This window comes from Centroberyx gerrardi, chromosome 3 (assembly GCF_048128805.1).
Source record: "Centroberyx gerrardi isolate f3 chromosome 3, fCenGer3.hap1.cur.20231027, whole genome shotgun sequence".
In the NCBI taxonomy this organism is placed as follows: Eukaryota; Metazoa; Chordata; class Actinopteri; order Beryciformes; family Berycidae; genus Centroberyx; species Centroberyx gerrardi.
The window spans coordinates 9690449-9760508 of record NC_135999.1 but is presented as its reverse complement, the minus strand read 5'-3'; the positions used below and the strand labels follow the sequence as shown (position 1 = coordinate 9760508).

The 70060-nt window shown below is 43.7% G+C and overlaps 6 protein-coding genes across 7 annotated transcripts in view; 3 read left to right on the top strand and 3 right to left on the bottom strand.

The window, feature by feature from the left end:
- Positions 1–3516, bottom strand: part of cabp4 (calcium binding protein 4) — a 20022-nt gene extending 16506 nt beyond the window's left edge. The window contains exons 1-2 of the mRNA XM_071911412.2: positions 3405–3516; positions 489–549 (exon numbers count right to left, since the gene is read on the bottom strand). Coding sequence (XP_071767513.1) covers positions 489–544 — 56 coding nt within the window. The 5' untranslated portion in view covers positions 545–549; positions 3405–3516. The remainder of the gene's footprint in view (positions 1–488; positions 550–3404) is intronic.
- A 10248-nt stretch (positions 3517–13764) lies between these two features.
- doc2g (double C2-like domains, gamma) lies at positions 13765–35086 on the top strand. The gene is made up of 10 exons (XM_071911401.2): positions 13765–14164; positions 14789–14868; positions 15489–15563; positions 19509–19618; positions 24952–25078; positions 25388–25444; positions 26740–26864; positions 31980–32061; positions 32388–32484; positions 34947–35086. Exons 1-10 carry the CDS (start codon positions 13765–13767, stop codon positions 35084–35086), a joined length of 1293 nt encoding a protein of 430 aa, XP_071767502.1.
- Positions 35087–38219: 3133 nt separating this feature from the next.
- serping1 (serpin peptidase inhibitor, clade G (C1 inhibitor), member 1) lies at positions 38220–43108 on the bottom strand. Its single transcript, XM_071911400.2, has 11 exons — positions 43013–43108; positions 42575–42622; positions 41766–41877; positions 41450–41620; positions 40933–41238; positions 40435–40644; positions 39963–40106; positions 39562–39765; positions 39294–39433; positions 38981–39203; positions 38220–38802 (listed from the first exon to the last, which is right to left on the bottom strand). Exons 2-11 carry the CDS (start codon positions 42620–42622, stop codon positions 38555–38557), a joined length of 1806 nt encoding a protein of 601 aa, XP_071767501.2. The 5' UTR covers positions 43013–43108; the 3' UTR covers positions 38220–38554.
- A 793-nt stretch (positions 43109–43901) lies between these two features.
- tmem134 (transmembrane protein 134) lies at positions 43902–48283 on the top strand. Its single transcript, XM_071911415.2, has 8 exons — positions 43902–44098; positions 44744–45000; positions 45085–45152; positions 45276–45362; positions 45459–45535; positions 46547–46591; positions 47691–47744; positions 47887–48283. The coding sequence occupies exons 2-8, from the start codon at positions 44788–44790 to the stop codon at positions 47967–47969; spliced, it is 627 nt and encodes a 208-aa protein (XP_071767516.1). The 5' UTR covers positions 43902–44098; positions 44744–44787; the 3' UTR covers positions 47970–48283.
- A 3862-nt stretch (positions 48284–52145) lies between these two features.
- aip (aryl hydrocarbon receptor interacting protein) lies at positions 52146–56655 on the top strand. The gene is made up of 7 exons (XM_071911405.2): positions 52146–52283; positions 52871–53053; positions 53183–53371; positions 53670–53846; positions 54063–54204; positions 55023–55249; positions 55397–56655. Exons 1-7 carry the CDS (start codon positions 52185–52187, stop codon positions 55400–55402), a joined length of 1023 nt encoding a protein of 340 aa, XP_071767506.1. The 5' UTR covers positions 52146–52184; the 3' UTR covers positions 55403–56655.
- A 433-nt stretch (positions 56656–57088) lies between these two features.
- On the bottom strand, positions 57089–60795 carry cdk2ap2 (cyclin dependent kinase 2 associated protein 2). 2 transcript variants are annotated; one of them, XM_078281846.1, is made up of 5 exons: positions 60706–60795; positions 58984–59139; positions 58675–58766; positions 58178–58301; positions 57089–57926 (listed from the first exon to the last, which is right to left on the bottom strand). In XM_078281846.1, the coding sequence occupies exons 2-5, from the start codon at positions 59036–59038 to the stop codon at positions 57859–57861; spliced, it is 339 nt and encodes a 112-aa protein (XP_078137972.1). In that variant the 5' UTR covers positions 59039–59139; positions 60706–60795; the 3' UTR covers positions 57089–57858. The 2 variants fall into 2 exon arrangements, with proteins under 2 accessions (XP_078137972.1, XP_071767514.1); XM_071911413.2 differs by having other exon boundaries at positions 58178–58298.
- Between the last annotated feature and the right edge of the window lie 9265 nt (positions 60796–70060).

Here is a 70060-nt window from a genome sequence, read left to right as displayed (position 1 = left end):
TTTTAACATCCTGTGTAGGAAGTTAAAGCTGGAATTGGCAACTTTGTACTTTGGCAGCCCCAAGTGGCAGCGAGAGATAATTGTTTGAATTTTTGAAAGTTTGAAGGACTTCATTACCCAGAAATCATGTATGGTGACTTCAGAAAACTCTTCTTTGTCTTGGTGGCTGTTAGGGGCGGAGATGTTGAAAAAAATCTTTTCACAGCAGGTTCAACCATTGTTGGTGAGTCCGACTTTCTCTCAGTGGAGCATTCACTCCTTTTTTGGAGAAAGTTTTGTATTTCGTGCTTCAATTAGTTGGGATGGGATATTCCATTTGTGATTTAGACTGATGCGACAGGTGTATTTTTCCCTAAACATCTTGCCAAGTGCAGCTTTAAACCTCACACCTCCAACTATTTACTGAACTTTCAATTCTAAGTTCAACTTTATTGGTGTATTTATTCACTGCTATTTTTCTCCATTACTTATAGTCGGGTCTCACTGACCTGGCAGCAGAGGCTGGTCTACTGTCTGGTCCTCCCTTCAAACTTTTCACAGACATGCTGGCTGGGAGAAAAAGATTAAAGTGGAAACGGGGCTGAAGGCAGGGAAAGATAAGAATTCTCCAAATAGAATGGGAAAGATAGACAAAGAGGAAGAAATGAAGAGTCCCATTCCAAAGCGCTATCCATTTTGGGAGGAAAAAAATCATTTGCTGATGTCCATCATTCAATATCTCTAAAATACAGAGGATCTTAGCAGTGAAAGTGTTGTCATTTTGTCAACCAAGGACTTTACCTATTGTCTTCTATCCATAATTTTGTCTTTTGTTTTGATTTGTTTTGATTTTGCGCTATCAATTTTTAAAGCATGTGTCACTGCTTTCAAATGGTGGATAGATCATACTGGAATGAAACTCACAGATATTTAGGGAACAAGAGAGGTGGAATGAGATCATACCGTATAAAACATGACTAAGTAAACATTTTGTGGGGGTGCGAGGAGGAATTACGCCGATCCATATAAGAGACAGATTTATGTACACAACAGGACACAGACCCAAACAATAAAACACAAACAATAAGAGTGGGTGGAAAGCTCGAGACAGCCAAGACGAATCGAAAGAGGGCGAGCAACGGAAGAAGGGTGGGAGACAGAGAGAGAGGGACAGAGGAAAGAGAGGGAAGAAAGAGAAAGATGAGGACGAGAAAGAGAGAATGAATGACAATCACATGCGTGGGACTTGCGGAGGAGGAGCGAGGAGACTTATGGTTGTCTGAGGGACAGATTAATGTTCTGTCACGGGCCTATGCTGTTACGGCTATCAGCGGCGAGATGATGAACGGCCGTACTTGACGCCGACGCGCTATAAACACGACGCCTCATTCCGCCATCTCACATGCCATAAAGATAGCGCTAATGCCCCGGCCCGCTCCGAGCCACGACAACTACCCAGGGATCTGCACCAGCGGTCCCTACCCAAGCCATGTAGAGACCATGAGGGCCCCTAATGAGAAGAGACACCAAGACTAGCCGGCGCTCTAAATTACAATCAACAAGCTAATGCGCCGTCGCCGCACGGAGCGCCTTCCCCGCTCCCGGCGGGTTGAACACAACATGCCACGACCGGGTAGTGATTGCCTGTCCGTCACGCTTTCACACCAGCGCCATGCGTGTGACATGATGTTGATTGCAACACGCGTAGAGCATGTTAAGTTATATGGGTGCAAGAGGGAGGTTTTTTTTTTCATCATCTCCACACACTGTTACTCTAATGGGATTCTCTGGAGGATGGGCAAGTAACTATATATGTGAATCGATGTGGCGGGTTCTTTCAAAGGAAAACTGTGGCAGACTTTGTCAATATCTACATGCAGAAGATGAATCATTATTGCTTTGCATGAAAGAGTAGCTCATGATGTATACGAAATCTTACCCACACGCATACTGTACACTCACACACACATTCTCTATCTCTCTCTCCCTGTCGTTCTCTCCTCCCCTCCCTCCTCCATTTACATTGCACGGGTGGATAGAGCAAGATGTCTCGACTCTATATAGTGGTGGTCTCAGATTGTTTGCCTCAAGAATTGCTCTCATCTTCAGTGAGCACAACTCCCATCAGGGTAAACAAACACACGCGCGCACACACGTGCGCACATACACACACACATACGTTATACACTACACAAGCCATTGAACAGCAATGTGCGTCTGCAGCACTCCTCCCTAAGTGGCCAATTGCTGTCAATCACCAAGCCGACACAAGCAATTTTAGATCCTAATCACACTAATTGAAATAATGAAATGGAGGGCCAGGGGGACTTCGCTAAAACAAACACAGCTAAGGGGTCTGCGTTTGGGAACTGCAGCGTTGTGGCAAAGCATGAATGGGTCTGGCTGGGGCGGTGGGGGTTAAACATCGTATGGAAAATCCCAAAATATTTCATAAGAGCCAGTCGAGTGAAGGGCGTGGTGGACATCCATTATCTATCATACAGACACATACACACAAACACACACACACACACACACAACATGCAAACACACAGACATGAAGCTGCTCAATACACACACAGAGTGGCCGTGAGTTCAGGTGAGGCTTCACCCGTCTTTGTGCTCTGCCCTCTATTTTCTCTCTGTTTTTGTAATCTTTCTATTTCTCCTGCTGTCCAGTCAGAAGACAATCAATCCCAGAGGGCCAAACCGGCCCTGTGTCTGATCCATAAACAACCGATAGTAATGCAATAGGGCCAGGCCCTCCATCTCATCCTCACCTATCTCAACACCTCCCCACCACTACCTCCACCTCGGCTCCCCTCCGCCCCCCAACACTGATTTTGTGTCACGGCTCTGAAATGAGACTGTCGCCTTCAGTATCGGAGGAGATAGGAAGGGATGGACGGTGAGAATGAGATATTTTTTCTCATTCGCAGACATCTTCTCCTCTCCGTTCGTCTGGAACAATCCCCTTGCTACTGCTTTGTGTAATTCTTGTCTAATTAGCACCTCTTCTTCCCTGTATTTCTGGAGGCCAGCCTGCTAATCACTGAGTGGAGTTGGTTTGATTAAGTCTGCTGATGTGATTGCATTGTAGGCAAATACAGCACAAGCACCAGGACACAAATATTGAGCCAAAACAAATCCAAACAGTGGGCTGGCCATCTGCTGGCTTGTACAGCATATCTACTCTAGATCCAGATAATCAAATATTAGAAAGCAGAGAGGAGAAGCCTGTCAAAGACTCATTACAGAATGAGTGGGCTGCGTCAAATCTGGCCTGTAAAAGCCTTGCTCAGTACCAGTGTACTGTAGCTGGTAGATGCCAGTTGTTTTGAATTATTAAGCACCACAAAGTAAAACAAGTTGACACTGCACTATAAATCAGTACTATAGCAAAACATGAAATTAATCCATTTTACCTTCTCCAGGCACCAGAAGAAGGGAGAGAAAGAGGAAAGAGAGCGAGAGAGCAATGCCCCCGTTTATGGCTAATCTGGTTGTTCCCCCTCTTTGTCTTGGATGATAGATGGAAGAGGTGTATCTCTATGCGGCCTCCTCTAACCCGAGGATTATATTATGAGAGGTGATTATCCAGCTAAATATGTCTGGATTAGAGATGTAACTGGCTGCCTTTGTCCTGAGGAACAAGAAGGGCAATGATGTTGTCTTGCGGTACAAAAGGCTGCGGGGGCAGCCGGGACATCGCTGTATGTATTTTGATGACGTCATTTATACTTCTTTTCAATCTGCGGAGGTTCACATAATGTTCAATTCTGGACACGAATCAAGCACAGTTAATTGAGTAAAAGCAGATAAAATGTAGAATAGGCCGTGGGGTAAAAGTCACTCAGTTATGTCCATTTTAGCTTGAGGTGAAGAGCATTACAGAGCATGTATTGAAGCATGTGATGTTAAATGTCGCCAATGAAATGTAAGTGAATTCAATATGTGAGGTTAAGTGGGTTGTTAACCTACCTTGGACGTGGGGAGTGTGTGTGTGTGTGTGTGTGTGGAGGAGATTAGATGTATTTTTAATGTATTTAATGTCCCCATTAAAATGTCAGTAGTTCATCATTTTTATGAACGGGTCACATTTTTATCCTAAACCCTTGTGTCATTCAAGTGACCGGCAACTGCAAACTTTTTACTATATATACAGTATATATATATAGATATATTACTATGGACTATAAACTAGCATATTTCGCTTTGAAAGAGGTAGCGGGGTCAAAGTATGAAGGTCCTCAAAATGGAAACACCCTAATGCAAGTATCTCAAACTGTACTTATACATTGCTTGAGTAAAAATCCCTTCCCCTCTATTCTGCCCCCCCCCCTCCCAGACAGCTCCCTAACTGACAGCTACTCAGGAGTTCACTGATGGATCTGTGACGACTGCTGTTTGCTAGTTAAGTCAGGCAAAGGATTTAGAGGGATTTCAGGTCCCAGGAGCCCTTTCTCATTGAACGCTACAGGCTTTATTGACTGAAGACTTGTCCAAAACATGCTCACTGTTGTCGCTGAAAGAAGATCTTAAGTTAAACCCATGAACTCGGTCAGAATTGTCTTTACCTTTGTCGCAGGCTTTTACAACAACAACACAATGTCCACATAAGCCATGGTGTGGTTATTAGATATTTTTGCAGTTTCCCTCAGACTTAAATGTCACTGCTCCAGTCCCTTTGACCCTCACCAGGTCCTACAACTCAGAGAGACATGTCACTGTCCATACAAAGTCTCTGTTGTTCCTCTCCTTGGCATTTTTGTATTGTTCTGCGGAGGTCGCTCAGATGCCAGTACCTGAACTTTGTCTCACTTCATTGGACAACTTGCTGCATCATGTAAATGTCACTCCGGCTGTTTTTCAGCGCTGTATTATTAAAAAGGCTTAAAAATGCATCATCCCCATGTTAAATCCCCTAATTTTCTTCTGTTTTGTCATTTCAGGCTATGCAGACAGGAGTTATAATGAGCTATAATTGTATAGGTGCATGACGCGTGGGCCTGTACCAAAATAACTCCATTTATCAGGAAGATTAGTTCAATAATAAGAGCAAATGGTTTGAAGATAACATCAGAGTCGTGCTCATGAGAAAACAAAAACTGCAGGTAGAGCATAATCTAATTTTTATGCTTTCTCTCCGCTGTTTCTCTGTTTCTCTCACTTTCCTCTCTCTCTCTCTCTCTCCCTCTTTCTCTTTCCCTGTCGCTTGCCCAGCGAGGCAGTGGTGCAGTGTGGGAAACTCTGGAGGAACCTATTCCCCTGTGCGATCAGGCCCTCGCCACGCTCAAATATGCTTAGTGCGTCCCACCAAAGCCCTTATTTAGCGCTTTGCTTTTTGAAGCGGTGGAAAACTTATTTCCCCCTTTCCTTCATAGAAAAAGACAGGGGAGTGCAATAATGTTGTCGCATTTCATGCACCAGTCAGCTCCCAATGGGCTATAGACCTGTGAATAGTTGACTTAAGTGGAAATCAGCTTTTTTGTTGGCCTGGCTTGGCTGGAGGCAGTGGTGCAGTTCTGAGCAGAACGAGGCCAAGTAATCAAAGGCTGTTTATGAGGCCATACGTAGTAGTAATAATTATAATAATACTACTACTAATAATAATAATAATCTTTATTTATATAGCACATTCAAAACAAACTTACAAAGTGCTTCACAATAGAAATACAAGATTGAACAAATGACATAGATCAGTAAAACAGAAGGATAATGAAGTGGAGCAGTGATAAAAAAAAATATTGAAAAATAAAACAAATAAAATTAAATAAATAAATACTTACAGTCACAAGGACACAACAAACTGAATAAATAACAGACAAGGCAAACAGAATAAAAATAACAGACAAGGCAACAAGAATAATAATTTAATAATATATATATATATATTTTTTAAGTAAACAAGCAAGCAAGTTGTGAGAAGTCATAAGTCATAGTGGAGACGTGCTATTGCATTTTTTCCCGGTGAATAATTTGGCCAATTGTTGCCATCAAGAATATTTATGCATGTTCGTATTGATCAGGAGAGTGATGTGAAAGGGAAGATTGTAAGAGAGAGAGAGAGAGAGAGAGAGAGCGAGAGAGAGGGAGGAAGAAGCAGCAGAGAGAGAGAGATGGGAGGGGTCTGTAAGTTAATGATGCGTTCACTTATTGGTGACAAATAATATCATATCAGGAACTAATTGCCCGCACCGTTGCCTCATTAAACACAGCGAGGCGTCCCACCATGGGGCAGCGGCTGGACACCTTCGGCCACCATCGCCGGTGCCTCCACACATCCTCTATTTACTTCCCCCCTTCCTTCAACTTCTCCGCCCTTTCATTTCCTTCACCCTCTTTCTAACGTCTCTGTTTGCGCCATCTGTCTTTCCTCAAATTCTGAGAGGATGTTGGGATTTGCAGGTTCGTTCATGGATTTCATTTCTCCCTCTGACAATTGTTCTGACGTCCAGTCACAATCCAGCTCTTTATTCTTCAATCATGTCAATTTCTCCCTGTTTCTCTGGCATTTTCAATTTATGCCTCATCCTGCTCTTTATCTCTGTCCCCCCCCCCCACCCCCCCGCCCCCGCCCTTCTGTTCTAATCTATCCATCTCTGTTTCAGTCGGGCTTTCTTTTTATCGTATTCTCTCCTCCGTTCCTCATCTCCTCATTATCTGCTCTTCTTTAATATGTTTGCGTCTCTCTTTCCTTCCGTCTCTCTTTCTCTCTCTCGTTCACCGCAGTCACCTTCACAGCCCTGATCTGGAGCAGTTGGCTCGTCTCTCTCCTTCCCTCCATCCATTCATCCCTCCATCCCACACATGCCCGTTGCCCTGCCTCTGGGCCACACTTCCCCTCCCCTCCCCTCCACACCACGCCACTCCACCTCACCTCTCCCCCCCTTTTATTTATGGGAATATGCTGATGGGGCGAACCTAGGTAAAGATAGAATATTTCTGAGAAGAAACAGAGGGGGAGAGAGAGAGAGGGAGAAATAGAAATAGAAATAGAAATGGAAAGAGAGAGAGAGAGAGAGGAGAGATGGCTGGAGAGTGAAAGAGCACACACAATTAATCATTGACCTGTCATTTGTCCTAAAAAGCAAAGCGACCATTCATCAAAGGGAGCAGAGAAAAATAACGAAAAGGGTGAACAAGGGAGAGCGAGAGCGAGAGAGAGAAAGGAATATGTATCACAAGAGGAAGCAGGATCTAATTGGGTCAGCAGCAAATAATGTAGCTGTGTTAGTGCTGAGCTTGGCTCAGGGGTCGGAACAGCAGACTATAGCTTGAGATCAACCACAGCATGAGACTAATTCAATCTCATGAGAGGCAAAACGAGGAATGAGGCGACGCTGATCCTCCTGAGGACGCTCACTTCAAATCCAAGCTCATGTAACTGACTCCAACGCTCACATGCTAACCTGCTGCATGGAACAGAAACGATGTCGCCGAGCAGCGCCACAGGGACCTGTTATGCATTTTTATCTTAAAAAACGCACTCCAAGAAGACACACAGGCCAGAAAAGAGCAGGAACTACAAACTAAAAACAGAGAATGAAAATAACACATTTAACCCCGGGGAATATCAATCTGTCAATCTGTCATTTTATTTGACAGCGGTTTTTCTTTCTTTTTCAACACACTGGCTCGGCCTGTCACAAAACATTAGAAGAACGAGAACTTGTTCAATGACATTGAATGGGAGATAAGACGAAAAAGAAATACACGTCTTTTCTTTTGTGTGCCCCCCCCCTTGCTTGTCAACGTTAAGGACAAATCACGTGTAGGGGTTAATGGGATCTGTCTGTGTCAGAGCAGGCCTCAGAGAGAGAGAGAGAGAGAGAGAGAGAGAGAGAGAGGGTGGGGTGGAAGTGGGCGGTGGAGGTGGAGGTGGAGGTGGGGTGCACCCTGTTGGGAGAGAGAAAGAGAGAGAGAATGATAGAGGGAGCTGCCTCTTGTGAGAGACCGGGAGCCGAGGGGCTAAAGTTGGGGACGCGGGGCACGGTGAGAAGAATAATGCACCTTGACAGAGCAGCGCTCTCTGCCAACACGGCCAGCGATTCCCCCTGAAGCAGAGCGATGTGGAGCGCAGGCAGTACCTGTGACAACCGCTGCCACCCTGGGGCAACATCAACAGCCCCGCCACCTGTTTTAAAATGCACTCCCCCCGACATAAGCGCTTCCCCCGGAAACGCCGCTTCCGAAATCCCTCGTCGCTGTCATCGTGCATGACTGCCACTTCACAGTTCCCGGGTTGAATGAATTCCGATGCAGATTCCAGCAAAATTGTCAGAAAACTCAAAGACGGATCAAAATGAGCATCATTCGCGTCTCGACTTGACGCCGGGAGACGTCCTGCGGCTGCCGCACCGCACCGTAGCGTGTCGACTTCGCTTAGCATGCAGGTGCTGGCAGTCGACGCTCAGCGTGACACGCTGTCGCCACAAAGCAGAGTTGGAACTCTGGAAGTCAAGATATGTCTGCGTACGCTTCCCAAGGGCGAGCGTAGGATGGGGCAAGCAGGTTCCCCTCGATCTGCATCGGGAGATTTATGCGATTTCCTTCCCTCCGTGTGCCAAACATAGAAATATTCAGCGGTGTTATGTAAATAGAGGTGGGCTTTATCTCTTAGAGCTACGGCAATGGCTGGCTGAGAGGTTGGGGAAGTTGCGCTTGTATACTTAATAGAAAACCTGCGCCGCTTTGTGCTGTAGTAATGGGAGGAGATTATCTTGCCATGCAGAAGGACTGGATGAATTCTCCCTCCAAATTGCTCTCACTCTCCTCTCTCCCTCCTTCCCACCACACTCTCTCTCTTCCTCTCTCTCTATTATTCATATTATACTCATGAGCAACATGGATGCTCCCATCATGCCAACATGGAGCCTCAGGATGCACCGTGCATGGTCCAGGATGATGGCTTTGTCCTTGACTTTTGGGTTTTGGTTTGGTCATGAGTTATTTGATTTTGTTTTTTATGTGCTTGTGACCTATGCAATATTTCTGAATGACTTTGTATTTGTATGTTTAATGAAGAGTATTTTGAATTCAGCTATCTCTGTATATAGCTCTTCTTCTTCTTCTTCTTCTTCTTCTTCTTCTTCTTCTTCTTCTTCGCCTCCTCCATAGCATTTTACTCATGCTGGACTGGATCTCACATCCTTTTCTCTCTCTGGTTGCTGCTGAATATTATTTATTTTTGGACAATGGCAATGGCACTGTCTTAAATATCCATCTGATAGGCTACCTAATGTTTACCCCTGAGAGGGATCAATAACCCAGCACCATTGCCCAGACTTCATTCTTCAAGCACAATTGATTACAGTTCATCCACCGGACTGGCCAGGACATGGTAAGCGAGACAAATCCATGTGCTTTGGTGTCACTGTGAATGGAAAATGATGTCAATTCAGCCTGTGCCTGTCGAATTTACCCATTACCTCCCTCGCCGCATTGTCAGCCCACGGTTATAGTATTGTCACCCTTAGCAATCAAGCAATATTGAGTCCATCGTGAGGCCTTTATGGGACATCATCACCGTTTGATCGTCTTTTTTTTCCAAGTTAATTTGAGAAAATTGGAAGAGCTTTCGGCAGTGCGGTATTGTAGAGATGAGTTGGAGATCACGATACTTATTAGCTTTCAAGAGAATTTGGACACAGCAGCACAGAATCCTGCTTTAAATGAAAATGGCTCGACATTATGAAAACAGTGGGCTGTCCATTGTCTCTATACAATGATTTTGCAGTGATTGTTCTACATATTTCTGCACATTCACTCCCCAAGTTAACGTCTGTGGACATAATCTCCTTCCCTCACTTCCCCTCTTAGTTATTTTTGCCCTAAATGGCTTCTTCCCATTTTGCTCCATCTCAGATCTCAAGAGACGCTCAGGGCCGTCACGACTCCGCCAGCAATTAAAACTACATGAGAAATCCGCGACTCTGTGTCATTCACCCATGACCTGGACATGTTGAGACTGCCATCAGACATGAGAGGCCCTCCTGGTACAGTGTGTCTCCGGGGGGAGCCCGGCCACATGGAGAGGGGTCTGAGAGTCTCGGTGGTCGACGGGTCAACTGTGATCTCGCTCTCCAGCTGTCTAACTGCTGTTGTGGGCGGAGTGAGCGCTGACCCAGGAGGCTCTTATGGAGAGGCGTGCTGGTTTGTTTCCACTGGCGAAACCATGGCACTCTCACTGAGGACAACAGCTTCTGTCGTCTTTACGGCTGCGGGACTCGAACAGCCAATGATGAGGTATAGCTCAGTGGCGCTGATGCATCCATTTCATGCCACTTAAAATGTCCTCGCATGTGGCCCATGACCACAGTACCTATTTATAGATGACAGGTTGGCATCAGTAGACTGACTATTCATTTATCTCATTTCAACTCATTTAGCCCTCATGTTCTTTTTGCAAATTAATGAATATACAGTGTAATGGTCTGTTAACATAATATTGATGAGCTAATGCCGATCGTAATGAGATGACTAAAGTCAAATCAAGCTGTTTACAGAATGGACAAGCACACGCACACACACACACACACACACATGTATTTGTCCCATTCTCCCTCCAACTGACCATTAATTTAATTGACCGGGCTTGTTGTTCATCTGTTACTTTTCAACCGTGGAGAATGAGATAGTTATCAGGAGATGTTTGCGCTCCGACGTTACGCCAACCAGCGATACTTCATTAAATTGTTATATTCTTACATTTTTCATATGCTCCGCCATGTGCCATAATCAAAGAGACTCTCCCACTACCTATCAAAGGGAATAGGTTTGGACTCGTTTTCCCAATGAGACTGACTTTTATTTTTTACATCCATGTCAAATCCTTTGAAGTTTGCTCTCTATAGGGATATATACTATAGTTTCCATACGGAACTCATTCTCGTTCATCCTCATTTGCTACTTCATTCATTCATTCATTCATTTTCTCCACCAGCGGGCCTATCCCAGCATACATTTGGGCAGAAGGCAGGGAAACACCCTGAACAGTTCGCTAGTCTATCTATTATTGATGTATTGTTGTGCTTGATTCATTTTATTAATGTGGCAGATGGCAAGCTTACTATGAGGGCTGCCACAGTTGGACACATATAGACAAAACACAAGCGCACACGCACACACAGACATACACACACACACACACACATACACACATACACGCCCGTGCTTGGTTGGGATTAACACAGTCTAGTCAATACAATGGCAGTATGATTGTTGGCAGTGTATTCCACAAGTCAGTCAGCGAGATGAATTTAATTTCCTCTCTCCATCCTTCAGCGTCTCAATTTTTCATCACCGAAAGCAATATTTCCTATTGCCTTCACTGTTTTCACACTATTTTCTGCCCCTTTTTCCTCTCTATCTATTGATCTCTCTGTATATTTGCCTTTGTTTGTGTCTGTGTTTGTCTGTTTGTATGTCTGCACAGTATGTGCTATGTAGGTCTGTCTCTCCATCTGTCTCTCTGTCTCGCGCCCTGTGTCTGTCTGTCCCCCCTCCCCACACACACACACACACACACGCACACACACACACACACACACACACACACACACACACACACCCTCTTCTCCCTGGGTTTCCTCAAATCCCCCCACTGCTGAGAAAGTGAGTGACAATACTATGTGCACAGTCTGCAAAGGACTGACAGGGAATTTAACCAGACACGTCACAACTAAGGGGAAGGGAGGGAGGGAGGTAGGGAGGGACAGAGGAGGAGAGGAGGAGTGGAGAAGAGGAGGAGAGCGAACGATGAACAGAGACGGAGGAGAGAGAGAGGGAGAGAGAGAGAGAGAGAGAGAGAGAGAGAGAGAGAGAAGGATATATTGACTCAAAGCTGGTCTGCATGCTCCTCAGTGTGTGAGAGACAGAGGACGTGAGAGCAGGCAAGATGGAGCGCTGGCACAGATGAAGACTGTCCCTGGGTACGTGTGCTGGTGGATGTGCATGTCTGTGTCTGTGTACGTGTGTGTGTGTGTGTGTGTGTGTGCGGGTACGTGCGCATGTGTGCATGTGTGTGCGTGCCTCTTGTCTGTGTGGAAGAGAGTGAGAGCGGATGAGTGAAAGTGTGCACAAGCAACATGCTGTAAGGGATCATTTCTATTTGTGTACCCATGTGTGAATTTGTGCGGCGCTACATGAGAGCAATACGAATGAATGAGTGTGTGTACTGAAGACGGGGACGAGCGTTTCTGAGTCTTTATCTGTGTGTTGGGTCTCAAAGCATATGTGTGTGTGAGAGGGAGTCTGTTTAAGTAACTTGGCTGCAGGAGCAAGGAGAGATTACCTCTTTGGGAAAATGCATGTTTACGGCTGAGTTAAGCCTTGGAAATGTTCTGTTTGGATACGGTTTGTTATATTGGCAGAACTGTAGGTTGATGAAAGATGGCAACAGCCTTGATGTGCTTGTACATTGTATATAAACTTGTAGTGTGTGTGTGTGTGTATGTGTGTGAGAGAGAGATAGCAAAAGAGTGAATATGTGTTATGATGCGCTAGAGGTGCACCATACTACCATACCAATATTGTTGCAAACAAAGTCAAAAAAAGGATTTCTTCATTTTCAGTACTCACCCACAACCACAATACTTTTGTTACCAATTCCAATGTTGTCTATGTCTCTTCATTCTGTTGAAACTGTATCTATTTTAAAATGCTCATAATCTATTTTGGCAATATATCTTCTAGGTAAGGACCACATAGCATTTCATGTCGGTAACATGGTCCATGGGCTAGTTCTTATTAGTGGTGACCATCATTAATAAATACCCCTATATCGGGGCACCACCAATAAGCAGGGTGTTCATCGTTACATAACAATTTGAATGATGTCTTTGTGATTATTGAAATCCAAACCAGTCATAACCATAAAGACTCAATGTTACTGTGGGAGTGCATGAGAGAAATCTTTTTTTTTTCACTCTCTCTTAATCACCATGAGCGAAAAAAGAAATGATAATGTTTGGCTTAACGTGGTTGGAGTTTGGCAACAGTTATTACGCTTCATTTACTGACAAATATGCTAAGGACTGAGAAAGACTTCAAATAGTATTATGTAAATATTGCTCAGGGGAGTTGCAGATGAGAGAGAGAGAGGAGTGAAAGAGAGCGATAAGGGAGGGATTAGAGTGAAGTGCAGATACACAAATGACATCACTTGATAGAGAGAGTTAATACTTCACAACAATGCACTTGAATATTCATTCAGAGCACAGACTTGGTGTACTGACACAATATGTGAGTCACAGCTGAAGTGCCATAGGTTCTGGCCAATTCCATTCCGGGCCTTTGGGAAGTCGGAATTGCATCAAAACAGAAATGGCTTTCCTCTAGGACATTTCAAGTGTGCCGTGAATTGAATTTCAATACCTGCCGCCTATGTTGACTTGGCTTGGAGAGAACTGACCCCTGCCACTCCTGCGGTACCAAAACTTTAAACTCGCAGAAAGTGGAAAGTTAGAGAGTTAGAGAGGCGGAGGAGGAGGAGGAGGAGGAGGAGGAAGAGGAGGAGGTGGAAGATATGACTGTGTTGTTATATTTTCTTCTCTCTCACCCTTCTCCTAGTTCTGTGCCTCTGGCTCATCCTCGTTGCTACAATTACATCCAAAATATGTTATTTTCTTGTCTTCTTCACCCAAATTTCCCTTTCACTCCGCTCACTCTCTCGCTCACTCTCCCACTCATGATCTCTCTCTCTCTATCTCTCTCTCTCTCTCTCTCTCTCTCTCTCTCTCTCCCATATTCATGTCCAACCTGCAGTCTCACTTGACGGTCCACATGAGCGTCTCCAAACCCCCGCCGCCCCCCTCCACCTCCCACCTGGCCATCCCCCCTTCTTCCACCCCCGCCCCGCCACCCTCCTCCTCCTCCTCCTCCCCCTCTCCCTCGGTGACCCCCCACTCCTCGGCCCTGCCGCCCCCCTCCCCGGTCAAGATCTCTATGCAGGAGCACTTTGCCATCAACGTGTGCCCGGGCCCCATCCTCCCCATCCCGCAGATCTCGGACTTCTTCCCCCGTTTCCACGACTACCCGTGCACGCCGCCCCCGCCGCGGGAGAAGAAGATCCTGAAGGAGGAGACTTTTAACGGGGACATGGGCGGAGGCGATAAGGACAGGGAGAGGAGGGGGGACACCGATGGAGAGACGGGGGATGTGGTGGACTCTGATGATGACGACAGTGAGTTCTGTGCGGGGTGAAAAGGAAAAGTTATGTGGAGTTTGTTTTATGGGAGTTCAGTATTGAGTGGGGTGGATCTGTGTGTAGGTGAGAGCATCTGTGTGTGTGTGTGTGTGTGTGTGTGTGTGTATGTGCAGTCTGGGGGCTGTGTTTATCAATGTGAAAATGAGTGGGCAACACAGCGCAAAATTAACATTGCCGATCTCTATATACTTGGAAGTGGAGAGTCATCGCTTTTTGTTTGTGCAAAATGAGTTTCTGCATTGCATACGCACCTCAGAAGCACAACATGTGCTTACAGAGTAATTGTGGAGTCAAGCATTTTTTCCAATGTCTTTGTCACTCCCACTTTCTGTGACACAGCGGCTCCGATGATTTATTGCACGGCGCCCGAATAGTGGGATTCAGTCTGCAAGTTTCTGCTCATTTCCAAACAGTAATCAAACAAGACAGATCAATTCATATTAAGCAGCGTCATGTTTTTAAGGGACCATCTGCTACAAATGTGACTCAGAGCTTGTGTGGGTGGGTGTGTGTGTGTGTGTGTGTGTGTGTGTCTGTGCGTATTCTGTCCATATCCTGGCAGTAATTGATTGGTCTGTGCATGAATTGTGTTATTTTCAGCCTACCTGGGCACGTTGGAGTTCAACTTGCACTTTGATCAGGAGAACAACTGTCTTCACTGTACCATTCACAAGGCCAAGGTACACACTATTACACCTTGCACATGAAAACACACTCTTTTGTGTGTGTGTCTGTAGTTTCATAATCCTCCTTGTAAGAGCAATAAATAAAATCCTCCTGTAGTATTATTGTACTCGCAGACCAACGTCAGATACTGAGAGTTTTCCTTCTATCTTTATAAAGTAACATGGCAACCGCTCAAGCATGAAAAGAAAGCTTGTCGATTCTCTACAAAAAACATCCCATGGCAATACAAACTGTTAGATATTAACACTCCACTGCTCTGGTAAATACATCCAGTATGGCCATAGTACAAGGACACAGTCGCTGTACCATATATTGTGTACTGTCCGATGTTGTTAATTATGTGTATCCCACTGAACTGTCTGCCTGAGGACAACACACAGGAGTTGAGGGGAGTAGTAAATAGTGCCACAGAAAGGAACACCCAGAAGCACTATTTAGATGTAACTACTGTAGTAGAGGCATGTCACATTCCCTGTCTTTTCCTGACCCTGTCAGCTGCGTGAAGCGTTTGAGGGTGTGATGACTTCACCTTTGACACCGTGTGTGTGTGTGTTTGTGTGTATGTGTATGTGTGTGTGTGCGTGCGTGCGTGCGTGTTTGTCTATGTCCACAGGGATTGAAAGCCATGGACTCCAATGGGCTGGCTGATCCATATGTCAAGCTCCATCTCCTGCCCGGGGCTAGCAAGGTCACTACTCCAACCTCACCTCAATTGCTATTAATGTTATACGCTCGCACACTGGGCGACATTCTCTGTCCCGCACACTGCCGCTCTCTCTGCAACACACAGGGAAAGATTTATTGCAAAGACTTGTGCAAAACTGTAAATATCAGCCTTTACAAAAACGATTCCATTCATTATGTGAGTAAAAAACAAGAAAATACAATTATTTACTGTTTTGTAAATAATAGAATAATGCCGTGAGTAATTCATTCTTGTTTATCGGACACCATGAAAGGTCAGAAAGCACTTGCAAAGACTTGGCAGCAGGCTAATCTAGTGTGTCGTTTCAAGCCATTGGGCAGGGAGTGTTTTGGTTGGTTACTGCTTAATGTGGTTTGGCCAATGCTCTGCTTTATCGTGCACAAACATGTTCTGGTCTGTTTCACTGCTCTTGTCTTGTTTTCGACTCAAGCAGCAGGGAAGATAAGGCTCGCAACAACAGCAACAACAGCTCCGGCAGATGGCAACCTGTTGTCGGCCATTTTGGCTCAAGGTTGACACAAAATGAGGTTATGATAAGCAGGGAAGACACTGAGCCAAGAAAGGTTGCACGAGGCAACTGTCTGAGGTCTAAGGTGCTAACAATAACACGTCTGGGGCATTTTTGTCCTCCAGCCTCCCTCTGTCTGCGCTCTCTCCCATTGTTATCGCTCTCCTTTTTCCACTTTCCACTCCTATCTCTGTCACTATCTCACTATCTCGCTGTGACCCTCTTTGACCTTGAAATACCAACAGTGTGTGGAGGGAAGGGAGAGAACTGAGAAGGAGGAAAGGGGGAGAGAGAGAGAGAGAGAGGGAGAGAGAGAGGGAGGGAGAGAGGGAGAGGGAGGGGGGAAAGGGAGGGAGGGAGAGAGGGAGAGACAGATGAGGGGAGGACAGCAGCAGGTGGTTGTCATGGAAACAGTGAGGATTGTTACACGGCTCACGTCAACAGGCGAGTGTTGATGGGTGAGGAGGGGGAGGAGGGGGGAGGGAGTGGGAGGGAGGGAGTGGGGGGGGAGTGGGGGGGGGGTTTGCTGGGGGAGAAAGCGTCAATGAGTAGGTAAGTACCCACGAAGCTCCGCTTGTTAAATATCCACCAGACAGGGCCACGTCACTTGAAAGTGGGAGCGAGTGGCAAGTGTAAAAGTGAGGATGACGGGCACACACACACGCATATACACACACATGCACACGCACCCACACACACATACACACACATATTCAGACTTGTGTTATAATCAGTAACACAGACGGTTTCAGTTTCTACAAAGAATAGAGTTGTCAAAATACCGAGTGGAGAGAGGCACACATCGAGAGGGAGAAGTGTCCCACACATTTTCTCTCTATCTCTCCTCTCTCTCTCTCTCCTCTCTCTCTCTCTCTCACATCCTGTCACAAATGCTCTTTGCTCACACACTTATGCAGACGAGCGCGCTGTCTTGTGTTGCACACAGTCACACGTTCAGCACATGACCTTGCTCATATTATGTAGGCACATGCTGGGAATCATATAAGGCTTTAGTCACAGTCGCACAGAGACGTGTGTGGTGTTGCTTGTCCCAGTGATGCTGCCTCCCTCTCGCTCTCTCACTCCTCTCTCTCCCTCTCACACGCACACACACACACACATACAATTGTTGGTGGCTTGGTGCTGGTCGATGGAATTTTCATCTGTTCCCAGTCCATGCCTGTCCATTCCTAATCGAGGCGCATGGAGAATGAGATTTCTGATTCACCCACAGCCAGCTTCAATTCATTCACAGCTCTGGGAAGTGGGGGATAGAGGGAGAGGGAGTGTGAAAGGAGCAAGAGGGTTCGTGTAGACAGATGGAGAGAAAGGAGAAAGGCTATGATGGACAGATGGAGGGCAAGAGATAAAACATTTAGAGACAGATGTAAAGGCTCTGATGAGGGGGGGAAAACGGAGGCAGAGGGTGACGGAGGGCAGGAGGAGGAACCGGTGCTGTTTTAAATGTTTGCAGATATTGTCTGCGGTAATGAGACGGGCTCAGAGGAACGGCCAACCCCATTCAGTCTATAAGGAGTGATGATTATTTGCCTCGGTGAAAGAGTTGTTTCGCTTATGCAGGCGCACATACAGCTGTGCAAACATCACGAAAGCCTAGCAGAGCCACTGTGAGTCGTGACTCGTGCTCATGAATGGTGCCCTGCCGCTCCCGCACACTAATGAATCAAACAAATGACGTGAATCGAAAACACTCGTTCCTTTCACGGAGAGAACTCTACAAGGCTGACTCTTACAGATAAGCCCAACTTTACAGCCAGAAAATGGAGGATAAAAGGAGGACAGGGACGGGGCAGTGAGGGGAGGAAGAGAGGAGGTGGTGGAGGCTGAACAATGGGATCTAGGGACAAAAACGACTACAGGAAGCGCTCAAAAGGGTTCAAAATCTGGTCCTGGGGCAGTAGGCTAGTAAAGGGCTGACTCTGGCAGAAGGAAAGAGGCGAGAGAGAAAGAGAGAGAGAGAGAGAGAGAGAGAGAGAAAGATGGGAAGGGTTATTTATCTTCAAATTACTTGGATACTGACAAACATCAAGCTTCAGATGTATGCAGGAGTACCTTTAGAGAGGCTACACATTTCCTATCTCTCCGTCGGTTCAATCGATGGAGGTCTGGAGAAATTTAAACATAGTTGGTTAGAAAAGAGCGGAGTCACTGTGGGCTGTCGTCATCATTCAAACCAGTCACATTTCTCTGGGAGGGAGCCTAGCTCTGGTGCTCGCTTGTTTACTGTCATAGGAACAACAAGGACGTTAGCTACAGTTCACTAGCTAGTGAAACTAGCTAGTGAACTTTTGGCAACAACAACAACATTAGAGACTCGGCCTGGTGTAATGCACATATGGCAAAACAGAATTGCCTTGATTTCAATTTTTCAACCATTTTTATCTCGCTTGTTTGATTTACCCAAAGAGTTTGTATTTTAACTCCAATGTAAGTAGCTAGAAGAAGTAGCATTGTAGCTAAGCTAACAATGGAAACTTGTTCTACAAAAACGAGCCTGAAGTGCCGTTTCCGGGGGCTTATTTCAAACTGAGAGCCAATCAGTGCTGCCTTTGGCTCAACAAGGTCTCATTATCCCACATTTTATGATGAGAATTTCTCCAGACGTCCGTTGTTTGAGCCGGAGGTGTGACTACGTGAGATTACTATGTTTATGGAGGATCTATGTATGGTGCAATCATAGTATGTGAATATGGATATTATGAATTTTGTTGGGACGTGAGCCCAGTTTGCTGTACCGAAGGAAACAGCATTGTAAACACTAAAATAAATATGGAAGAAAATATGAATAAAAAATATGCAAAACAAGACGAACATATCCTGAAGGCAGCTGTGGGAAATGAGCCAGCAAGTGCCTGCGAACTCTATCTATGGATGGTACTGCTGGCGGGGGCCCCTGGGCATTTATTCTCCTGGAAATCGTTAATTTTTCATGCTAATTGCGTTAGTGCAGTCTAATTGGCTGGTGTGTTGTGTTAGAGAAGCAGTGCTTGTTTTGTGGGTCTGGCTGGCGCTTGCCCCGTCAGGTGGGGGGAGACAGACGGACAGGCGAGGTGAGGGAAGCCTCCCGTCCTCTCACTCTCCTCTATGAAGTAGGTGGCAGATGTGCACGATATCCTGAGGGAGAGAGATAAATGATGTTTCTCCTCTCTCTCTCTCTCCCTCTCTCTCTTGATCTTTTAGTCTCATTCCTGTTTGCTCGCTTTCATGATCTCTGATTCTCTCCCTCTCTGTCTCTCTGATCTTACAAGTTTGCTCCTTCAACCTCTAACCGTTCCTCCCTTCTTCTTTCCTTCTTTCGCTCCCTCAATTATCCTTTCCTTGAATGCCATTATTCCACTTCCTTTATTTCCCTCCTTGCCTTTTCTCATTTCCCCTTCCTCTCTTCTCCCCGCCCCCAGGCAAACAAGCTACGCACAAAAACCTTGAAGAATACCTTGAACCCAGTGTGGAATGAAACGCTGGTATATCACGGTATCACAGCAGCCGACATGACCACCAAAACACTCAGGTAGGTATTCGGCTCCGGATTTCAGTCAGTGTGGCCAGCAATTAGCACCATTCCCCAGACAGCCGAGTGACCAGTTTGTTATGCAGGGGACGAATATCCATGCCTCCAATTCTCCAATGTACTGCCAACAACTGTCAATGCATCCCAGTGGGCTTTTCCAGTTAATTCATTATTGCAGCCAGGCAACGCCAGCCAAATGTTCCATTTGCCATCGCCGCGGTAACTGCTCAGGTGTCGGCTGTGCTGTGGCGTCTCCGCCCCCTCCTTCCCAGAGTGCTCTCCATATGGAGTGATTGAGGTCAAGCGTAGCCATCTTGGCCCAAAAACTCTGACGCACTCGTCTCATCCTTCAAATTCTAACTTGATGCGGGGAGAGAGTTTTGCGTGCCGTTTCGTTGCCGCGCTCGTGAGCGCGTGCGCCGTGTGCGGTCAGTGTCAATTTGTTCAGACGGTTCATGGTAGGATTGGACTGCCTTGTTTATCCTGAGGAAACACAAATATACACACACTCAGACATGCACACACACACAGACACACACACAGGGATACAGCCGCACACACGATTCTCTTTCCCGCCACATACACAAACACAGGCAGTCAGGTGTGTGCTTATCCTCTTGCTTTCATGTCAAGGGCAATCAGTGGCAGGGGAGAACATGCGTGGCCCCGCCTCTGTACGTAGAGAAAATACACACACACAAACAAACAACACACACACGTCCCCTAGCATTTAAAAGCGTACACTCTCGGAAATAGAATTGACTCTGTCTCCACACACACACACACACACACACACACACTGCAGCTGGAGGAGAGACCCCTCAGACGTGAGGAAGCCCACCTGACCTCTATCCAAGGAGAAAGGAGAGAGCCCACAGACACAAATCGGCATGGGGGCTCTGGGGAGCCAAACGAGGGGGAGGAGTGGAGTGTACAGTGCCAAGCAAGAGATGAAGAGGGAGAGAGAGAGAGAGAGGGAGAGAGACTGCTGCCAAGATAGACCGAGAGAGGAGGAAAAGCGTGAATGATGCCAAGTGACAGATAGGAAGGGAGTGGAAGAGGAAACTACGGAGGCCAAGATTGAGGAAGACGACAGAGCAGAGGGATGGAGACATGCCAAGGGTCAATAGAGGGAGAGAGAGAGAGAGAGATGGGCTTAGAGAGAGTAGAGGGACAGAGAGATGGATGAGGTTATGAATGAAGAAATTACTTCACTGAGAAAGGCAGAGTGAGGGGGAGGAGTTGACGTAAAAGGGGGAGCCAAAAAAAACAAAAAAAAACACGAAAGAATGAGGGCACAGAGACGTTTGTGAGACAGCGAAAGTGAAGGAGTGAATAAAATATGACAGCAGAGGAAGAATGACAGAGCAAAAGAGAAGGTGCGAAAGGGAGACAGGACAGAAAATCTGCTCAGAAAAAAACCCCGGGCGCGTTCAGACGCCAGCGTGACGCTTGAGCCAGTAAACAGACTTTGTTCTCATTACGGCAGAGAAAGCGAGACACACAGAGAGAGAGAGAGAGGGAGAGAGGGGAGAGAATGGAGGAATAGAGAGGCGTCCCTGGAGAGATGTCTACTCTCTAGCTCTGTGCCCTGCTGCATCCCACTCCACTCGTCCCAGCAGGGCACAGAGGAGGGGGAGCTGTACTCGTTGGTCCCCACGCACGCTGCACTGCTGAGCGGGTAGACGCTGCCAAGACTCAGCCTCTCCATGGATCTGCCTGAATCCTATCTGCTCTATCCACTGGGGGGGACAAACGCTGGGATGAAAAAAAAAAAGAGTGTAGTGTGTAAAAATGGAGGGAGAGTAATGGTTTTGTGAATTGAATCTTCTTGCATTTTAGAGCAACATGCACTTAAATAAAATGGATGGCAAAATGGTGCTGGCTGTGAAATGGCGAAAAGATCTTCGCAGCTATAACTTCTTTGCAGTCTTTATTCAACATCTGCAGTGTGTAAACATTATCTCCAAGGGCCACGGGGGGTGGGGGGGTGGGGGGGGGGGTCCGGCCCGTTATTAAGACTGAACCAGCTGAGTAAACTAATAACTAACGTCTCCAATCTGGACTTACTTCACGGTTGGCCTCATACTGTCTAATCCTTTAATTGGTACAGCAAGGTTGGCTGAGGTACTGAGGTCTTGAATGAAAATCAACCGAATTGGAATAGCTGACTGGATTTCAAGATTAGGTCCAGATTCCGGTGCGTCTCTATCAGTCGCTGCCGTCTGCATCTGCCTGTGGACACATTTCAAATGAGTCGGAGACATGGCGCTGATAATGAACTGCCGAAATCCTTTCCCACATTTAAATGACACAAGCCTTTTCTATGCATCTTATGCACAAAAATAGAGGTGAATGGTACAGTCAAGAACACCTAGGGGAGACTTTCAGACTCTATTGCTTAAGGCAAGAAATCCCTTTGGCTTTTATCACTGAGACGATTATCAGGCTGCCAGTGAACACAGGAGAGATAGACCATGCGGAGGTGTTTTTGATGAGAGGCGGGTATGAGGGGATTCAGTGTGGTGTGGGTGTGTGTGTCTGTCTGTGCGTGCGTGTGGGAGTGGGTGTGTGTGTTTGTCTGTGGGTGTGTGTGGAAAGACGACACTTTTTCACAGCGGAGGTTACCAGATTACCAGCATGATGTCAGTGCCAGGCCTGGTCTCTCTCTCTCAATTTCTCCCTTCTATCTCTCTATCTTTCTGTCGGGCTTCGTAATAGACTCATGCTGTCCTCCGCTGTGGGGAGATAGTGACAAATCTAGGACTTGATTTGGTGCTGGATGGAGGTGCGAGGCTGAGATTGGGTACTGGAAGTTTAAGGTGAGATCTATAGTTGGGTGCTGATATGAAAAAAACTTAGATTCGGTATTAGATGTTGGGGTGAGATTGATGCGTTTTGTTGGGGATTGTTTTGTTGTTGCGCTCAGACAGTTATTTGTATTCAACAGAAAGCATCTCTGATTCTCTAAAGCACCTCTGATTCTCTACAGCCTGACACTGATCACAGAGGTGCATCTCTAAATAGACTGGCATGACTAGCATGCAATGCCACCCAAAGATGAGGACACATCATGCATTTGTTCCCCTAAAAACAATGTGATATGATATTAATTAGCCATATAATTTATCTTCACTATTAAAATGAGGGATACCACTCATTTTAGGAATTCACATAAGCCATTCACATTGCCTAAAACAGTTCAATTAATATTTGGGAGCATGCAGTATTTCCCAAATGTACAGCAGAAAGCAGAAAATTAAGCCTTTAATCACACAAATCCCCATAGAATGGAATTAATAGCAATATACCAATAGCAATCAATGGCAGACTGAACTGTTGATTCCTAGAATATATATGTAAACTTTTACACCCAAATGAGCTTCATACCATGCTGAGCATCTGTTTTGAACCAGCAAAAATACCCATTTCCACAGAGAAAGTCAACCTTGTTGCTATCAAAGTCACCTTTTCTAGCTGGACCATCAGTGTGGATCAGCATCACAGATTTGGGGGCGATACACACTCCTCCCGCTTGTTTTGGACTATGAGAGATGTCGGCTACTGTATACTAAATTTGGCCACGTTCATCTGGCATTAGAGGTTGAACAGATTCCATGGGCATCCTGTTGATTTTTAGAGGATCTCTAAAAACAGAATACTGTGGGAGCATGTGTGAGGGAACGGGGAGAGCGTTTCTGGAGTAGAGGGTGAGATTTGGGGGGCTGCATGGGTGTCACATTGCGCTGCAACCTTCATCTCATCGCAGCCCCACATGTATGTCAAAGCAAGGCACATAAATCATCTCACAGCCATGCGCGTGAGTCAGAGTTATTCCAAGGCTTCCGCTAGAGATACTCATCAGTTATGACTAAAAGGCTGGAACCAGCATGTCAAATGTCCAAATGTCAGAGGAACAGAGAGAGGGAGAAGGTGTGTGTGTGTGTGTGTGTGTGTGTGTGTGTGAGAGACAGACAGAGAGAGAGAGAGAGGTCAGGAACAGAGAGTGAAGAGTGAGAAAGAAATGGAGCGCAGAGACAGTCCCTTTGGGAATATTTGAGCACAGAGGGAATATTGTAACAGGTGATGGGGGAATGCAGGCTCGACTGTGTCTGATGGAATATCCACCCACCATCCAACATCACCATCAGTGGGCTGGCATCCGTTTGAATAACTATAAACAATATTACGGAAGGCAGATATTGATTCAGCTGTCTGTTTCTGAATATAAACCACAAAAAACAAGAAACAGAGGCACAAAAAAGAGAGGAGAGCATCCTCATATAATGCAAATAAGACTCTTTTTTTAACTTCAGCACACACAAAAATAAGGAAAAATACTAAAGGCACAAACTATAATACCGAAAACTAAAGGCACAAAAGTCACCATAAATATAAGTGAAACATAAAACACCATCTGTGCAGTTGACTTGATAGCAGTCTTCTTAATTGCTTTTACCTACTGTAGTGATGTCTAATTGACTGCCACGGGGCTACCGTAGGGGCATGTTGATGATGTCATTAGAGAGCGCCTGAGCGGGAGGTGACACACGTGACACGAGGCAGCCGCTTGGATACTCGCTTTGCCCGTCGTGAGTAAAGCAGACCAGAAGAAATAAACATTGTGTTCCCGCTCATCATCGTGACACCACCGACATTTTGCATTCCACAAGTCAGGGAATAAAATACACATGAGGGGAAAAAAAAGTCTGATTACCTGTTCTGATTTAAATGAGCTCTCTCCTCTCTTACCTGTTCCAATTAAGACTCGGAAAATGAGCCTTGCCTGCTGGACTATCAGGCATGGAGGAAATGATTGGAAGCTCCCATCCTCTCTAGCTGCCAGACAACTTCTCACTGCTCATGATTAATATGAAACCACCAAACACAGTGAACTGACTGTAGACGTCTGTGGCTCTCAGCTCCTCAGATACTGAACAGCAGATGGTGACCATTATTTGTTTTTCCCCTGCTTCTTAATGGAATACAGTTAGGATAGATTGGATATATGTTTTCTGTATTTGCTAGCTGTCTCCATTGTTTTGTTAAAAAAAATAATTTGATCACACAGAAGAGGGTTTCTCCTCTGTTGCAGAGAGAGGCGGTAGAGGAGTTGACTGACTGTTCAGACGGATAGACAGCTGAGTGGAGAGAGCAATGGAGCGCAATCAGCCTCTAAAGGCTTTGAGTTGGAGGAGAGATACGGTTCAGCCTGAGCCTGCTCCACAATGATGAGCGGAGCAGAGCAGCGGCTGGATCCATCTGTAACTTTTCACTGACTCACCTGCTTCTCTCCTGTGTGTGTGTGTGTGTGTGTGTGTGTGTGTGTGTAGGCTGTGTGTATGTGACATGGACAGACTTGGCCGTAATGAATTCATTGGAGAAGTGAGAGTCGCTCTGAAGAAACTGAAAGAAGGAGAGAACAAAAGATACAATATGGGCCTGGAGAGAATTGCACAGGTAGATACATTGTGTGTGTGTGTGGGTGTGTGTGTGTGTGTGTGTGTGTGCACTGTGCGCACACACGCCGAAAGTGGTTCTGCAGACAGATATATCAAGATGTGTTCCATTTCCATCCTGGATGTTTGCCTGTGGGCTACAGTGCATCAATTTCAAATGTGGCATTATATTGTGTAATGGATATTTGCCTGGAGGCTCTGTAGATTATAACTATGTTGATTTCACTTTCTCTCTCTCTCTCTCTCTCTCTCTCTCTCTCTCTATTTCTCTCTTTTTCTCTGTCTCTCTCTCCTTCCTTCTTTCTGTCAGAATAAAGAGAGTAACAATCAAACGGTGGAGCAGGGAGCGCCCGTAGCAGAGGAGGAGGTAATGCCATCATCAGCGCTATCGTTAACAATCTTATTAGTATCATCTGGAACAAAAAGACGGCTCATTGTAATTTGCTACTGCTCACCGTATAGGCTATCTAATGAATTTTCTTATCTTTTCAGCAATTCTAATCCACCTTAAAACAGTCTAAGTTTAATTATGTGATGTTAATCGGTGTCTGTGCGTCTGTGGCATGCACTTTAATAAACCAGTGTGAGGGAAACTGCTCCTAGGACACCGCCACAACAGTTTCTAAATTAGACCAGTGTTGCCACTCCAATGTTTTTCTCCTCCAGTAGTCCTTATCTCACTTCTGATCGTGATTTGAGAGACAGAAGTTAATAGCATTGCCTCTCTGATTAGACTCAGTTTATGGTTCAACCCTAAGATTATAGAGGGTGGCAGTGTCATTTTGTCTCTCCCAGATAAGACCTTTAATTACAAGCTTTCATTTGAATAGTCCCCTTTCACACACACACACACTATACCTCGCACAGTAAAAAATATTACTGTTTCTACAATTCACAGCTAATCGACTTGCAATCGCTATTTGGATATAAATTAGAGTGAAACTTTGGATTTTAAGCTTTTACAGTGTGCATCTTACTGTTTTTTTTCCTGGGTGAAAAGGTTTATAAGACAGTACACTGGACATTTGACAGTAAAATGCTACAGTACATTGAATACCATACAAATGAAACAGGTGCAGGGTGCAGGTCCACTCTGTGTATTAGAGGTGGAAAGTAACTAAGTACGTTTATTCAAGTACTGTACTTAAGTACAATTTTGAGGTACTGGCACTTTACTTGAGTATTTCCATGTGGTGAGACATTATACTTTTAATTCACTACATTTCAGAGTGAAATATTGTACTATTGGTACGGCTGGAGTTACTAGTTACTTTGCAGAATAAGGTTTTACATGCAAAACACACAATAAGCTCATAAAATATGTTATGTTGTTATGTTGTTAGAGTTTAAACTCCCAAACAGTATATGGAGCATTTAGACCAACTTTTTATCAGTCTGAAAGGGACCGTTCTTCAGAATGAGGACTTTAACTTTTGATACTTAAGTACATTTTACTGCTAATACTTCTATCCTTTTACTTAAGTAAACTTTTGAATGCAGAACTTTTACTTTTAATGGAGTATTTTGTCATTATGGTATTGCTACTTTTACTTAAGTAAGGGATTTGAGTACTTTCCCCACCACTGCTGTGTATTGAGCGGGGGGGGAAGCAGCAGTGTGAAGTGGGTGCTGTGCTGACCCTGCTGTCCCCTCTGTCCCCAGCGTGGCCGTATCCTGGTGTCACTGTGCTACAACACAGAGAAGGGCTGCCTGCTGGTGGGCATCATACGCTGCGCCCATCTGGCCGCCATGGACTCCAACGGCTACTCGGACCCCTTCGTCAAAATGTAAGTCACGTAATGTAAGTCTTTCTGTGCATGAAGTGCAGCGTGGGACAACCCCATGGTTCAAATGGGACTAATATTGCATAAAATGAGGATGCAAGGCAGTGGTGCTCACATCCAGTCTGGGACTCTAGGACAGAAGCCTATTTTGACTCGCAGCCACTGCCAGGTGTACATATACATACATACACTGTATGTATCGATCTCAGCTATCTCTATGTTTACAATTTAATTTCTATATTTGAAATGGTTTATTATTTTCCTTTATTTGTTTATATGCTTGTTTGTTTATCTGTTTGTTCATTTGGCTGTTCACTGCACACTTAAATTAAAGTCACCGTAGGTAGATTATAGAAGTTGACATTTTGTTGAAATTCAGCAAAAGCAATCCTCATGTTGGTTGAACATAAATGAATAAAACAATATGTCAGAATGTTGGCAATATAGATAGTGCCATTTGCTCTGCTATTTGCTTACAAAGGAAATTTAGAGGCTCATTTATCTAAGAAATTGAGGCAAACTCTGCAAACTACCACAGCTTTGCTTTATTTTCTCCATCCAGTAGATTACTATGGTCTGAAATAGTATGATTGGAATGCAGTCACTTAATATTTAGTATTTATGAATAATTTAATAACCAGCTCTCGAGTTTTGGTCCTCGTCTAGACACAGACTTGACTAAAATAGTCTCCACTACAGCCTTGGGAGGATGGGAAAAGATGGGTGCAGGAGAAGAGGGAGGGGATACCTGGGGATATCCTGACCCTCTGTGAGTGAAGGATTGGTTGAACCAAAGCAGTGAAGGAGAGTGAGAGAGGGAGCAAGAGAGCACAAGAGTCTTGAAAGGGATTGAATGAGAGGGATTGAATGAATGAAAGAAGGGACAAAGATTTTTCTCAGTTGTGTTTTCAATAGATTGCGCAAGTGGGGAATTTAGAGCAAAACTTCCTCCACACTTTCCCTCTTGTGAACTTCCAGCGGTGCAGACAAAGAGGAGAACAGAAAGAAAACAGTTTTTCTTTCCCTCTTACACACACACACACACACATACACACACACACACGCTGCTCTTTTCCTTCTTTCTCTCTCCAAGGTATTGATTTGTTCCCGTGCCTTCCAAGTGGCGCCTTGTGCTTTATCGGTCTATTTTGATGCACAGTGTGATAGAGCTCACTGGCAAATTATTTCTGCACCTCAAGTACATGATTGGTTCTTCCTCTTCCTCCTGTCCCCTTTCTCTTTCCCTCCTTTCTGTCTTGTCTCTTATTGTCTCTCTCCTCTTGCTCTGCATCTTTCACATGTACCAGCTGTTTCTCTCTCTTTTAGTATACATGATTCGTATAAAACTCTTGATTCTGATACTGATTTCTGGCACTGTTTGTAGTTGTTTGTTTGGCTGTTTCGTCTACCAGAGTTTTCCTTTTGTGTTTTTCACTCTTCTCATATTTGGGACTCTGTATATCCATCACAAAGAGCCTTGTTTACCTTGGTTCAGTAGTTAGTCTGCAGAGTATACTCCGCTCTCTTAATACATCCCTTTGTGAGTTTCACCGCAGACTCAAGATCATTACAGCTCTGTAGTTTATTTTCCGGAGCGTTTTTGGGTGAAAGCACCGCTGGCATGGGTGATTTATGCCTCCAGTGTATACTGAGCAATTAAGTAGAAATAACTATAATACATGAATTTGCTTAGTGACTTACTGAATTGTCAGAGCGGCGATATCCTCCAGCTGTAAAACCGGCAATCCTCTCGAGGGATCTGTAACTAAAGCCCATCTGGATGCCAGTCTCCCCTTACCCATGCTGTGTGTGTGTGTGTGTGTGTGTGTGTGTGTCCAGAAGGCTTTTCTGATTGGCCTTTTCTCTCTCTGCGACTCTCACTCGGTCTGCGGAACCCAGTCGAGTGACACGAGGTCAGAATTATCTCAGAACCAATTTGTCTCCCATTTAAAAAGACAAATTAGCAGTTTAAAGACTAAATGAGTTTACATCCTGCAGGAGGGCGGCGTCCTTCTCCCCAGCTCTTGACACATTACCGAAAATATTAAAACATTAATATTCTGTCCAGCCCCTGCCAGAAAAAGACGTCTGATGGGAGAAAAAGTGTAAAACATGAGATGTCAGATATTTCCTGCTGACTAAGCACACACTCTCTCCCCTCCCTCCCTCTGTATGGATGTGTGAAGTGTGAAGTGTGAGCATCTCCACGGCGGGCTGTATATATCCGGCTCTCTTCTTCCCAACTGTCACTCGTTTCCTCCATCACGTTGTTTTTGCATTTCTTTGTCAGAACTTCGCTCGTTTGGTTCCTGTCTTTAACACTTTCCCCTCTTTGCCTCGTCTCTCCCTGTCAATTCTCAGTGCGGTTTCTCTCTTTCAAGGGAATGCTCTCTCTCTCTCTCTCTCTCTCTCTCGCTCCCTCTCTCTCCCTCACAAGCTGTCAAGACTGTGCAGAGGCTGTTACATTAGGGGCAGTGGCTCAAATGACAAAAAGAGACATCTGTAGCGCACACAGGCACCGGGTGGGAGCTTGTCATGCAGGACACACTGGATGTGATGTGAAGTTTTCTTTGCCATGCTGTTGTTGCTGTTTTCACGGATTACAGATTGTCTTTATACCCCGTCCTGTTACATGTAAAGACAGCTAACTTAGGTCCCACCTAACCTGGACAAGTTGTCCTTGCCTGTCCAACTGTAGTGAAAAGAGTCTCAGAGAACAGTATCTTTAACAGCTCATATGTATCATGATCATTATTAGAGATACACAGTAAAGCTGTGAACCCCTATTATCAATTTGGAGGCTGGTAAAATGGTAGAAGGGTATGGCCCAAAAATGTGTAGCTAATTACTCTACTGTATACAAGACGAAACAACCTACATTTTAAGGACAATTTTCAATAAACTGAAGAAGATAATCCCCCCTATCTCTCTGGACCAGCCTCCCCCGTTCTGAATTATTCCTCACACTGAATTTTCTGCAGCAGTTCAAGCATAGTTTGGTTGCTGCTGTATTGAATATTTTTATTTATATTGTCATTATTATTAATGTTTCTATCAATAGATTTTTTTTTTTTATTCTGGAAATTGGAATCCCCCATGTGAGCCGTCTGAGAGCCATATGTGAAATTTGATTCCCCAGCGCCCCGACTAAGACCCTTTCACCTGCAGCTGGATGAACAGGCTTTCCTTTGGCTGCCTGTCGCTGTTGCTTCTTTTGTTTTTTCCCCCATTATTTCTTTTGAAGGCATTTTGCAGTTTGGCCACACTAGGCAACAGGTAATTGGAAGATACAGTAGATGCTGGTTAGCTTATGGCATTTAAATCCAGTAAATATCAAAATGAATCGGTGGCTGGCAACAAGTAATAGTTTGGTGAGATGAAATAAATGGCTTGAATTGGAACAGCATTGTAATGGGTTGGCTAACTTTGGAGACACAAATAACAAGGAGATAGGTAGTGGATGCTGAGTTTGTGCTAGTGTAGGTGCAGTGAGAGCTTATCGCCACCACATTTTAGTAATGTCTATGTCATTCTTAACTCTCAATCACAACATCAGCTGCTGAGTGAGGAAATTCATATTACTGTAGGTTACCAAATATTGTTGTGGACATCTGGGCATACGCTGATAACGGAGCTCCTTCCGTCAAACCTGATCAGAACAGAACAACATTCAATTCAATCATGACTTACACTACCAGTCACAAGTTTGGACACATTCATTTTTCTTCATTTTGACTATTTTTCACATTTTAGAATAATAGTAAAGACATCAAAACTATGAAATAACACAAATGGAATTATGCAGTGACCAAAAAAGTGTTAAACAAATCAAAACTATCTTATATTTTATATTCTTTAAAGTAGCCACACTTTGCCTTGATGGAAAGACAAAGGCTTTGGAAAGAAATGCATACATAGGCATCAACTTCACTATTTATATTTGTCTAAAAAATCAATTTTCAAGCATTTAAGCATAAGATTTTAGATCAAAATGTCTTTAAGATAATAAAAACATAGTACATTCAATCAGGTGTGTCCAAACTTTTGACTGGTAGTGCACATGATTAGTTTTGGATGTTTTATTTGTCAATGTGGACTAAAGTCACAGTAATTGTCTCTAATAACTATAACATTAGACTAAGACTAATTTCATATCATGGAAAAGGGGCAATTTTACCAATGAGGTATTAATAAAGGCACAGTGACTCAAGCCCTTGCGCCCCACCCCCTCACCCCCTCTTCCTTTCTATCTATCAATTCCCTCTCTCATCCTTTTCCCACCTCCATCCCTCCATCCCGCACTTGCTCTCATCCCACTCTGGTGTGACAGCCCCGAGCCCATCTCATGCATCAGCTGTCAGGCCAGGACTCGTCACTGGCGGGGTGAGGCTGGGGGAGTGAGATATCTCACCGCCCGAACATCTTGACTTGGAATTTATGCTGATGATGACTCCCAACGCCCTCTGGGAATCCTTCTGTTGCCTCTTTGCTGGAGCGTATGCTGCTCTCACATCGGCATGATTATGATCTTGCATCGGTTTACTGTCTCTCTCTCACTCTCACTCTCTCTCTCTCTCTCTCTCTCTCACTCTCTCTCTCTCTCTCTCTCACTCTCTCTCTCTCTCTCGCTCTCTCGCTTTCGCTGCCTTTGTACAAAATATTTTTGGCTCACAATTATCTCAGGAAGAGAAATTTTGCAAACTTTCTCTCCGTCTTTGTTCCCGCCATTCACTCACTCGTGCAAGGTTTAGCTTTCACAGCAGGGCGAGAGACAAAGTCATGGATAATTCGCTTTGATCTCCTCAGAAATAATGAACGTTGTGGCCATATTTGAGGGGTAAAACGCACGAGGACTGGCATTGTATGAAGCGTATAATTACAGTGGCCATTTTTTTTCTCCTGCCCTGCTCAATATGTGTTCCATCTCTGCATGGCAGAGTATGTCTATGGGCTACAGCCAGAGTACATCAATTCCAAACTACGTCTTATGCTGTGTATGGATATGCCCTAGAGAGTTTATAAGGTCCCACTGTATTGATTTCTTCTTTCGTGTTGTCTCTCTCTCTCTCTCTCTCTCTCTCTCTCTCTCTCTCTCTCCCTCTCTCTCTCGTTTCTCAGTGTGCTGCAGCCTGATATGGGGAAAAAGTCCAAGAACAAGACCTCAGTAAAGAAAAAGACTCTCAACCCAGAGTTCAATGAGGTACAACCCGCCTCCTGCTCTACAAATAACCGCAATACACTCTCCTGACAAACCAACAACAACCTTCCCGACTTGTGTGATTACTCTACTCCCGGTGTTATGGATTATATGTGACCATAGGATGAGCATAGCAATTACTAAGCATACCTTTCAAATGCATTCAGTGCTTTCATCTCTTTGAATGTGCTCTCGGGCCTTTCATTAGGACAGCATCCATCTGAGTGTTTCTAGAGTAAAAGCCCTGAATTGGCAATCCAGTTTCTTTGCAGCTCTCGTGTTCGCCAAGCACTGATATGAGTACTTGTCTTTGTGCGCCACCTGCACAGGAGTTTGCATATGAAGTAACCCTGGACCAGCTGGCAAAGAAAACCCTGGAGATCTCCGTGTGGGACTACGACTTGGGAATGAGCAACGACTTCATAGGTAGGCTGAGACACACGAGGTGACGAGCCAGAGGGGGAGAGGAGCGGAGCGGAGAGGAAATGAGCGGCAAAGTGGATGATTGAACACGAGTGTTTCAATGAAAGCGGTGAAATTGCAGACAACATTAAAAAAAAAAAAAAAAAAAAAGAGGCCGAGTGTGGGTGGGGGAAGAGGAGAGTGGGAAAAAAAAAATGAAGAGAGATGAGGGGGGAAATGATGAGGCTTGAGGAGAGCGATTGAGTGGGAGAGGGAGAGTGGGAAAGGAAGCCGGAGACTAGAGGCATTAGGAGTCAAACAGGAAGCCGTTTCCTTTTGGATCCGATCCTTCATGGGCTCGGCGCACCAGATAGCTGCTGCTTCGTGAGACTGCTAAACAGCTCTGTCATGGCCTGGTGTGTATATCACAGCACTGGAGCGCAAGGGAGCTTAAGGAGTGATGGAGGACTAGTGGGGAGGCACAGTGAGAATGGATTACCACCCTGCCAGCTCCGAGGCCTTGAGATCAAAGTGTTTTACTCTGGCTAGCCCTGCCATGGGTTGTATGCATCTGCTTGAGTGTGTGTGTGTGTGTGTGTGTGTGTGTGTGTGTGAGAGAGAGAGAGCGAGAGAAAGAGAGAGAAAGACACCCAATGCTTAGATAAGGCTGGCGAGTTATTAGCCTTGCTGGGATAAAAGGCCATCAGTCTCACATAGAGCGCCAGCTAACACCCGTTCCCTTGACCATTATAGGTACAGCAGGCTGTCTAGATATGTTAATTGGGTCTGGGAGAAAAATGACACTGAGACAAAGAGGGATGGAGGGGAAAGAGTTGATTAAAAAAACAGCCTGTGTGAACATGATCGTGGTGCTCCGGTACATGAGAGAAAGAGAGAGATAGAGGGAAAGAAAGAGTGGGTTAACAGGCTTGGCTAAAGATATATAGGGAATGAATGCCAAAAGGTAAAAAGCAGGGATAGTGAGACAAATGAACAATAAGACAAAAAAATAAGAGGGGGGAAAAGTATACAAGAAATGAGGAGTAATAAATAAAGTGGTGCACCAACAGCTTGTGGGAGCAATAGACAGACGGACAGATGGAGAGATGGAGCAAAGCAAAAACTGAAAGAAGGGGGAAAAAAATCATACTGCTCGATAGACATTCATCCCCAACTCCTAGATTCCCCTCCAAACCAGTGAAAAAAATCTAAACTTGTATTTTGTACTACTGTTAGCCAGTTAGCTGTGTTGTCTATTACATATTTTACTATCTCTAATGTCAACTGCCTGTATAACAGTAAGAACTGACACCTCTGCAATGCTAACAGCCATAAAGAGAGACTACAGCACGGTTACAGCACTTAATGGTGATGCTACCACATCACCATTAAGTGCTGTAACTCTCACAAGTACCTGAGAAGCTTGTGTGTATCTGGATGGTTGGACCACCTGCTTAGCATAAAGACCGAGGAGAGACAAGGGAAGGAGAGGAAGGAAGGGAAAAAATAAGTGGGCACTAGAGAACAGGGACAAACCTGTGTATGTGTGTGTGTGTGTGTGTGTGTGCCATGCTCGCATGCCATCCGTGTCAGCCTCTCCCTCATGTGTATCATCTTATCCGGCAGCGGTTCCTCATCCCTCTTCTGTCCCCCCCCCACCCCCCACCCCCCCCCCCCCCTACGCATGTCAGGATGGCTGACCGTTTGTCACTAGCGCCCCACAGACTCAGGGAAACACTCCATCGATCTTAGTTTGGAGGTGGAGGGAGTGGGAGGAGAGGACGGAGGTGAGAAACCATCGAGTTTTGTACGTGATTAGCCTGTCTAAACTCTGCCAACAGGTCTGGCCTGCTCTCCCCGGTGTGTGTGTGTGTGTGTGTGTGTGTGTGTGTGTGAGGTGGTAGAATAGGGGTACAAAGCGCTTTAAGCCTGTCCCACTCCTCCCAGCAGCAGTATCTCAGGCAGTGTTTAATGTTGAGCTCAGATGAGTCGCAGATCTGATACGGGAGCCTTGTTTGCTCGCGGCTGTCGCTTTCTGAGGCGCCGTGAGGAGGCTGCATCGCCCGCTAAAATACCGTGTTTAAAACTTCACGCTCCATCAACTGTGCAATCATAGCCACGGGAACGGCTCTGTAATAACCCCGGTGTGACAACCGCCTGCCTCTCTCTGTCTTGGCCTGTCCCTCCACCTACGCATCACCTCCGCTCGCTCTCTACCTGAGTCATTTCCTGCGTATTTGCATATTCATGGCGACCCCACCCACCTCCACCATTCATGTTCCTCCATGGCCTTCTCGTTTCAGTAAATGTTTCTCCTCCTCTGCCTACCTGTCTCTCTGTCTGCAGGTCAATTCCTGTCTCCTTGTCTCTCCTTTCTCTTCCACCAACAGACTCCTGTCTCTTCCTGACTGTCTCTCTTTTCTCTCTCTCTCTCTCTCTCTCTCCCACTGTCTGTCTTCTCTGTCTCTCTCTCCTTGCTGTTTCAGGCGGGGTGGAGCTGGGCATAAACGCGAACGGACAAAGACTCAGACACTGGTTCGAGTGTCTCAAAAACAAAGGGAAGAAAGTGGAGTACTGGCACACACTCACACAACAAGGAGCCCCGAGCAGTGACAAACCGGACTAGATTGCACATAGACACACACACACACACACACACACACATACACACACACACGCACAAATGCACACACATACATGTTTCTCACTGAAAGATGGTTGATAACAAAGATGACCAAGTGACACAGTAATAAGAGCAAAGGATAATACATGCAATAATAATGATGTTGAAAATGAAACACGTCATATAATGCCAATAATGACAGCACCAAGAATTATCATATGATATTCGTACCAATAATAGTGATTAACAATGGTAATAAGGAGTAATCTGAATACGTTGGGTTTTTTTTTTCTTCAAGGTGAACCAAATTGTGAAGATGTCCTCATTAAAGTGTTGACCGTAACAAAACAATACTCACGAAAAAAGTGTGCTTTAGCCCTCGTATTGTGGAAGTCACTCACATTTTGTCATTCAAATTTACACCTACAACAATGTAGAACCCTTAACTGTTCTCAGACTTAATTCACTGGAAAGGGTCAACAGTACAGTGTGTGCACCGTCGTGACTCATAAGGTGGTATTATATCATAGTTACAGATACCAGGATGTTATGAAAGATTCTGTTCCCTCCGTTCTGAGGAGTCTTTTTTCTCGTGGTTGTTGATCTGATGCAAAACACCACACCATACTTTAAAGCACAAAAGGATCCATTTGGTGGATTTGTACCTTTACCGTCTCAGTGTACTTGTTCTAATGTCTTTCAGTGTCTTTCAGTGACAGTGGCTGTCCATACACCCTCATATCAGAAATTAAATGTGCCAGTTTGTGTATGTATGTGTATGTTTGTGTGTGTGTGTGTGTGTGTGTAAGTGTGCATGTACATGCGTGCACATGCATGGGGCTGTGAGAATATGAGTGCCTACATTTTCTCTGTGCAGTACGTGTCTATCTGTATTCACATCATGCCCCATTTGAAATGTCTCCATCCATCCTCCAACTCAGAAGCACAGAGCTGTGAAGAAAAAAATAAGAAAGGACAAGAAAGAAAGAGAAATCCTCCACCACATGAGACCTCGGTGGTGTGAGCGTTCCTGGCTGGAGGACACTGACAAGCTGTCAATCATGTGTGCCAAACTCATGGCCGTCTTTCTCTCCCATGGCCAGACAGTCATAGAGCACCTTTCAGTCTGGAGCGTTCCCTGGTCTGTGACCTCTGACCTCTGCCCCTGGCCCTTTTTCGGAGGTGTCGTTCGGATCCGTCATTCCGCTGCAGCAGCGCGGACCAGACTCCAACAGTATCAAAACAACTATACCTCAGTGACTCAAACTCTCCAACAGAGTCACAGATGATGCAACGCTTTGTTCCTGCAGGGCAATATCACACCCGCAATATAGTAACTGGCAAATCGAGGCGTTTGATTGGTCTTATCTGATGCATCAGAACAGGGCTGCCCAAAGCCTCAAAAGTTCCACAAATCCACATTTCCACACCCCCAGTCACTCTCTCTCTCTCTCTGCAGGTCTTAAGAAATAGACAATGTAAAAGAAATTTGGCCATCAGAGGGAGTCATTTCCCAATTGGTTCCATTCCTCCCATTGTTTGTGACCTAATTGTCAGGTCTAGAGGCAGGCATCTGAGACGCTGGACAAGAGACAAGACCACTGGGACTCGCTGCATCTGCTTCTGAGAGAGGCGGGATTGCCTGCAGAGATAAATAGTTCAGACGTGTGGAGATAGACAATGGAGCCCCCCGACGGTTTGATGGAACCGCCGCAGCTAAAGAGGGATTATACCCTGCATGGAAACCCATTTGGGAGCAGCGGACAATGGACAATCAGACGATCAAAGGATATTGACATACTACACTAGATTGTGATGGTTTGTGTGTGTGTGTGTGTGTGTCTCTGCATACTTACCTACATGTGTGTTATGTGTCTGTATGCACACTTCTACATGTATGTGGTGTACATGGGCTACACTGTTGCTGAATTGTCTCTCTGCTCCTGCCAGGGTGATCAGTCGTGCTCCCGCGGTTCATCAGTCACTGTGGCTCCGGCCCTACACCGGTTCACAAAAGCACACCCTCAGTCGGTCAGTGGCCTCCAGGAGTTTTCTAACTGTTGAATCGATCTGTCTGTTCATATTCTTGCCGTCTTTTGACAACCTTGTGAATGTTTCATCGGTGACTGCAAAAAAAAAACAACAACAACAAAAAAAAAACAGATACTGCAGTGGTGAATGAGGTTTAGAAAAGAAGAAGGGCTTTGGCATTATCGAAGCTTGGAACTAGACTGTGTGCTATGACAGTGGGCTTAAAAAATATTTTTCAATTAGACCTTGAATGACTTTAACAAGAGGGTTGGGCTAGGATGGGGGGGGGTTGTTCTGTACTTACTCTATGCACGTCAAAACCCCCGACACGTCAGCCGCGAGATAATCAAACCACACACCGACATAATCATGTGACCCATGCGTCAAAGATGCATTTCTGGGATTTGTAATACTCACTACTCACTACTCGGCCTACTCTGTAAAGGCATGTGAACGGGCTGGACGGCAGCGATCAAGCGGAGTTCACATTAATGGATGGATGTTTGCTTATTCCTGTCTCGGAGACCTACTGTGGATCTGTTGGTTTTGTTTACATTCACTGGATTTTTCTGACACTTGTCTATTGAACTTGCTTTGCTCATGTAATCATTTTATCTACAATAGAGCTGCATGTTTAGCAATTGCCATCAACATGTACAGAATAGAGTGCGACCTTAGCTGATCATTCTGAATGCCGATGTGTTTACAGTTTATGTCGCCCATTCAATCTCTCTCGCCATTGCTATGTATTCGTTTGTTTGTGAATGAGATAATTCAGGGTATTTTTGCTCAGTTGCCGTGCTTTACCAAGTGAGCTATTGCTTTAAAAAACCTTTACTGTCACAGATTTTGACACTTGTCTTCCTTAAATTGATATCAGTGGTGATGATGGAGGAAGGCAGGGGTGAATGAGATGGGGAATTCACTGCTGCCATCCCTGTGTATTCACTGTCAATGTCAATCATGCAGTATGGCTGCCATCCTGTGGTGGGTTTGTGTAACTACTTCGCAAAATAAATTGAAGTTGTTTCAGTGGTCTTCTGTCTTCTTTCGCATGACATGAAACCCACATTGTGCTCAAAAATATAACGCAGACAACATAGGCTTTGTGGAGATATTCATGTATTTATTTTCATCTTTGAAAACAAGCAGAGATCCAATCAAATATTCATGAAAGCCTACATCTACTTTTTGACCCGCTATGGAAACGGGTCACTGCTCTCTCTTAGAGCTACTGGAAGCTGTTGTATACTGATGTTGAGTATTTATATTGTTTCACATATCAAGTGATGAAAAGGCACAACAGAATTTTCAGAATAAGCATAATCACATGATGAAAATACATGAATTTTTACTTTGTCAGCCAGGCTTTGTTCACCATATCTTTGTTTTCTACTGCTTATTTGCTTCTGCAGCTTTTCCCATCTCTCTCTCTCTCTCTCATGGCTCGGTCACTCTGCCCATGAAGAGCGGCACGTTGGCCTGCTCACTCCACAGTAGCAGGATGAAAGGCCGCAGGGCGGAGAAGGAAGGGAAGGAGCGAGAGAAGGAGAGGGAGGTGGCAGCGCCGGCCTCCACCCCGTCTTTGGTCAGCGCGAGGAAGGCTCTGTGCCGGGCGTCAGTCAGAAACATCTCGCCGCCAGAGTAGAGTCCGCACAGGTTGGCTTCCTCAAAGAGCGAAGACAGTCCTGACAGGGGAGAAGAATTGGGAGGGATGGAGGGAGGATAATAGTGAGGGGAGAGAGCGGAAAGCTGATAGATGGGTAGCCATACTTCACAGATGAGACTTATAGGTGATTTTCCATAGATGGGACAAATTAGAAACCAGTCAGACGGACAGGCAGGGAGGCGGAAAGACGGACAAACCTAATTTCCTGAGAAGCAGGTTCATATCTGCCTGGACATCCAGTTGGATTTTGGGCAGGGTGACCTCAATGTGCTGGGGAGACACCACCTTCATGCGTTCAATCATTTGACGCACCGCTGTGTCCGTCATCCTCTCCTCCACCCGTTGCAGGTCGGCTGGTTTGTGGGTGTGAGGCAGCAGAATGTAAAGACTGCTTCCACCTGTGAGAGGGAACCTCGCCACCTGTTGCAAGAAGAAAAGGGAGGTGTTTGTCGAGAGTATGGGCTTGTGTGTGTGTGTGTATGTGTGTGTGTGTGTATGTGTGTGTGTTACCTGTGCCTTCACTTCAGGAACATACTCCATAGGCACCAAGTATCTATAGCTGTAGAGGACAGGCACCTTCACCAGGTCACCATTCAGTTTTGTGAAAAGTGCTTTCTCGTCTTTCCCATCAAACTTGACCTTCCACTGACCTGGAACACACACACACACACACACACACACACGCACAGTGTATTAGTTCCCACCAACTCTACATACACACACACACACACACACACACACACACACACACACACACACACACACACACACTACTGACCACTGAAGGAGACAGCGTTGAGCAGGATCAGCTGGGTATGGCCTGGTACAGAATCAACCAGCTGTGTGATTTTATTGTTGGTCTTATTTGCCACCCAGCTGTTGATCATCTGTGTGTTTTCCTCATTGCTAGCCAGCAGCCTGACAGGCTCAGCTTCATAGAATTGCATGGACTGTCTGGTAAAGGACTCGTTCACAGTCATATCTGAGGAAGAGAATAGAGACAACGCAGTGAGCTCTGTGATGGCAAAAGATACAGAAGAAGAAGAAGAAGACATACGGCCTCCTGGCTAAACGGAACTCTGCATGCGCTCCGAATCTGAGCACTGACATGTCTCTCTTTAATTGCTTTGCTCTTTATGGAGCAGCCATTATGCGCGCTTCACACAGTGGCAGTAATACTTTGGTTATAGTAGATTTGAGATGCTGTCTGCAAGGAGCCGGCCAACTTCTCTTTCAGCCGCTTCATCTGCAGGTGAACACAGTGGAAGTCATGGGGCACACAGAGAGCCACCTCGATGGCTCTGCGGGTTGTGTCCCGCGCACCTGGAGAAGACGGGACAGTCAAAAGAGACGTGAGAGAAAGCAGAATGATGTGTCAGAGAAAGCAGTAGGCACTTGTTAAAAGAGCAAAATCCCTGTGACATTTCAAAGTGAAGACAATCTGTTATAAAACTTCTATATATATAAGTTATATATACGTTTTTTTTTTTCTTGTCTAGCTGTACAGAGTCAACTGGGGATAATGTGTACCTCACTTGGAGATCATGGTTTATAAAGAAGAAGAATAGCAATTCTGATCTGGGACCGCTTGCCTCTTCCTAATCCTCCAGTCCATCAAAGACTAATGAGGAACATGCTTCCCTTTTCTTACCTAGCAACAGATGGGACAGCACCCCGCTGATGCTGATCGGAGAGAAGAGCAGGTTCTTAGAAGGCTGCCACTGACTGAGGTGGGAATACAGCTTCATGGAAAACTCTGCCTGAGATTCCTCCAGCATGGGTGCCCATGAGCGGCTGGTCTCGTCCTGGCAGGGCTCCCATGGTGTGGTGAATTCACTGCATGAGAAAGGAGCACGGCCGGCTGAAAGAAAATTAAGCACATGATTAAAAAAACATAACAACAAAAAAATTTATCATACCAAGAACCCCAACGTAGCTTCAGAACAAAATTGACATCCAATTTACAATAACTTTGATCTGCAACACTCGTCTCTACCAATCCTATTAGATTCATATGAAGAACACTTGCATGAATACTCCTACTTGGAGCTTGTTGGTTTGGCACGTAATTGATGATTGATGGTTCCAAAATGCAGTGATTGATCATGCAGTAATGGAGCAATATTTCACAGGAGGTTGCCAAACCTACCTTCCATAATAAGATGGATAGAGTTGAACCTCTCCCCCTCATCAGATTCACAGTGGTAAATTCCAGCATCCCCCTCGACAGCTTTTTTGAGTACGACGGTCTGATCATTGTCAAACTGATTTGGGTAGTACCATTCTAGTCTTTGATCATCATTTGCAATCTCTACAGGAGTCAGTTGCGTCCTCTTGCCGTCGTCCGTTTCTTTGAACCACAGTGAGTAGTTATTGGCTGGGCTGGAAGGGGGGCGATAGCAGGGCAGGCGAGCCTCGGCACCCACCTTGACCTTAAGGGTGTAGCCACTTAATGCTGGAGACAAAGCCACAAAGATTGTCCGAGCTGTCAGTAAGCATCTGGCTATTCCAATTTTGCCAGCAGATTTTTCACGCTCTCTTCTAGATTCAAGCTTTTTCATTCAATGAACTGTCCCAAATCCAAAATTCTCAACTGTGTTACCAAAATGTGCAGACAAAATAAACAATGTAGTTATGATAAAGAGACGTGTATCTGTATTCCTCACCTTCAACTTTGACGGTGTATGTCCTGCTCCACTTAATGTCGTTGTGCTCCATCACACACGCATACTCTCCCGCGTTGGGAGCAATTACAGAGGATATAGACAGGTAGAAGCCATTCTTACTGACTGCAATAGAGCCAGCGGACCCAGCAGCCTGGGAACTTATGTTTTTACCTGTTGTAACAAAAAGAAAAAATCACATTTCCAACTCAAAATGTATACCTATACCTGTATATCTGCAATGGAGTGAAATGTAACTTGACATTAAGTTACTTCAAATGAAAAGTAAAGCACTGTAGTTATTGAAATACAACACGACCATCAAATGTCCAGGTGACGACCGCTCCAGTGAAGTCGAGTCCTTGCATGGGAAGACATGGGAGGGTCAGACCTGAACCAGGTACCACCCGGAGGTCTGCGGATGACGAGAGCTGAACAGACAGAAAGAAAGTCAAACATCTGAAGTAAAGCTGCATTTTTTTTTTATGTTTTTGATGCAGCTCTTCCTCCCACTGACCAAAGAAGACTGATATTGGATATGTGTGGGCAGTCATACTATCCAGTCATGCTTTCAGACATGGACTTGAGCTGAACAAAAAAAAAAAAGACTTTAATGAATTCCTTTTGTTAAAGCCTGCGTAGGTACACTACGTGTTATAAGTTGACATTTTGCTTGCAAAAGTAATCCTCATGTTGGGTGACCTTAAATGAATGAGATAAGACTTCAGAAGGTCAGCAATATCGATGGCACCATTGCTCTGCTACTTTCATTTCAATGTAAATTTTGTGGCTCTGGCATCTGAGCAATTGCAGTAAACTCTGGAGCATGAAAGCTTCACTCGGAGCTCTCAATCAGCTGCACGCCGATTGCTATTGGCTCGGTGGGTGGTGCAGGCAGGGGAGAGAGGGCTAAGTGCATTAGTGTTCCTCCTCGTTTCCTTCAGCCTTACCTACCGGGGATTTAGCATACATTACAAAAAAACAAAAAATAAACAGTCAAACTTTGGTCAACTAAATTTAATGGCTTGGAAACATTCTTCCTGAGCTCTAATTGGCTATTTTTACCTTTTCTTTTTTAACACTTTAATTGCCTAGAGAAGATGCACTGTTTCAGGCAGATGAGTTTACCTCAAAAATGAGCTGGAGCAAGAGGCAAAACAGGACCAGATGTCTCATCTGAAAGTGAGCAAGAAGCAGGGAGAGAAAAGGGTTACCAGCAAGTTAACTGAGGTTGTTTTGCAAGTGGTGACTTTAAAAAGAATATGGCACAAAGCTGGGAAAAAAAGATCAATATGTGGCACAATCTTTGGCATGTGATGATGTTCCCTCTCTCAAAATCCGGCATCTGAATCCCTCAAAGGCCAATCGCCCAGCTACACCTTTCATTTCTAATTAATAATAAGCGAGATCAAACAAAACCTCCATCCATTGATAGGCCTAAATAATACGCTATTACTGAGAAACAAGGGAATATAATATGTAGTTGCTCCTAACAATAGAATATAATGTATATAAAGTTGCTTTAACTCAGTGATTACACCATATGAAAAGCATGGAAAAACTCACAGTGCTTGAATTTCCAACAGCATTCAAATTCAGGAACGTCACCAGTTCTACCGATATTGTCTCTGCCACGTCTCAACACCGTTCACTTCATCTATCCCCCTCTGAATGTCTGCTTCACCAAACTGCCAGCAACAATGACTAATCTGTGATTGTTGGTTTAGAGATGTTTGTTTGCACTATGCAGGTCTTCTGACTTGCTGGAAATCACATGGTTTCACAAGTTGGCAACAGTATCAATTTGCCAGTGTGATAATTAATTTTCCTTTCTATCTATTTTATTTCTGCTATTATCGGTATTTTAGTCCAACTGCTATCCATATGTATTCACCTAGTCAATACTGACATATGAAATATGATTAAAAACAATTCGGGGCGGATTGAGCAATTTAACCCATTTTCAATTTGCATCTTTAATAATGACATGTTTTTGTTTTTGTATTTTTCCTAAACTGTTTTGCATAATTTGATTTTGCCAAAGATTGCCTGTATTCTACATAAGCAAAGATGTAGTGGAATTTGCAGAATATAGTTTTGCCACATTTTAGGCATCATTCACAATAAATATCAGTCAATAGTGTCAAAATGATGTAACCTATGTGACAACAAGATTGTTTAAAGGGGTAAAATTCATAAATTAATGCTTTTCTGGAAGTGCAATTGATTTTATTTATATTGGTAGTTGTTTCCCATATGATGATCACCGGCTAGAAGTCATAGTTTACCCCCCTTTTTATTTACTACTACATCCCTGTATATATCGACCTATTTACAGTCTATAATATAGACATATAAGGGTAAACATCAGTCAACACGTCATTTATGTAGGTCGATCGACATCGCGACGCTCGATTACATGCGACTCGCAAAGTCCATTGGGCGTAATCAGTCATGTGCAATCGAGCGACGGATGTAAAGAAAGGAAGACAGTCCAAAGTTTTGGAAAAGTTTTTTTTCGCATCCGAGAGAAAACGAGAGATTTGTCGGAAGGATTAGTATAAACTTTCCGCAGACGATATAGATATGTGAACGGTCACTTATCAACGTGGAGTCGAGGTCAGCCTCCCTGAAAAAAGACTTTTGAAGAGAGTAAGTTTCCTCCTGATCCTCTGATCCCGCAGCGGAAAGAGTACAAACAATGGCAGAGAGCAACAACAGTGCTGCTAGCTTGTAGGTTTAGTTAGCATTGGTCCGCACCGCTGAGCTAACGGTCCTCCGCTCACATATGATGTTATGAAGGCCACGTCTAAGCGTTGAACTAGCTAGCTCCCGACTTACTAACTAGACTAGAGGTTGTGGCTTCTTGCAGTGTCGATAGCTTTATTGGGCGGACGATATGTGGAGCCCCCCACCTATTTCTTGTGTGCGAGTGCGCGTGCACGCGTAGCACGTGAGAGAGGGAGAGGTGTATGCTGCCCTACAAAATAGACTTAATACTTTTTGTGTGTTTTTAAAAGTGAAATGCCGTGACCAGGGTTTAGCTTTCATATCCACACAAATAACAAAACTCCAAATGCTATTAAAAGATATATAGTCCTCTTGTACCAAGAAAAGTATTGTTAGGGCAAGGGATAAACTTTAATTAGTTTAATTACTTCTGCAGTTACTGCTCTTTGTCCGTGTAGGGCAGTACTGATATGCCTGACATAAAAAATGAGTGCTGTAGATAATAATATCATCTTTTTTTCTTCATAGCTGCTGTACTGTGAGTGACAGTTTGCTCTCAACCCACAGTGTGCATCAACCCACAGGACCAAAGGGTCTGAGAGGCGAGCGCCATGGCAACGCAGTTTAGTATCGATGATGCCTTTGTGCTGGAGGGAGAGGAGGAAGGAGCCGTGTCTGATGGCGAGGCGGAGGGATGGAAGGGCAGGGATAAAGACAGAGAAGGAGGAGAGATGACATTTGGTCCTCTGTCCTTCTCTAAACCCCAGACTCACCCTCCGCCTGCTGCGGCCGGCTCCCCTGAACACAGCAATCTAAAGTATCAGGTAATCCTGAACGCACACCAGCCGATCAATAGTTACCTGAAAAAGTACAACTCAAGTTATAATCTGTTGTGTTTACTTCTTTAGAATCTGGAAAATGAAGATGTCTTAGGCAGCAGTGGCAATTCGTCTTTCAATAACTTCTTCAAAATCAGGTGGGGCCTTTAGGTAGGAGTCTTGATGTGATGTTTTTTTCCTCTTCCTGCATGTTCTGTGAATGTGGGTGGATATGTTTTGCTAGATGAGGATAAGTAATTCTGCACCTGCCTCTCCCACAGCGACCCTGCGACTCTGTCTTACTGCAGCTCCCAGTGGTCCTTCAGCACCTTGAGCTCTGTCACCCAGCTGTCGGCGCACTGCTGCGGGTAATTTCACACAGCTCACACACACACACACACATGTAATAACAACAACAACAACATCAACATCAAACAGCTGGTTTAAAACAATGTGTTGCTCAGGTGGATGTCCCACCCGCTGGTCAAGAAAAATCGAAGAGTCGTTCTTGCTTCATTCCTTCTCCTCATCACTGGAGTTGGTAAGTCCTAAAAAGAGTACAATATATCTAACCACAACTTTATAGTGCAATATGGTCGTATCTCGAAGAAAACAAATCCATTCCCTCTCTGTCCTTAGCTCTTATTCTTCTCCTATATTTTCCTAAGTCTCTCTTCATGATTATTCTAAGGTCACAGGAATACTGTCAGGCCATACTGGCTCTCACCCTCGCACTCTTTAGTATCGGTTGCTTGTAATGTAGATGATCTAGGAATTGAAGCTTATTCTTAGGGATGCGCCAATATGTTTATTTTTAGGCAAATACTTATAACCAATATTTTCCCACCCATATCGACCAAATACCGATATGCATTTTTGTAAGAATCTCAGTACAAATGCAGGTGCAAAACGGGTTAAGACACGGCTATCTGAAGATAATTAAGTGGTTTTTAAACAGTTTTATTCTGTTGCTAATTTGACAGTTGTATTACGTGACACAGTCCTAGAAAAAAAGTCACAGAAATGGCAATTCCATAATTGACCAAATATCGGCAGTAAAAGTAATATTGGACTGATACCGATATTGCTTTTTAAAGCCGATATCAGCTGATACCGATAGTCTGTCCTACTTATTCTGCTTTTTCACACATTGTAAGTTGCTATGGACAAGAGCATCAGTTAAATGACTAAAATTTAAACAAAAAACGGAAACAGAAATAATTATATATTACAAAACTGTGCATCATATAGAACATCATATAGTAAATATCCTCCATAATTTTTTTATATACACACACTGTGATTTCCTACTTCAAATGGTTATGCAATTGTAAACCACAGTTAGTTTGTTCAGTGTTGTGCCATCCAGTGGCACGCTTTCCATACAGTGAACTTTGTCCCCATGTTGATCCTCTCTGTATAACTCAGATTTTTTGCCAGTTATCTTGAGCAAATGGAAAAAGAAGTGTTGATTATATTTATACTGTGTTGTCCTTTTACCCCCTCATCTCACTGTCTGTATTTACATTTGTGTCGTTTCTTTCTTCCCCAGCTCTTATTTTCACAGGTGTTGTCATCCAGTTGAACCCAAATGCAGGTAAGAAGGAGGAAGTAAAGGGCTGTTATGCTGGACTGTAGCTTTGTGTTGCAAGACTGTCCAGAAATGACATCATAGCTCTGCTAGTCCAGGTGCAAGAATATCTCCAGTAATTGAAGCATTATTACAAGTAACAATACATTTATGTATTGTACACTTTTTAAAAGAAAAGTTATGCCTCACCATCAGGAAAATAAAAAAGTAAATGCACTAAGGAAATATATATACAGTTACAGAAATAGAAGATCTAGTGAAAAAGAAAAAAATACAGCAATGATACAATAAACACAGTAGAAACAATTACATGAAAGCAAATCTATAAAAGTTTTTAAAGGAGAAAACCAGTGTCATTTAGAGTCATAAAGCCCATTTACTTCTGTCTACATCTTGTTTACATTTCCCCCAATCATTTTGCAATGCACGCCATAGCTAATTGGATTTTTTTACTTTTACTTGTTTATTGTTGTTTTTAAAATACAAACTTAATAGTGTCAAACCTGCTGCCACGTCTAACAAAGACGCTGCAAATAAGGACATGGATGTGACAGTAACGATTGTAAGGCGACATGTTTTGAGAGATTATTTCCTGGGAGACGTCTGTTTCTTTGTATGGGTGTCAGCTGATTGACAGGAAGCAGAGCGTGATGTGATGTGAGCGCTGATATGAAAACACTCAACCCAGGCACAACGATATAATGATAAAACAGAAACGCTGACAAAACCAAATTAAGGCTTCATGTTTATTGTGATGGATTATCAAGTTTAGGCAATTGTTATGTCTGTGGAAGTATTAAAAAAAACACCGGTAACTTCTTATCTTTTAAGAAGTTGTTTAAAATAAGATGCTGTTTTCTGCAGGCAGGCCATTCCTAAAGTCTTTGATCTCAAATAGCAAAATTCCCGACGGATTTAAACCTACAGGCACTGGAATGGCTGAGACCACATGGGGTTAGAGAACCTATGACGTAGTTTGGGGTTCAGATGCAGCCATGCTTTAAACTCAGTCAGTAAATCCTTGATTGTAATATGTGCGGTTGCATTAGCTGAAGTTAGTGTTGGTGCCTGTGTCCTCACTGTGGGTTGTCACTGATCTCTACAGGTGTTTCAAGTGCCATTTTCTTTGTCCCTGGATTTCTTCTCTTCATCCCTGGGGGTAAATACAACATTTGGTTCCTTTTTAACTTTTCTCGTTAACTTTGAGTGTTTGTTTTTAGCTTGGCTTTGTGCTGTACCGCCTTAATGCATGCTTCATACCGTAGACATAATAACAATGTTACTCCCTGTATTTCCACCAGTGTACCATGTCATATATATCAGCTGTGCTGTCCGCGGGAGAAGAGGCTTCAAGTTGTTCTACCTGCCCTATTTTGAGAAATGACATTTTATGCTACACTACGTCTTCACTACATTTCTTTTTTTTTTCGCGTTTTATTATCATGAATTGTAATTTTGTCACTTGCAACTCAAGTAAGAAAAAAGATATTGTCACATGGTTGTTTTTAAAGATTTTTATCCTGTCATTATAATGACCACTGCTAACTGAACCACTCAGTGCCTCGATTATGTTTCCACTACACGAGCCGACTGTGTCTGTGTGTGTATGTGGAAGAGAAGGAGATTTGCCCTGTCTGTTTGTTATGTCATATGTGTGAATAATGACTGTGAAATTACAATAAATTTTTTTGTACATTACTTTTCAATTGCGTCAGTTGATTTAGCTTTCAAAATGGGGGCAAAGTGAGAGGTCTTTTTACCTCTTTTTGGCTGATCAGAATTACATCATGTCAGTAACATCACAGGCAACAAAAAAGCCCAAACTAAACACTCAGTAGTATAATATTTTTTTTTTTTTATGTGACCACATTTTTATTTCGTTTCTCAGATGCACATAAAACTTTAAAAAACAAAAAAAAACTATCAAACTTGTTTGATTGTCTGGGCTGCTGAGATGAGAACAAGATTGCATCAAAACAGTTTGGAATGAGTCTCAGCTTCCATAGCCTAAAAAAAAACCACGGCAGCATGTTTGAGATGGACCGCACGCTGCTCAAGCCTTGCCCACCTGGGGCAGGTCAGAACTGGAATGATTCGTATTGCTGTCCTCCGTCCTGTGATTGGATGTGTAACATTCTCTCATGGCAGAGCGTTCATACACATGCCGATTATTAATGAGACTAGATAATAATTGACACTGCTTAAAGATGGCCAAACAAGCAAGAAAGACACGGTGGCAACTTTAGCTACAGCTCATGTAAGTCCCAGTGTTTAGTTTAACTTCATCCCTTTTACTGCCAAGAGATAAAATCCTTTTTTTTAGGCTACCATTAAGCCAAAAACAATGCACGCCTCCTCTCTCCTCAAACCATTATTTTTCATAATTCCTGTCCACTTCCCTTTTTATAATACTTCTCCACTCCATCCTCCCCAAATGAACATTAACATCACTTGTCTCTCTACTCAAAGCATCCTTCGCCATTTGATCAGCTATCTCTTTACCTTCAGTTCCTACATGAGCAGAATTCCATAAAAATCCAGACATGAAGACCCTATCAGGCAACCGGCCACTTCTGTATGTCAAACTCTTCAATACATAACCCCAATCCTCACTGTCTCTCTCTCTTTGGGTTTTTAGATCTATCACAATGTGAGTGAGAGATCTACAAACACTTATCTAATGATTGTTCACTACACCTACAATATTTTCTATAGTGTCTTCTTATATTTTATCAGCACTCCCATCCTGTAGATCCAACTCTTCTCCCCCTCTTTTCATTCTATTCACAGCATTGCCCTTTTCTATTTAAGAATGAATGTGTAATCAAACTCTTTGCTGAATGAGCATATTATATATTACAGTTTGCAATTCAAGCCAGTGATTCAAGGCCTATTTCTATCTCCTCAGGCTCAAAGGACTTTCCATATAGTCTCAACAAGCAAGACTGGAAATGGAATAGTTACAAAAGCCCCGCTGCATACTTCTTTTTCAGCATGGAGGCAGATGCTTACCCAATCACTATGAATCCATAATGTAAAATAGCTCTTATCATTCCTCTGTATATCCTCATCAGTGTCTCTCTGTCAGCTCCCTTCCTGTCAGACATTTTAAAATATTAATTGTTTTTTCACATTTATTCACATCCTCACTATCTAAGACTTCATCAAACCATACCCCTAAAAATTTTAATTGTGTAACTCTTTCAAGTTCAGCTCCATACATAGATAAGGTTATCTGTGGGATGTTTCTTTTATATCCCAATATGAAATCTTAAATCCCCACTTCTTTGCCCATTTCGTCACCTGAGATAAGGCTCTTTGGATTCGACTCAGTCTCCTGACCTTTTCTATAAAGCCCCATCATTCACAAATAAAGAGAAACCATAACGGTCAAAATATTTTATTAAGCATTACATTGAAAAGCACTGAGTTTATAACACTTCCTTGAGGGGGTCCATTTTCTCTATTGACACTGAATAATCTCCCAAAATAGTGACTTAAATTTTCCTATTACATAAGAATTCCTTCATCCAGCTATACATTCTGAGTGAGTCAGAGTGAGGAAACATCTCCTGCTCCGTTTCTATTCAGCCATCATAGAAAGCATCCTCACTTCATCCATAACAGTCTGGTACAGCAGTTTGGACACTCACTCCCGGAATAAACTACAGCGCATTGTCAACAAATCATCCAAAATCATTGGCATCCCCCTCCAATCAATCGAATCACTTCATCACAAACGGACAGTGAAAAGGGCAAGAAAAATAATTTCTGACCCCACTCACCCAGCACACCATGTTTTCCAGCTGTTGCCCTCTGGGAGGCGCTACACTTCTCTGCTCACCAAAACAACCCGTTTTAAAAACAGCTTCTTTCCAACTGCCATACGAACTCTGAACTCCCTCTGACAAATTCCATTATTGTCTATGCTGTTATGGCCATGAACGTTATGCAATACATGTTATGTTTACTGTACTGTGATGTGGGTCTTGTACTATATATTGTATTGATTGTATGATGTACTGATGTTCTTATGTTTCTATGTTGGAACCTGCTTAATGTATTGAAAACAAATTCCACCAGCCTGGCTGTGTGGTCATTAAATAAATAATCTAATATAATCTAATCTTCCTTTAACAGCAGCAAGTAGCAATTTAGTTTTATCAGTAAACCATCTTTCCACAGTGAGTCATATGCTTTTTCTCTATCAATAAATACAGCCACATCACTCTCTTTATTCACTACTGCCTTTCTTATATCTACTGCCCACTCTCTGCCTGTAAGGCTGGAGACTGTGATTTTCACTCATTGCTCCATAATGTGGGTTGTGCATTGTGAAGCCCTTTGAGGCTGTAACTGTGATTAAGCGCTATACAAATGAACTTGACTTATATCAAGTACCATATCTGAATCAGTGGATCGACCTATTCTGAAGCCAAGTTGAAATTTCACAAAGAAACCTTTTTTTTTCCAATGTTCCAACTCATTGTAACCATTCTTTCCATTATTTGACACATAACCAATGTAAGGGCAACAGGTCTATAAGACCCTGGTTTAGTAGCACCTTTTCTTTATCTAAGATTAAGCACAATCACTGCATATTTCCACTCATGCAACTTTTCCATATCTGTAAGCACTTTCTCCAGCACAATATCTCTTAAATGACTAAAGATTTTATACCTAGTAGCCCCAGTGGCCTTCAATCCACTGCCCTCCTGGTTTTCATTCAAGCCGTATAATCAGGGACTATTTCACACCTGGGATGCCAGGTGATTGCCAGGTGCTATAGCATTTTTTGTCCTGGTAGGATAGAAAACCAGCAGCACTCTGGGTCCAGGATGAGAGAACCGCTGCCCTAGCTCATCTCTCCCAAGTGCTGTTGATCTACCCTCTGCTTGAATTTCATAGAAAAATAATGATTTATATTATCTTCATTACTTTTTTCTAATTGCCATGTATTCTTTCTATTAATTCCATTCGCTCTCTCTCTCTCTCTCTCTCTTTTGGTGTGTGTGTGTGAGTGACTGGGTTGGTTTTAGGGAGCGAGAGTGTTGGTTGAGTGCGCAGGGTTTTAGGATACTGTGGCTGGTTTTCAGGTGTTTTTTAAGTGAGATGTTTTATTAAAGAACACCAAAAGTCAAAAAAGTCTCTCTCTCTCTCTCTCTCTCTCTCTCACACACACACACACACAATTCGCCTAAAGTGCTTGCCTTGACACACATATCGGCTGTCTCTGTTTACTGCCTCAACTCCTTGAAAAACTGACATTGTCATTCTTGAGATCTTATGAACCACTACCCAAATGTCACTAGGACCCAAATTATTGCAAAACAGAACAACTTATTTTAGCATCTGTTTCATTATGTCACAGCTAGTGACGTCATTTATTATTTACAAATGCAAAGAAATCGGTTAAAACGGTGATTAACTTCTTTATTCATAAACAAAAACCCCAAAAGGTACTCATAAACTGGGGCCACCCAAGGAGGTTCTATATTACCTCTAGAGGGCGCTACGTGTCCAGCCCGAGTCCGTCCGAAATGACGTCTGACATGCACTCGGCAAACATCGTCGCTGTCGCTGAGTGACTCGGTCAAGGATGGAGGAACAGGCACACAAGCTCCTCGAAGAAGGGATACAAAAGAAACTGGTCAGCCCCGGTAGAGGAGAGCTATCAACGTTCATCGATGGAACCAAGGTATAACGATTATGTTAAAAGGTTGAACGAGTGGAGTCCAATCTCTTGAACTGGTTTTAAAAGTACGGCGAAGTAGCTAACGTTAATGCTACCATCAGTTAACTTAGCTAACGTTAGACCGTAGCTGTCAATTCGTTCAACGGTATAACGTTAGTTATCAAAAGCGTTGCGCTTGTATACCGATAACGCTCACGAGCTAGACGACCGTGCTACCTGTGTGGTGACCTGATGTTAGATTTGGTTTGGTTGTTTATTTAGCTAAACCTTTTTCATTTTTTCATCTGATGGTAAGAGAAGTAGGCGGGACAGGATGCCATGTATTTATGAGCGGTGATTGGTTGGCTTGTCCTGTCAATCTGTTTTCTGTTGTTGTGGTTGGGCAGAATATGACGGACCTTGTAGGTTCTTCAAGCTTGCCTGACTAGTGGCGACTCAGTAGTACAGTAAACAAGCTATCGTATCGATTTTGAATCCTAAAAGGTTAATTTTACATTTAGATTGTGGTTCTATTTACTGTCTAGTGCTTCTGTTGAGTAGAGTTTTAGGCTGCGTGTTTCCATCTCATCCTTCCTGTACTTCTTTACCAGGTGATCTTCCACTACCGCACCAGCCTGTGTGATGGGACCATGTTGGATGACTCCAGACAGATGGGGGGCCGCAGCAAACCCATGGAGCTCATCCTGGGCAAGAAGTTCAAGCTGGCTGTGTGGGAGAATGTGGTCATCACCATGAAACAAGGCGAGATTGCAGAGTTTACCTGCACCACCAAGGTTAGTGAGCCGGACAGATAGTTTTTGATAGAGTAGTGGTCTTGGCCTTTGTTTGCGCTGACTGCTTCTCCAGATTTCTGTCACTCACACTCTGTCTCACCCTCATTCACATCTGTCCTCACCCGTCAGCACACCGCACTGTACCCGCTGGTGTCCCAGTCCCTGAGGAACATCAGTGCGGGAAAGGACCCCCTGGAGGGCCAGAGGCACTGCTGCGGCATCGCCCAGATCCACTCCCACCACTCTCTGGGGCACCAGGACTTGGATCAGCTTCAGGCCCATCCACAACCTCTCATCTTCACCATAGAGCTGCTGGAGGTCAGTGTGAATGGAGACCATTTAGATTAACTGTAATAGTTGCCAGCTCTACTGAAAACAACTGAGTGTTTTGGTGTCATATGAAAAATACTGTTGTAGATGTACAGCGTCCAAAAATCCCCCTACAATAAACTATCACATTATCATTACATTATGTATCATAAAATAAATACTTTGTGCTACAAAGGACAACTACAGACACAAGTGCTCTGCTATTCCCAGTCCCGTCCCAGTCTCCTCATCTTAGTACAGTGAAAGCTCCAGCCACCACTGATCTCAGCTCTGCTCCTCTCCTCAGGTGCTGTCTCCTGGATCTTTCCAGCTGGATGTGTGGGCGATGACGGACAAAGAGAAACTGGATTTGGTGCCTCAGATCCACGAGGAGGGCAACACCCTCTTCAAACAGGGCCAGATTAAGCAGGCCACAGAGAAATACTACAATGGCATTGCCTGCCTCAAAAATCTACAGATGAAGGTAAGGGGACAGTTAAGGTTTAACGTTCATTACAGTTAGTATGGATAAATGAAAAGAAATTTCTCTCCATCAAAGACCAAAATGAAATCCATTTTCTTTTCTTGCATAAGCGTTGTATTGGTAAATAGAGAATCATATCTTTGATCCTTCCATATGCCATAAAATGTGTCCAAGTGGCTCTCTAACTCCTCTGTGCCTGTCCTCTCCTCCTCTCAGGAGCATCCTGGAGACGAGGCGTGGATCAAGCTGGACCATATGATCACGCCCCTGCTTCTCAACTACTGCCAGTGTCAGTTACTCCAGGGCCAGTACTACGAAGTCATCGAACACTGCTCGTCCCTGCTCTTCAAATATGATGGTAAGGCTTTGTCGTTCTTGCTGTACAATAATCAGCAGGGATTAAAGTTTATGTTTTGTTGTTTGGATTCCAGAGAGGCACTAGGCAATGAGATTATGAGATTAGTATATTATCTGCATTATCTGCAGGTTCTTCTCCTATGGTACAAGGATAACTTGAAAACTATATACTGACTCCTTTCTGGCTGCGTTTCTAATGGTAATTTTTGTTTTTGATGCAGGATATTCTCCTGAATCTGATCACTGTATTGATATTAGCAGCCTTGTAGTTGTTACATAAAGTTTTTACCTTTGCAACACCAGTCATCTGAGATAGAGGGTTTCATCCACAACTAATACCTACTGTAGTCACTTCTTATAGACCAATGCTCAGTATTCAATTAAACTGGAAAGCAAGGTTTTGCGGTAGACAGTATAATACTCAATAATTAAGATGTGTATTTTGAATGGAATCAAGGTGTCAGAGTGCATGAAAAGACACCAAATAGAGCTTACGCAACACCACTGACCATGACTGACTGTTCCATTGATTGATTTTATTTGTGTTCTATTTCTGTTCCTCCTCCCACATATGCAAGTTACATAATGGTTCATGACAGTATTGTGTAAGTGTAAACTTCATTAGAAGCCAACATGTTCCCTTAAGTTGTATGAACCATTTAGTGACTTGGTTTGCTTGAAAATTGTGTTCGTTGTTCATCGTAGAAGTTGGCCTCCCTCCCGGCCTGCCTCTGTGATTATATGAAGTAAACTCTTGATCCAATAAGGACAGACAATGAAAACTGTCATATTTCCTTTGCTTTCTCCCCGTCCTCACAGACAATGTGAAGGCCTTATACAAGCGGGGCAAGGCCCACGCCGCAGTGTGGAACGAGACGGAGGCACGAGTGGACTTTGCCAAGGTGGTGGAGCTGGACCCCACCCTGGGGCCCTCCGTGGCCAAGGAGCTGCGGGCCATGGAGGACAGGATCCGGGCCAAGGACAAGGAGGAGAAGGGTCGCTACAAAGGCCTGTTCAACAACAGCCAACCAGCCACTGCCACCACAGTCAGTCTGCTTTGTTTGTTTTAACTTGTAATGAGTTGGACCTCATTCCATCTGTCCCCTTCGTGGCCACCAAATATTCATTCATTATGAGAACCTTGTGTGATATAATGGTTTTGCTTCCTGACACCAGTTTTGTCTTCCTCACAGGGTTGAATCTCATGGAGTTGGAACAAGAGGATGCTTGTGACTGTGAATTTCAAGATGGAGGAGAAGCAGTAGACACTGCAGACATGTTTTAGTTTCATCCATGCACCAAAGCCATTCACCCTCTCCACCACATTGTTATCCATGCTACACACACACACCTTACCCCACACTCCACTGACATTACCAAGCTGCGAATTGCCAAAAGAATGGGGAAGGCATCCTTGCCTTATTCTTTTGATCCCCCCTCTAAAAAACTTCTCGCTCTCTCATATCGTTGTTGCAGAGTAGACATGGCTCCCTGACACTGTCCGCTTGACTTTTTATGAAAGCCCATAATTACAGAAAAACCTTTGGAATCTGCGGATGTTCTTCTAGGTCTGTAGTGGCCAGCAGCACCCATAGGTCAGTGCAAAATAAAAGACATCTGAATTCCAAGTTCTTGCTTAGCCTGTTAAAGTTCCAGTTATTTTAATATTAGCCCTTCAAATAACTTGCTCACATAAACTGGCTGCCTAGTTGCCCATGGCAACAACAACTGTCACACGATTGTCACAGAAAGATAATGTTGATGTAATGGTGGAATTATCAGCCATTTGTTGTAGGTTACCATGTTGCAAAAGCTAAATTGCCACAGTATTACATTAGACACAAAGTAGGGCTGGCATTTTCTGTTCTCTTGCTCTCTGAAATATGTTCAGAGCTGTTGGATAATCAAAGATTGCAAAGGACTGCAGCTGGAAATGTTCCCTTCCATTCCAGGAATCTTTTTTTTTACAGTAATTGCACCATGGACATTATACACACACATGCACACCTCTGCCTTGCACTGCTAAATCCCTTTTTACATCTTGGTCACATAGCGGAAGCAATGGAAACAGCAGGAGACCATTCTCTCCTGGAAGGTGGGATTGGAAAACTGAGTTGTCAGTGACAATCATTAAATATGATACATGGACTAGTGTTATCTTGCTTTCACCCATGTACCTTTGTCTTGTTTCATATATACCATGTGCTCTATCAAAGAAACATTATTCCTTGCAATTTCATGATATATTATTACCATTTTGTTATATGTTTTTGTCAATATTTACTCAGCAAAGCCCTCAGTATCTCCCTCACTTGCCTTTTTGACTGTAAAGACCCACCCGTGACCCTTCATGTGAAGCAGTGGGTCATTCAACCACCCTGTTTAATTGAGGTGAGGTGTAATTGAGGTTGTGACTATGTATAACTGATAATAAATTTGTGTTTATCCCTTGGTTTGTGTTATATTTCACATGAAGTTCCTGGACTACCTGCAGACATGAAAGAGTTGAAGTGATATGGCCCATCAGTGAACTGGAGCTTCCATCTGTAAATATAATTTCACATCCCCTTGTCAAAGAAGGCTCCATAAGACTGGTAGCAGCCACCTCAAAGTGCAATAGAAACTATCTGAGCCTATCTAGATTTGATGCCTCTCAGACCTGTTTTCCAAATGTGTTTATGGGTAAAACACATTGTTCAAAATATGCAAAATGCATACACAAACCAAAACAGAACATCTGCTTTTCCACCATTCACAGAATATTCTCGCATCACTGTCAGATCTGTTATGATCATTCAATTAACTACTATAGGTGTTTTAGTTATTGTGGGTTACCATTACAAACATGTGTTTGACATGAATGAAAACACTCACTGAAAACTTTTTTTCTGTTATTTAATTAAGATATACATACCGAACTGCAAAAATCTGGTTTACAAAATTGCCATACTAACAAACTGACTTGAGATGTACAGAGAGTTCTTGGGGTGGGGAGACTATCAGAACATCTAGTGTGTGTTGCTACTACAAAATGGTATGAACGCAAAGCAAGGGCCAATGGCATTGGGGTATATACAAGATGCTCAGATAATTTTGCACAGACTAAAATATGGTGCTAAACTGATCCTTTGGTTGTAGAGTGGTGTTCAGTACAGCAGTTTGAGGAGAGATTCAGTTTGTACATTGATTCCATTCATTAAATATAAAAATGACAATTTTCTTGGTCAAATGTCAATATTAGACAAAAAAAGAAAAATAATTACTACACCCATTGCCATCCATTTAACAAGGACTATGCCTTTTACCCACAGCCCAGTTTAGAAACGAGTTCAAATTCCCCCCAGTCTTGTTTAGAAACGGGTACAAAACTGTTTTGAGCTCTTCTTACAACCTGTTGAACCTTGTGCATTTTGAATACACCCCATAGGTAACAGAAAGGTTGTAGATTAAAAAAGGGATTAATGGAATGCAGGGTACAGTGGAGACGAGAAGGACATAATGCAGCCTATAAAAAGCAAATGAGGAAAAGCGCAAAGGGTGGGAGGACATGAAGTAAGGAAGGGAGGAGAGATTGAAAAACTGAGACGGTGGGATCTTCATGAGGATAGGCTTCTACACAGGAGAGGCTGAGGGATGAAGGGATCGTTCCACAAGGTTATGTGCGGGCGCTTCTCTCCGTCTCTGCCAGACACTCCCTGACCAGCGCCCGGGCATGGATTATACCTGAGCAAGAAAAACACAAGGTACAAAGAACAGAGCGGTTAAATCGACAGTATGACATTACTGCGATAAAACTGCAAAAATATGTGTTGGTTTGTTACCAATTCTGAATGTGTCTTTTCAATCCAAATCTAATTAACCTACAAGAACATCAGATGTATGCAGAAGAGCTCTTACTGCCGAGATGACAGTCATGATGCATTACTTGTGTTGGCATGACAACAAGGTGGGTGTTTTTGCCAGTCAAGCTATACCTCTCTTTAGCCTCTCCATAGCGCTCTTGCTCCCAGCATACGTGGGCCGGATCTCGCGGCTCATCTCCTCAATGACAGACAGAAGCTCGCTGTAGGTGGACCCTTGGGATACTTTGACCGGCTGCTTGTGTGTGCACATACGTGTATGTTTGGGATGAAAAAAAGCATACAAAAAATCTTGTCATTAGCTGTAAATGCCACAGTCACAGGTGAAAGACAGAGAAAAATGTCAAACATTTTATCAGACTCTGACTAATATGGTACAATGCAATTGCCTTTAGTAAGTAAGCACTTTTATCCAAAGTGTCTGACAAAGCCATGAGAGCACACATTTTCCCGGGTGTCAAACCTCTAGCACTGCCAGTGTCAGATGGAAGCTTGACCCTTTAAGCTATAGAGGTCCACAGGAAAAACACTTGTTTACTTACTGGTTTAGCTGTACGTAAATGACCCATGTAAAAGACCAAACAGTAGGGATGACTGTACCCCAGTCGTACCTGAACAAAGCCCATGGAGGGTGGGCCAAAGTCACTGAAAGCTGGCCTGAAGTTGGACGAGGAGGGCAGAGACGGGGAGGGCACACTGGAGCCTGGACAGGGGAGAGGAACAGATGTGACACCCTGAAGCACAGTTATTCATAGCTGACACTTGTAACACAAGCAAGCTGCCTTCCAGTGCATTTTCTGTCATGCCAGTAAGGTGGGCGACCATGTTCTATGTATGTGTACCAATCCACATATCCATAACACACAGGCAAGGCAACTGGCCAGTAATTGCAACATTAAGGCAGTGTGGTGTCAGAAAACCTGGAGGAGTGTGGTTGGAGCCAGACGGCGCGGGGGCAATCGGTTTGTAACTCATGGCGATGTCACTCCGCAGCTCCCCGTACGACGCGCCGCTTCCGTCAGTCCCGTCAACCCGGTGCTTATACAGCTTTACTGGTGGTGGTGAGCTCCTAAGAGCTGAGGCACAGAACACAGGCACAGACAAGACACAACAAAAACAGGTGTCATATCCTTGTTCATCCACGGGATATAAATGGTAACTGCAGGAAAGCTATTGTACACTGACAACAATGGTCATCAGAAGCCGTGAATACAGGTCAGTTGTGGACTGGGTATTGGAATTCAAGCCAAGTGGCCCAGGTTTTTCTCATTCATTTTTAATGTTTTCCAGGACACAGAGCAGCCTGAAACAGGTGGGCTAAATTGCTCTCCAACATTAGATCGCTAATAATAATGGTCTATGAGCCCCAATTTGCAAGTTTACATTTTACCGTTTGCCTTGGTTATAGGCAAGCATACATTATCCACAGAACAAGACTTATGACCTTGGATCATTAGGGTCCACGTTTCAATTTAGCAAACATCCAGTCCACCAGCAGCACCTCTTTCAATAAAAATTCAACTTTTAAAACCGATTCATTTTTAGTTTGTCTTTTCTCAGCAAAATACACAATAGGGTGCTTTTGAACAGGTCGAATCAATTTTAAATTAGAACTACCGAGTGTGGCGTAAAGGAATCGGATTTGCTATGGTAGCACACATAAGCTTTCTTGCCCAGTAATCCTGTGGCTGTATCTACCTCAAGTGGACAAGATGTCATAAAAGAACGGCTGTGAATCATTATTAATTAACCATTTTGATAACTGTTATTTTCCTTGGAGGACAGTTAGCTCTAGTTCCCACGACTGGACACTGACAAACGTTAGCATGTTGCAAGTTAAACTAGAATCAAAGACAGCAGTGCGGTAGGAGGCGCTGTCTCACATTTAGGTACAACCACGACCCGTATGGGAGACAGTGGGAAACAATAATCACGTAACGCTAATAGACAGTGATTATCTGACGATTTCTCGAAAAAAATAGCTAGCGCTAAATAATCAAAGTGCTCGGTCGTAAATTGTGGTTCATTCAACAACAGGAACAGTCTCAATCGATACTCCACATCGTCTTGCCAACATGCCATGTTCACAGAAGACACTCAATTTTACTCGCATGTCTTGCTGGCTAGTTGTTTACATAAACTCAAGTAAACTTTAACGTCCATAACTAGGTATGGTAAGCTAACGTTAACATCACTAGCCGCTAGTGTAATTAGCTCCAGGCAAAGTTCATCTTTCGAGCTGTCAAGCTGGGAGGAAGACGGTGTTCACCAACGTCAGTCGATACAATCTGGTGCCTAAACCTGAATTAAAATATGTTGATGTTGCATGTTCCGCCTAATAAAGTCTTTCAGAACGTGGATTTACAAAGTTCAGCGGCCAAAACCACGCAAACGGAGATAACGGTACTGAATTAAACAAAAGCTAACATTGGCTAACTAGAACCGAGCCAAGCTAGCTAACATAATGTTAGCTAATGGTAGCCAGGTTAGCTAGCTCGTTATGCCGGTTAGCACAACAACATGAGAGGAACGCAGTAAGCACGGACATCTATACATAAAAAGATAGGGAACGACAGAGAATCTTGGCAGCTTAATGACCATTGAGAGGATAACACAAAATCCAAAAAGTCTGGTATTTTTACCTTTCTAGGGACAGATTTTCAGATCCTCTTTAGGAAGCGAGCGTTTCCCTTGTATACGAGTCTGCGCAGAAGCGAGCTGCCCGAGAGGCGTAACAACCAACTGGCACCAAGGTTGCCAGGTCTGTGTGACAAAACCAGCACAATGGCCAATCAAAACCAGGCCAAAACCAGCCCAACGGCCAATAAAACCAGCCCCAAAACCAGCCCAATACCAGAACTCAAAATATGCCTCTGCCAAACCATATACACTGCTTTTAAAGTCCAACAGCATTGCTATCATTGCCAAATGTATTGTAATATCTACAAAGTAACACCATAAATGTTTAGTGTGCCAGCATTAAAAGCGGTTTTCCCTAAACAGTTCTTTCACCTATAGGTCCTAAACTGGCCTTTTATAATTAGATACAGTATATTATCATAAATAAAATATAGCTAGTGGTGTAGACCAGTGGTTCTCAACCTTTTTGTAGTCTCAGGGATCCCGTCTGATAAGATTTAGTTATTCCATAACTGTCTATACTGTAGATTGGCAGATTAACAGTGAAGAGTGTGAAACCTATGAACAGAATAGTCATTATTATACATTCTCTCATTGGGCTAACTTCTAGTCAATTAAATAATAGTGAAATTAAAATATTCCCCATTTTTTTGGGACCCCCTGGAACCCCCTCAAGGACCCCTGGGGGTCCCCGGACCCCAGGTTGAGAACCGCTGGTGTAGACCAATTCACTGACGCACAAACTAACCTGTTGCTTTGTCTTTTTGCTTTCTCTTCCGTTTTCCCTCTTCCTCCCTGCCTGGACAACATGAATGTACTGTTTTTACTTCATATGCATTTACTGTAGTTAATGCAATACCTTATTTCAACTGAAACACCTTATCATGTTGCTTCACTATATTTTAATCATATACTTATAGTAAATACATGTGTAAATAGGCTATGTATTTACTGTTAGCATTTTTGTTTACCTTATTTCAACTGATACACCTTATCCTGTTAATTCACAACATTTTAATAATATACTCACAATACGTATATGTGTAAATAGGCTATGTTTTTACTGAATTAAAATCATTTCAGCTTACCTGTTTGACTTGTAGAAGGTTGACCGCCTTACAGTAAAAAAAAGAAAAAAGAGAAAAACTCCTTGAAATGGAACTATTTACAATTTCCAATGTCTTTTGTTTAGATGCTTTGAGATCCCTCGCCCTCCTGGTCCTTGTCATACATGTCTGTATTGAACAAGGCCGAACTGGTGGCAGCAGATTCCATGCCTCTGCATGAAGGCCCGAATGCGAAGGATGTTCTCCAGAAGGCTGTCTTTCATTCGATTGCGCAATTTGGTCTTGATCAAATTCATCTCCGAGAATGCGCGTTCCACAGCTGCGTTGCTGAATGGCAATGCCAGAAGTGAGAGAGCAAACGATCCAAGCTCAGCAAAGTCCTCGTCACCGGCAGCATCCTTGTGATTTTTCACTTCAATCCAGAACTGTTCGGTTTTGCAGTCTTCTGTATTCTCCAACTGAAGCGTGTCCAGCACTCTCCACTGTTGATCAAGCTTGCCGACGTCTCCTGTGTACAGTCGGAGAAATGACAGAGATGCTAGCTGGGGTTTTTTCTGAGCACTGAGCACTGAGCACCGTAGATGGACTCAAGGCCCCGAGAGACTGGAAGTTGCTGCATGTTGGTAGGCAGACGTTGTTTCATTTGCTTCGCAAATTCAAGCAGGTATTCTTTGCAACGTTGTTTGACATTCTCTGCTGCTGGTGTGGGGAGATGTGCGTTCTCCAGCTCCATCTGGAACTGAATTCCATAATCAACCGCGGAGAGAGGCAGCTTGGTTGGTTTGAATGACCCCATCAAAGTCTATGATCTCCGACCACGGTGCTGATTTTTGTGACTCTTCGTAGCAGGCTCAGAACGTGATGAGTTTGTGGAAATGCCTGCATGGATTTGTGTTTTCCTGCTGAAACATCTTGTTCACTCGGTTTGCCTCTTGGACGATGGGCTGAAGGAGCTGTAAGTAAAGTTTGTTGACTGGTTCTGTGTACATCTGAAACAAAATCTCTGCACTGTAGTTTCGGTCCTTGTCTTTTGTCAACTGGAAGTGCAGTTTGAGCTCTTCGTACTGGTCGAGCACCCGATTCAGGCACGCGCTGACAGCTAGCCACCTTGTGTCTGAAAGTTGGAGGATTTTTAGTGGAGCTTCTCCAACGTTCATCGTTTCATAGAGTTGCTTGTAGTTTTGCTGACGGAGAGTACTGTGTGAAAACCATGCATAAGTTTGCGAAATCTGGTATTCCACATTTCTGGGCAACACATGCATTGTATACAAGGAGCACAGCTGAATGGAGTGACACACACATTTCACAAACATGACGTTGGGGTTGTGCTCTCGAAATTTTGTGAGAAGTGAATGGTTCTTGCCGCACAGTATTGCATCTGTCGGTTGCAAGCCCGATGCATCGTTTTGGACACAGCTTGGATTCTTGCAAAAACTTCAGCAATGCGTCTGTTATTGAATTGGCATCTCCACCGTCTAAATTAATGATACCAGCAAAAGTAGACACAATGCGCTGTTGTGTTTGGCTGTAGTATCGTATTACAGCAGCAAGCTGTTTTTGCATTCCCACGTCGGTACTTTCATCGATAATTAAAGAATACAGTTCTTCCCCTATATCCTTTAGAAGCTCGTGCTGCATGTCTGGGCCGATTACGTGTTTTATGAGTGCAGAGCATTTTGTCCTGTGCAGTTTGATGTCCTGTGCAATTTCACCAACAAGCTCTCCCAGGTGATCAAAATGCTTGAATGGCAAGCAATGTGCGCTGCCATTTTAAGCTTGGCTACCTTGACAGAGCGGTCAATTTTCACTGTGGTTATGCCACTGTCAAACAATGTACGCACTCGACAACTGGAGAAGGGAGCAGCATTTTTAATGTGTTTCTGCGTTTTGCTGTGGTTTTGGAGATCACTGTGGTGCACCCGAATCTCGGTTTTGCAGTACCGACAAAAAGCTTTGGTATCATCCCCAGCCACACGTTCTATCTAGGGATGCCGCGATCGATCGGCCGGCAATCGGAATCAGCCGATATTCAGTATAAATATGAGATCGGAGAATTTCGATAATGCTTTATAGTCGCCGATTGCAAAAACCGATCGATGACGCAAAACACGTGAGCCATGTGCGTTTGTTTACATAATGGTCTGCACTCTGCACCGCTGTCTGCGGTGCGGAACTGGACGACGGTCGAGACCAGAGGTTTGATTCTCTGCCCGAACCCGAGCCGGGTCGGGTAGGAATTTCCCCTCCATTCCTCGGGCCGGGCGGGCCGGTCTCGTGGTCAGAGATAGCCTAACGTCTTTTTTTTTTTTTTTTTATAATAATTGAGGTGGGGAGTAAGCTATTTGGTGTGATAATCAGAATGTTATATGTATTATAACATTGTAACCTTAAACCTTATGTATCAATCACTGTGATCGATACATATTCACATCTCAGTCAGCAGCGGCACAGCGTCTCCTTCTCTCCTCTGGGCCATGCGCACGCAGGCAGGTTGATTACCATGGATCCCGTGCGTAATTCTCAACAGATTTCTGTCATTCAAATTTCTCTGTTATCCGCAAAGTCTGATTGTTAATTCCTTGTGTGTCAAAGGTTACGATTTGAAATGTAAGTGTCGGGTTTTCGCTGCCTATGGCACCACACTCGCTTTGCGAGTCCTTTGTGAGAGGAAGTAGGCTATTCAGTAAGATCCCGCACGTAATTCTGAACAGATTTTTGTCATTCAAACAACTCGGAATTAGTTTACTTATAAACAGCCAACTTACTAAGAAAATTTTGGTTGTAAACCGGGCTCGGGCCCATAAATGCAGCCAATGGGACGGGCCCGTGCCGGGCTCAGACAGAACGTGCACGGGCTTGTTTTTTTTGGGCCCGATCTAAGGTCTGGTCGAGACCCTAACAGCGGAGAGGCAACTGAAAAGTCTCATTTCTCTCCCTCTTAAGAACATTCACTTAGGCTATACAAAAACAAAGACTGAAACAGATATATATCTTCAGAGGGTGTCTCCATTTATTTAACTCGACTCAACAACACAGGCAAGTGGCAACAGTCTTGAGTCTTGTGCTTCGGTTATCTCACTAAATCATGTTGCGCTTTAATACACTGCCTAGAACGCAGATGGTTTTGTTTACATAATGATCAAGTAAATATTGAGGTAGAAAAAATGAAAATGTGGATACTTTTTAACCAGGACTCAATTTGATGGATGAAATGTCTGTAAAATGGAAACTGTTAGACCTATAATACTGCTATACCAGCTGCTATAACAAAACAAAAAAATGATCGGTATGGCCGATCGGTATCGGCAGATATGGCTCATAGACGATAGGCGATCGGCGGCAAAAAACTTTATCGGGGCATCCCTAGTTCTATCCATTCTTTAATTCCGTCTTCACTTTCCCATTCTTTTGTATATTTCTTCCCGTATTTTGCCCGTGTCATGTTTCTCCCCGGGGTTGCTAGCTAGCTAGCTAGCTACTTGTTTTGCTTCGCTTCGCTAACTAGCAGAGTTGGAATTAAGAGGCGGGCGCTGGGCGGCGGAGAGCATTACAGCACGTGTGTGTGTGCTGTGTGTGTGTCATAGACTGTCTGTGTGTGTGTGTGTGTGTGTGTGTGTACGTGGGTGGCGTGTTGGCGTGTGTGTACGTGCTGACCTGGAGTCAGTTTGGTAGGATTTGGGTATAAATAAATTATTTCATTTAAAATATGGATTTTTATTTATAGATATTATTCATGTAATTTGCATGCAAAATCTACCCAACCAGCGGACAAAAAATTCAACCCGCGGCAACACTTCAAAAGTAGCCCAATTCCGCGGGAAAACCGCGGACCTGGCAACCCTGACTGGCACCTTTTTACATAGACAGCCTCGCTATTGGTTAAAATATACATAACTGGGTGAAAAAGCACAAACTAAGGTAGCCTATATATAATAAAGTCTCCAGAACATTTTCAACTGAAGGCTGCTCAAATGGACAAAATAACAATATATGAATATCAGGAGTAGTTTAGGTAGATGTACATGCGTATGTATGTAGGCTACGTATATATAATATATATGCAATATATAATGAGAGTATGAATGAGAAATTATTACATTAATAAAATTACAGCATGTATATACTGGATGTGCACAAATGTGCTCGTCTTCACATTAAAGGGTCTAAACTTACACATACAGTACAGTGTGTAGAAATGTCTAGGCATGTAGACCTGCATTGAGGACAATATTCCTCCCATTCATGTCACTTTACAGATGTGCAAACCTGGGAATGTGCATTACTAGATAGAGGAACCCTATGTACGGAAATGTGACAATGTGCAAGATGTAAAAATTTAACACTAATAATCAGTAAGTCATATGAGCCTTGCAAGTAGTGCCTAATAACAGAGTTAGTCCATGATAGCCCTCTCAGTTGGCTGAGAGTGGGGCCGCACTGTACAGTCTGATGGCTGTAGGCACAAAAGAGCACCTAAAGGACTCTGAGTTCCACCTTGGGGGTAGGGTTGCACGCTATACCGGTACCAACGGTGTACCGCGGTGCCAAAACGTCACGATGCCTACTATACCTATGCTTTATACAACGCTACTACCGTGGAATACGATGCTACCGCGGAATACGTTACCAGCGGGACAATGTTTTACCTCTGTTCCCAAATTCACTGGTTTCTGCAGTCACAATATTATATTGACGTTAGCGCACCCTCTTGTGGAAACAACTAGTAGCGCTGTGACGTGTGTGTGTGTGTGTGTGTGTGTGTGTGTGTGTGTGTGCGAGCCATTCTTGTTCTCATCAGCATCGTCATCATGGCAGAAGCGTTCCCTAGCCTTAGCTCCGCACCATCAACTTTAGTATTACTTAAGAAGCCTAATACTAAAAGTTTGATCTCGAACTACTTGGGCTTTTTACTGAATGAGGAAGGCAAAGCTGTAGATGATGGGCAGCCGATGTGCAGGCGTTGCAATAATCGCATACAGGCAAAAGGAGGCAACACATCTAATCTGCTGAAGCATCTCCAATGTCGTCACCCAGACCTCGCACTGGAATTGCAAAGAGCTAATGAGGTTAGCTAGAAGTTTTCTTGCCATTAAAAATGAATGAATAAACTTCTTAAAGCGTGTGCTGTTGCTAGCTAACGTTAGCTAGCTAACGGAGTGCCTGTCATCAGCTATAAGGAAATGCTTGGTAGCGTTAATGTTGTATGTCGGGTTACCGTAACGTTAGTCGCTGACCCCAAGGAGGTTCTATATTAACGCTGACCCTCACTGAGCTGCTGTCGGCTCCTCGTTATCGTTAGGTTGCATTGAGTTACATTATGATGTGTTCAAGCTCTATTCAGTAAAAATGAGTATTGGGCGAAGGTAAATTATAACGTTATCATGATGTGTTCAAATGTAATCTTGTAAAATTTAGTTTTTAGCGAGAAACTTGAATAAATATAGTTGTTTGAAGGAGAAATTTGTTGATGTTTTCACAGCAATATAAAATAATAGATATTAGAGAGGGAATTATGACCTGTTTAACTTCCTAACACTAGTTCTAAGCAGCTTATAATACATAATTAAAACTACTAATGCCAAGAATTTTTTTTAATCACTTTATTTTTTACTTACCTGCAGGCCCGGCAGGAGAAACAAATTCGTGGACGGGCATTACATTTTCTCGGGGGGGCACAATGATTTTTCAACGTAACATAAGAAAAATCATAATAGAACACCATTAGTTTACACTTTTTGAAGGATATTTCACTAACAAAGCTTATTAATTTAATTCTTTGTCAGTTCACAGAATTGTTTTGTGGCAAGCAAATATCTCGTTTAAATAGATTTATTTCTTTGCATAAGCAAAACGCCTCTTGTTAATAAGGGTTTCTCTGCAAATTTACAATGTTTATTTTTTCATAATGCGCATTGATTTATTTACTGCTGCTGCACGTCTCCCGTCCAAATGGACCAATTTGCTTTACCATGCTAAAATACAACGACACTAATATATAACTTGTAGCCTACTATATTGTAGGCTATATTATGTATTTTAACCCCCTCAGGTCAACGATGTCGGACTTGTTGCGTATACGACGTATACGTATACGAAGTATACTAAATATATCTGGAACGCTGCATTAGAGAGACTTAGGCTACGTTCACACTGCAAGTCTTAGTGCTCAATTCGGATTTATTGCTCAGATCCGATTTTTTTGTTTGGCTGTTCACATTATTTTTTAAATGTGGCCAATATCAGATTCCAGTGTGAACTGGTCACGGTCCTGAACTGACCCGCATGCGCAAAAGAACAATAACAAAGACGTAACACGCAGCACGCTGTCATACGAAAGTAAACATGGAGGCCACTGAAGTCAGCGTTGACGGTTTCATTTATAAGTTGATGTGCAGTGGAAGCCAGCGAATTCGTAAGCAGATGACAATGAGGACGAGGATGAGGAGAAAGAGAGCCAAATTTTACGGAGGTGTGTGTGGATGCAGAGTCGGAGCCAGGAGTGGTGGGATCGTGACGTGTATGGCTTCACTGAAACAGACGTAAAGTGAAAGTGACGTAAAAGTCACATGAATTCCGATATGACTGTTCAGACTGAGATCGCATTACAAAAAATCAGACCTGTATCTGATTTAGGACCACATATGAAAGTGGCCCAAATCAGAATTGAAAAGATCAGATTCCATGTGATTTGTGCTGTTCACACTGTTATAAATAAAACAGATCTGAGTCACATATGAGCAAAAAAATCGGATTTGGGCCACATGTGCCTGCAATCTGAACGTAGCCTTATTTTTTTTGCCCAGAAGCTAACCGGTGCGATCGTATCCCTTCCAGAAGCTTTGTAATCCAGCCTTGAACTGCAGTGTCTTTTTGGAGACTTTGTAAAATAAATCCATAATGATAAATCCAACACTGAATGTCTTCTGTGATTATTTATCCATTTTTCCGTGTTGAAAACAGTTATTGTTGTTGTTAGCTGTCCACTAGTCTAGCAATTCCATGATGCCTTGGGTTGAGTCTGTTGACCAATCAGAGGCTGTGTTCCTGACTTGTCGACCAATCAGAGTGTTTCTGACTGTGTAGCAGCTCTGATCTCAAACGCATGCGCAATGGAATAATATGAGATTGACCGCATCCTCCTATTTATATTATTAGGGCAGCAACCGAAATAATGAGTAGAATAGCGTAACTGTAATAAATATAAATGTAAATATAAAGTATAAATGCTCAGAAATCTTGTGTGTTTTATTTTAGTACCTTCTAGGCTTCAATTTTGGGGGGGCACAAAAGCCCATTTGGACAGGCATTGCCCCCCAATGCCCCCCGTGCTGCCGGCGCTGCTTACCTGTAGAGTAACAATGTAATGCATTATGCATGTTATTCATGCACCACTCATGTAAAGTGATTGTTCACCCAAAAGTGAAAATCTGTCAACAGTTTTCTTACCTTTAGTCAAAGGGCCAGTAGTGTTCACCTACTAGTCTTGCTTCTATTTAACAAAAAGTGCCTTTTTTCTACGTTAACTTACTTACCTGTAGTTACCATTTAATGCATGTATGTTAAACACTTGTTTTGCTCCCACTAAGTCCCTAATACCTGTGATTGTACAAAAAATAGATTTCTCCGCGGTATCGCGATACTACCCGGTATCATGATACTTTGGCTGGTATAGTATTGCAGGGTAAAATATTGGTATCGTGACAACCCTACTTGGAGGGATGAGCCAGAGGCTGGAGGCTGTCCGTAGCTGCATCAACTTCCCATAGACCACGTGTGAGGTGTTGCCTAGAATGGAGGTCAATTTAGTCGTCTGAACTGTAATGTCCACACAGAAACTGAAATAATAATACATAGTTATGCAGTGGGAGAGTCCTTTGCTATCCTCACCATGTGCCTCCAGCTAGGCCAGTTTCTTGTCCTCCCTTGTCTACTTCACATACTGTGTGAAGCTGCTCAGGATGGAAGAGAGGTAGCCATGATTCAAGTCTCCAGAAATGACCATGAATCCTCTGGGTTGTTGTGTCTGTCTAAACCCACAACAGCCGAGTGGATGATGTAATGTGCTGCACACGCACCGGCAGGATATAAACAACAACAACAATGGTGTGTGAGAAGTCGCACTTCAGGTAATATGGCCACAAGCCCAGCAGGCCGCTCAATAGCGTTCACAGTTCTGGATTACACCAACACAAATGGCAACACCCCCTCCTTTCTTCTTACCACTTGTTTCCCTATGTGTCTCTTTAATGTGCAAAGTTGCACATCAGTATAGCTTTTTATTATTTTTTTT

What these genes read in the sequence shown, in the direction of transcription:
- doc2g (XM_071911401.2), top strand. Translation starts at nt 13,765, where the DNA reads ATGAGCGTCTCCAAACCCCCGCCGCCCCCCTCCACCTCCCACCTGGCC. An exon ending in ATGACCACCAAAACACTCAG is followed by an intron (nt 19,619 to 24,951) that starts GTAGGTATTCGG and finishes GTGTGTGTGTAG; the next exon opens with GCTGTGTGTATGTGACATGG. An exon ending in TCGGACCCCTTCGTCAAAAT is followed by an intron (nt 26,865 to 31,979) that starts GTAAGTCACGTA and finishes CTCGTTTCTCAG; the next exon opens with TGTGCTGCAGCCTGATATGG.
- serping1 (XM_071911400.2), bottom strand. Translation starts at nt 42,622, where the DNA reads ATGAGACATCTGGTCCTGTTTTGCCTCTTGCTCCAGCTCATTTTTGAG. An exon ending in TCAAATCTACTATAACCAAA is followed by an intron (nt 39,766 to 39,962) that starts GTATTACTGCCA and finishes TCTCTTCCTCAG; the next exon opens with ATATGACTGTGAACGAGTCC. An exon ending in CCTGCTTCTCAGGAAATTAG is followed by an intron (nt 38,803 to 38,980) that starts GTTTGTCCGTCT and finishes CTCCCCTGTCAG; the next exon opens with GACTGTCTTCGCTCTTTGAG.
- tmem134 (XM_071911415.2), top strand. Translation starts at nt 44,788, where the DNA reads ATGGCAACGCAGTTTAGTATCGATGATGCCTTTGTGCTGGAGGGAGAG. An exon ending in CTGTCGGCGCACTGCTGCGG is followed by an intron (nt 45,363 to 45,458) that starts GTAATTTCACAC and finishes TGTGTTGCTCAG; the next exon opens with GTGGATGTCCCACCCGCTGG. An exon ending in TCTCCTCATCACTGGAGTTG is followed by an intron (nt 45,536 to 46,546) that starts GTAAGTCCTAAA and finishes TTTCTTCCCCAG; the next exon opens with CTCTTATTTTCACAGGTGTT.
- aip (XM_071911405.2), top strand. Translation starts at nt 52,185, where the DNA reads ATGGAGGAACAGGCACACAAGCTCCTCGAAGAAGGGATACAAAAGAAA. An exon ending in CGTTCATCGATGGAACCAAG is followed by an intron (nt 52,284 to 52,870) that starts GTATAACGATTA and finishes CTTCTTTACCAG; the next exon opens with GTGATCTTCCACTACCGCAC. An exon ending in TCACCATAGAGCTGCTGGAG is followed by an intron (nt 53,372 to 53,669) that starts GTCAGTGTGAAT and finishes TCCTCTCCTCAG; the next exon opens with GTGCTGTCTCCTGGATCTTT.
- cdk2ap2 (XM_078281846.1), bottom strand. Translation starts at nt 59,038, where the DNA reads ATGAGTTACAAACCGATTGCCCCCGCGCCGTCTGGCTCCAACCACACT. An exon ending in CTCCAACCACACTCCTCCAG is followed by an intron (nt 58,767 to 58,983) that starts GTTTTCTGACAC and finishes TCCCCTGTCCAG; the next exon opens with GCTCCAGTGTGCCCTCCCCG. An exon ending in CCTCCATGGGCTTTGTTCAG is followed by an intron (nt 58,302 to 58,674) that starts GTACGACTGGGG and finishes TGCACACACAAG; the next exon opens with CAGCCGGTCAAAGTATCCCA.